This window comes from Acanthaster planci, linkage group LG10 (genome assembly GCF_054643075.1).
Source record: "Acanthaster planci isolate LZ-2023a linkage group LG10, COTS_SCS, whole genome shotgun sequence".
Taxonomy (NCBI): domain Eukaryota; kingdom Metazoa; phylum Echinodermata; class Asteroidea; order Valvatida; family Acanthasteridae; genus Acanthaster; species Acanthaster planci.
In genome coordinates, this window is record NC_141786.1 from 8,319,579 (window position 1) to 8,384,497 (window position 64,919).

Below are 64,919 nucleotides of genomic sequence, written 5' to 3' on the forward strand. Positions count from 1 at the left end.
AGCTTTCAGACAAAATGGAATTTTATAATATAAATCAGGCGAATTTTAGTGGCGGTCACCAGTCATTCTGAATCAGCCAGGCGTTATTTACGTTTGTGCTAAGCCGATAAAATACCTGAAGTTGTGAATGGGGAACTGCTTTACTCATCGAAACACAGATGTACAAGCAGACGCAGACAAATCAGCTAACTTATGAAATATCTCACCTGATGCTGTGACAGTGCCGTCCACTTTGATGCAACGGAGCACCCGCGTCTCGCTAACGTTTTCTGTTCGCTGACATTCAACAGGAGTTAGGCGGTCGGTGTTCGATCTGCAGTCAGGGTTGCTTTCTTTTTCTCGGGTGTAAAAATCCACACAGTCGTAACATTTCAAGGCAACGGCTGAAAAGGGAGCATTACTTTCTGACATCACTTATCCGCTGCAAGGGCGGATCCGGAATAAAATCTTTAAGGGGGGGGGCTTTGGGGAACGTTGGAAGATTTTTCACGTAACCTTCATAAAGGAAAAGAAATAATACAACCCAAAGAAACCCGCCTTTCTTTTGTCACCAAGTTTGAAAATGTCTCCGGTATTCGTTTTGTCATCACGCAAAAACAACATGAATATTCAGAGAGGCCTGACACCACTGTTGGGTGCAATTCATTTGCCGCTCCAAAGGCTTCTCAAAATCAGGCGCATACCTGAGTTATACGCAGCATTAAAAGAGAACAAGCAAAGTTTAATATATGGAGTCAGGTGGGAGCAGGGGTACTCTCCTCGCAAATTAAAAAATCGTCCTTCTTTAACCTCGTCTCTAAGAAAGTAGCCAGATGGTTGAGCCCGACCGTTGCAAGATTTTTGTTGGGGCAGTAAACCACCTCGTTCCTAAGACACACGGCGGCCCCAAACGATTACTGTTCGCTAATTTCGGTGTGCACAGTGGCAATCAAAAACAGACACACCGGTATCTTTTATGGGGTCACTGATCCAATTTGAAATCGAAATATACCTTACCCGACCACAACCAATACCACCTCCCCAATGTTGCGAGCGATTTGACCTTAACTTAATTTTCATTCTATAGCGCTGTTGAGAAATTCACATCATTATCAGAAAAGATGGATATAAGCGATAACATGCCCGTAAGGTTTGCTGTCCTAATGTCGCCTTTTTGCTTTGTCAGCTCGAGGAAAAAGCGTAACGCGACGTTTCATTCTCCGAGCAAAAAGGCGTTCTCAACAGTTCTACCTCGCAACCACCTCGCGCTTTGAGCTTGAATGAGCCTGCCACAGGTACATGCATTTATTTTTCAGACCTGAGGGAGTCATTTTGTGAATCTGATGCTTCTCCCCATACAAGCGAACCCCGCTATTCATGGCCTCAGTGCATGTTTTTGTTACTAGTATCCGCTCCGAGCTCCAAAAAAGAGGGCCTTTTAAATGAAATTGACTGTCCTTTGGTATGAACTCACCGCATAGGCGCGCAAGTTCATGCGCGTTTGACGCGGAGCACACCGAGTACGCACTGCGATGTGTATGGCTGAATTCGGACAGCTTGGTCTCATATATTGACGAACAGCTTGATTTGTTGTTTGCCTGCCCCGAATCACGAGGTATACACGTACGTTCACCCAGCACTGCTGGTGTATCAATTTAGTTAATACATGGGATTGTATGGAGCGGCGCGTGACAGGGGTAGCCATAATCCGATCCTATCTACTGCGACTACGGCTTCGCATTTTGATCTAAAGAGTCAGCGGTGAAAAGCCAGTGTTCGATACTTGTGCATGCCGTAATCTCACATGGAGACGCCGCACCGCGTGTCGCCAACATAGAGTACAGCATGAACTAATTTTGGATATTCTGCCCTGCCCGACGTGTACTTTATTTTAACACTGTATACTCAGTGTATGCCCCCAAAGACTTGTGAAAAAAAAACACAAGCGTACTCGGGTGGGACTGGAACCCACGACCTCCTGCTTAATGGTGCAGACGTCTTAACCACTCGACCACCGAGCTTGCCGGTGTCGGCTGGCTGGTTCGAATCAGCTGTAGTAGCGGGTACCGCGAACAACTCTTTCAAAGATGGATTTGTGCCAGGGAGAAATATTTTCAACATACTTAAGGGTTTTCCTGAAGATATACCCCACATAAATATACTTGCGATGGAAATTTGTAATGACGCACATGATAAAGCCAAAATGAATGAGCGAGAGAAAAAAAAATCGACACCATCAAACCCTAATAAATTCTACACTACACCATTTGAACGTCAACTGGATCTCGCTTTGGCAATGAATTGCTGTGACGGAATAAAATTTAGCAGATAGCGAGTTGGACAGATCTTACGGTCCGGTGTTCGATTCCCTTCGAAACCGCTTTTTCCAACCTTGTGTTTCTTCACTAAATATTTTTTTCAATTGAAGGAAAAGCGGTGCAGAGTGAGTCCAAGACCAAAGAACCTCTCAATGTATTAAAAGCACGACGATGAGTTGTACTTGGGTATTTGTACATGGGCACTCGATTGGAGCTAGGCGGGTGGTGGCATCACGCACAGAGTTCCTGGCTTATACAGCTCTCCCAAAAGCAAAAGATATTACTCAATCTAAAAAGCTCCCTCCCATTACGTTAGCCATAACTCAAGAAGGATAATGGATGCTTCGAAGAGAACCTCTAGGACAACCTGCGAGAGTACCGGTGCCCGTCGAATCATTGTGACGAAAATGATGTGTGCTTTTAATAACGTGGTCAGTTTTCTATCAGACTACTTTATGAAGAAAAAGGCGGTACCGGTATGCATTTTCGTTAGATATTGGCTTCATGAAATTCCTATACAAAACATGGATTTTTAAAAAATATCCACTTAACTCATTTCAATTACCACGCGAACCTGCCAAAGGCACGATTGTGCATTGGAATTATGGAATTTCCCCATCTTTAATGAACCTTATAGCATTATTTAGTTAATATGTCAATATTGTGAAATTATTACCTAATCTGGGGAAATGTCTTGATTATCCGCGACGTATAAACGCAGACGACTATAAGCGAAGACACTGCTATATGGCCAATGGCGAACGGCACAACGTTCGAGTTACTACGACGGCCTGGCAATAACACATTCTGTGGAATCCACGGGCTGATTTGTATCCGTTCCATAGCCCACTGTAGCTCAAAATGATCAAGGCGCTAACGATCAATCAAATAATGATGTCAATAAATATGTCCTCTTCTTAGACGTTCTAGTTATACTGTCCAAACACATGTTACTTGAACTCACCATGATCACAGCCCAGTGAAAGGATGGCGAGAAGCCAAATTGGTGAAAGTCCTGTAGCAAGAGAGAAAAAGGTTAAACCAATGAACCAGCTTAACAGGTAATTAAGAAAGACTAATATCATTCAAGAATAAAGAATTCGCAGTCACTGTTGTCATATTTTGGTTGTCCTTGGTTTGTTTTTAATTTTTCCATTAATTTTTATATCTGTTTTAGTGCAATAATAGGGACTCCATTGGAAATATTGCACAACTTTCATGGGCTATCCCTGGTATTACCTAATATTTGTGCCTATTGTGCAATTCTAGTTCATAGTATTTTTGTATTTTAATTTTTTTGTCATTGTATCTCTGCTATGGGGTAATACCAAATAAATCCAACCCCATCCAATCCAATCAATATCAGGGCATCGGACTAGCGGGATGTAAACGATAGATCACACAAAAATTCCAGAACAAGAAAATATGCAATACTGAACTCAAGGGCAGATACTTGGAGAGAGGAACAGGGGCATTGCCTCTCCTTAAAAACTAAGAGGGACTATTTTTTGCTTGATCACATATTGCCATCTCCCTGAAAATTATACGCGTGCTAAAACCTATTAATGTATCCTTTCCTCGACGAAAGGCCCCTTACACCGAAGCATGGCAATAAAAGTGTAGGGAGGTTCCATGTGATGAAATTGAGAATACAATTTTGTGATTTAGTATTTACCCATTTAAAGATTTTCAATATACATGTATTATACTTGCTTTGATTTTTTGTCGATTATCTCTGGTATAATAAACATGTATACATCGTGCTCAATTGTACAACTGCAGTGCCGTCTCTACTGGAGTTAACCAAAAAACTCACTTGAGGTGACACACAACAAACGATCTTCACTTATTTGAATTTTGTGCGTGTAGTTCGTGATGGTATGAAATTTTATATATGGCTGTCCAAAATTCCCGTAGTCAAAGCTCCCAACCCTGCTCACTGAGCTGAATTGTTTACCAGACATGTATTGTATTTGTTATATATATTTCTCCTAGGCAGCGTGGGCTGTACGGCAATGCCTGCCCAGTTTCCACAGTTTACTGTTTACAGTTTTGGTTGTATTTCGCATTGCTTTATTTCACCCCTTAATTGAATATTTGTAAATGTTTATTCAATTCCTTTTATCCGCTCGTGATTATAGAGTAGTTTGAAGGCAGATTGGAAAAGATGAAGAACTTTTAAAGGTGGTACTTGGAAGTTGATTTATGGAGTACTGCAGTGAATGGCTGTAGGATTTTGTGGCCCATGTATCGGTAGCAAACGTGGCGTGGCCGCGCGCAGTTTGACTGCACAGGCGAAGGAATAGTGAGAGATAAATTGTGTTTTACACTTGTCTTAAAGTTTTATTGGAAGTGAGGAACTATTCTACTGGAAGTGGATAACTGTTTAACGAGGGTTGTCAACTATTTTTGTTTCTGTTGAACAAGGATGTCTCTGTAGCAGTGTTGTATTCGAGTCCATTCACAAACTATTCAAATGAGCTGTGACAAAAGCATTCCTTTGTCATTGTCCACCGTGTTACTAAATTAGTATTGTAGTCGAGTACTTTTACCGAGTACCAAGTACTGCCGAGTACTTTGACTGCCGAGTACAAAAACAGGTCGAGTACTTTGCCAGCCGAGTACAAGTACTGGTTGCTACAACACTGTTACTAATGCCTAGCCTTGTGCAGAGACTTGCGACTGACTTGTGTTGGACTCGAATACAACACTGCGCTGCAGGTTAAGGAATGTAGGCTCTATTGTGCATTAAGGGACATTTGAATGTATATAATGAATGGTAGTGTGTAAAGGTTTTGGTCAGCCAGCGGCCAGGGCTGGCCTGGATAGGGCCGACTTGTGTTTGTTCCTCGATGCTCAATGTAGGCACTGAAGTCGCATTTTAGGTTTTAGTGGACCATGTTTAGTAAGTGTATCTTCCATTCTTCCCAATTTTCCACAAATTGTAAGTCTTTAATGCAATTAATTGTGAGTTAAAACTGAGTGCCTGCCCAATTTCCACAGGCAGGGTCTCTGACCCTGGCAGAAGCACTGTTTTGAAAGTGAAGGCTGTTAGTTCTTGGGAGTTCCACCAATCCCCTTGCTCTCCGACTCCGACCTTCGTGTCTCCCTCCAAGCGCCCTGGAGCGAAGTCTTCCCACCAGACAGCAACCCCACACCCGCTGGAAGACGGCCAACCCCTCCACAAAAGGTTAGATGAAAATAAATTTAGCCCCCCCCCACATGTTTGGTCCTCCCGATAATTGGTTCTGGGTCTACCGTTGACAAAATGTTTGAACCACGTAAACATCTCTTCAGGTGTGACTACAGAGATTCTTAACAGTAAATTTGATTGGAGAAACGAAGTTATTTTGGAATTAAAAGCACACAAGATATATCCATATAATTCCCTTGTGTGGTGAAAGCTGGCGCTATTTTCGATTTTAAGATTCTCCCAATTCCCCATTGTACTCTGTATGTTAGAATTTCAGCAATTAAAATTATTTGATCCATAAATGCCAAACAGCAAGAAATCGAAACAATAAGAGACATTGACAAGTCCCCCAACAAGATGACAAGAAAAATAAAAATCGACAGTCTGCTGTGCTCTTTTAAAGGATAGTGTTAGTTGAAGGACTGTTTGTTTCCAATTTCGACCGTGCGTTAATGACCTTGTGAAGGCATGAAAGAATGAAATATGGGTTTTACAGCGAAAACAAGCCGATGGTCCAAAATACTGTAAAACTGAGGCAGATAAAGGTATGCAATAAATACCGATAGTACGATGCAGGTTTACACTCGAACGTCATTTGTGCACTTTGATTCGGGAAACTCTTCTTGAACAGGATATGGGGGAAAGAACATGCAGAGAAAGTAAAACTAAGGGCTTCAGGCAGGATACACTTTCATATTCTTTTCTTGCACATTTCCTTCCTTTTTCTACCTTCAGGATAAAAATTGATTGGACAATGCCAGTGCCCAGTAAATGCACTGCCAAACATCTCCATAAGCAATAACAAAGGCAACGGCAGATCATAACTATGCAATCAAGCGACAACACCGCTGACAAATGTCATGACATGGATACAAATACAAAGAGCCATTTCTACAAGCGACAACGACGACCTTTACAAAAGGCACAGGTTCGCCTAGCAAGTTTGGTTCTCAACAAATTCTGCTGTAGCAACTTTTTGTTTGTGATGGTTCCACAAGGCTTTCGCTTCACTTGGTTGGTGTGTTTGGTTTCCAGACACGAATCTGAAACCTTCACGGCAACAGTGTAATGTACACCAAATCTGATATCCAAACATAGTCCTCCGAGCTTTTTCATTGTTGATTGCTCGTGTCATTTATATTGAAGTGTTTTTCTCTCATTTAAAATAGACGAGGTTTGGCTTTCGTTGTTGATACAATACTTTCATAAGTTAAAGCACGCGTAGTTTTAACTGCTCTTTACAGGTCTATGCTTCAGGAAGTAAAAGTATTAAGCTAAGTCAGAAAGACATCAGGGCAGTAGATGCTCAGCCTGTCTTAAAAAGTGTGTCAATCATTGAGCTTGGCTTTGGAATCTGAAAAAGACCCAAGCCAAAGTAGATGGTTATCATCAGCTTTCAAAGCCCAGCCGGTCTTTGGCCTAGCGGTTTATTCCCATTGACGAACACCTTTCGGTGAAATTCGGCAATATTTCCGAAATATTTGTACACGCAGTCTTTGTTGTGACGCCATTTTACGTGCCCGTGTTTCCTAACGATGTTCATGGGCTACTGCCCACCCGTTTTTGCCTCTACAAATCTCTACAATGAGATGATTTAAAAGACACAGGAACGGGACCATTGGCCAGACCAAAGCGGGCGCTGTTGCCATTGGTAATCTAGAGAGTCTTTCAGCAAGAAAGTTAAAAATTTTGTTAACACCTGAATCGTTCGACCGATGTTACATTAAACACCGCTTGTTAACAACTGCTCATGCTTAGGCAATAAGACTACATTTGTTACTTCTGAATATTTTATGTTACTTTTAAAAATCGTTTTGAATACAGTTGTTCTATTCCCATAAATTTCTTTAAATTTAACATCCACTTCGAGGACAATTTAACTTCACAGCAAAAAAAATGTGTCAGGCCGATGAACACTTCTCTAAATAGCTTTTGCTGTGAGATTGAAAGTGTTTAATGCTAAACATATCAACGTAGTCGAGAGTGTTCAGCTGTTGATGTTTAGGAACCACGTTAACAGAGTGAAAGCAAGATTTTGTTTAATTTCACACACCGTTTATGGAGTGTTTTTGAGTAACATGCATGTGCTTAGATACATTTCAAAACAGTGACCTCACCCGTAACTGTCGAATGCAGTGTAGCGTAGTTCTAGACTTGTATGTTGTAGTGTTGTGATTTTGTTGATTGCTGTTTATCAACCTTTAAAGACTGGCCGCGTGACGGGCCCTCGAGCAATAGGAATGGTTATTAAAAATCTTAGAATTTTGTGAATAGCCATTACAAAAGATGAGTTTAAACAGTACATGTTGCGCCGATTCGTGCATACTGGCACCTTCAAAATTTATGCATTTTGTGAAGCGAGGATTCCTGCGATTCTGTGAATTTTGACAGTTAATGTTCCCACACTCATCTCGATGATTCTCGATTCAAAAACTGTTCATATATACTCCCAAGAAACTTTGGCGTGATCTGGGCAATATCCCCGCCGCCAACATTCGCTCTCGGTATACTTCCAAACATGCTAAAGTGTAATGAAGGACTAAAAAAACTTGGTAATGATTTCGGACATAGTCTGGCGGATGCACGACTGCCGAACTGTGCACTGGGATCTGCCATAAATTTTGAACCATGTGGATCTCTGACAGTGCCCCTTTGTCGCCCTTGAGCACTTTCAAAAAATTAAGTATGAAAATTAGCACACATCATTTTAGAAGACGCACTATATCTTTCCAAATTCTTGTTCAAACCTGTCTACTGAGCAGTCCACACCGATGATGGGGGGGGGTTCAGTAGATTTAATGAAACAATTTAAAAAATATATTCGGCTTATGCAACATGTGCAACTTATAAGCTATCAAATTGTAGTGTAACATTTATTCGTATTTAATTATTTCGGGAAATTGTCTAAACCTGCCCAGTGGGATACAGGCATACATTTTTCAGGGCCAAACTTTGTTTTATTTACAATCACAATGTGGGCCTACACATTTTCGTAAATAATATACTAATCAATTTTCAACGGAAATGGGAAACTGTTCTTTTGTGTGCAACATTGTGCAGGGGGTCCGACTCCAAATAGGGGCTGGACACTCAGACTAACGTAGGCCTGGTGAAACGCTTACAGAATAATGTACGCTTTGTAGGCAGAAATAATATGCACTAGTTCTGAGCCCCTTGAATAGCCGGGGGCAACTTCAGCATGATTTCATTTTTTTTTATTAATATTTTGAAATCACAAAAGGAAGCTTACCCATGGCGCTGGAGGGATCCCTTTTGTAGAGCCCTTACGAAACTGGTCGGATGCAACCTCAGCGACGAACGAAAGTGAGTCTTCTTCTCACACCTATGGTCCTTATAAAAGGCCTGCACGCCGTAGATATTTAAAGGCCTTACGTCACTCTTCACCGGTTAACGAAGTTAACGAACTTTAATCTGTACATCTCTTTCAGTGGAAAAACCCACCAGCGTTACAGTTACATATACATGTAGGTCAAGAACAAAATACGTATTCATCTTGAAATGTGCTTTCTTGAATGCAAGAAGCTCATCATAAATTATATAATTTAAAATCACGTTTATAATAGGGGTGCCAGCGCAGGACATTCAAGGTGTTAGCACCCTGATCAGTATGCTTCCTTCACATGAACGAGGGTGGATCTTAAATGCTTTCGTGGGAAATAGTAAAAGATTCCTCATGTGAAATGCAATGGCCTGAGGGGCGAGACTACATTCAGGTTTTACACTTTTAGGGGGATTGAAAGCAAACGATATAGTCTCGCCAAAATCGCCCTTCTCTCGTTACACTTTAAACCACCCCCCAACAACACTGAACCCCGTTTCTCGCCCGGATTCGCCAATGCGCATGGAATTTATGACAAGGCTCCTCACTGACACCACATGATGCCTCGACCGCGTCAAAGTCCTCAGTGGTATGGTGCAGCATTCCTCCACATCGCATCTCCCTCAACGTCAAGGAGCTAGACCATTGGGGTAAGTTTCAAATTTAGGGGAACAAGGCTGCGTATTTCCTTGTATTTTTCCACAAGAATCTACCTTTATTTGAGTAAAGACCTTCTGAGTGCAAACAAACATATATATAGATCAACGTGGTCAGTAATAAGGTAGACGGAAAAGGAGGCCACGTAGAAGGAAGTGCGTCATATGCATAGTAAGCCAGGACACATAAAATACGTAGGCCCACTGTACACTTTTTAAACCTAATATATATATAACGCACGTCGTTCCTCCTTCCGTACTGGTAAGGTTGATACATTTGTGAATATTTGACCGTACGACAGAAAACGACTTTCTAAAAAAATTCTAAGCCCGTTATTCGTACTATCGATCCAAACGCAAAATTAATATAAATCTTTTGTTTTAAAAACGAAAAAGGCTTAGGATTGAGTACTGTTTTGGACGAAAAAGATGAATTTTCCTGGATATTTGAGGTGGATAGTTCACTTGGAGGAATACTTCACCCTGATCACAGACAGCTTTCGGTTTATGTCATGGGAGCATTTCAATTTTTTTCCTGCATTAATTGTTTGGGCTTTGTTTCATTTGGACTCCAAAGCAGGGAAGGTGGAAGTGGAAATCTGAGTCAATGGCTTCTACAAGTAAAGCTGTAAGCAAACGGAAACTTGGAGTCTGAGAGGCAGCCAAGCAATCTTTCATTCCAAAATCCGTCCCGGCATGGAGGCTGAAACATGGAATTCCAAGTACCTTGCTTGCAACACCACCTCCAGTTTTTAGTGTCGATGATGAAATCAATTTGTTAGCTGCGTCCAAGATGTGGCCAGCCAATTAAGACTTTGCAGGTGTGTGGAAGCTATCTGCAAGCTGGCATGTGAGATGGCATACAGCATGCTGGACTGAAGCACTGCTTCAGTCAGGCCAAACAGAATGTAGCGTACGACTGGTAGCCAGGTTTTGTGCGCTGCCACCCTGACCTGTCTCTGAGGAAGCCTTAGGGTCTATCCGCTGCACGAACGTCCATACTTAATCCTACAACTATCACAGATCATTTTTAGCAAGCCAAAAGAGCTGGGGTAGACTCCTGGACAGATTTAGTATGAAGTCTACCTCAGCGCAACTATACAACGTTGAAAAAACAAGTTCGAGTCTGGTTCACACTCTATCCAGCATTATTGCAACAAAAGGGGAAACACAGTGCAGGCACGAGCGAATGGAAAAAGAGGGGGAATTGTTGCTCTTCTGCCCCCAAGCGCAAGGCAGCATCCTTCCCTTTATCAAGCGCTCGAATTCAGGCCTAACTGCAAACGCACAATCAGGTGAGTGAAAGCCATTTGAGATGTGGTTCAGGAAGCTCCTTGTGCCATCTATTCCACCGACACGCCCAGTTCTTCTAATTCTTTATCTCAACACACACGTTTGCCCGTAAAAGCTCGAGTCATATGTACTGTCTACCACCTCATATAACGAAACATATCCAGCCACTCGACAGGTCAGTGTTCAAGTCATTGAAGTGTGCCTACAACCAAGATTGTGAGAAATTTATGCATGACCACCCAACTTGGATCATCACACGATATGATTTCACCTCTCTTCAAGTATGTCTACTATAAAGTCTTCACAACGGCAAACGTCACCAGTGAGTTCTGATCCACAAGGATTTATCCATTCGCCCCTGAGGCCATCACAGTCGAGCACTTGTCCTTCTAAGTAGTGCAGACAGAGTTGAAATATATGAAGCTAAGAAGCCTGTCCAGGTTGAGCCTGGTGTCACTTTGCCTGTGGTCTCCAATGTCGAAGCGGGAGGTTAATCAGCAGCCACCATCTTCAGATCAAAATGTCAGCTTCGTCGGACAAACCAGCAGAAACACCAAATGCTATACTGCATGTATGCAGGATGCAACAGACCTTCCAGGAGAGCCCACACTTGTAGGATCACAAACCAAGCCCATGGACTTAGAACCGAATCCTAATCTGTCATCTGCACTCCTTCCTCCAACTGCAACTCCAGCCAGAGATGATCTTAAGATGGTCTAAAGAAACCAGTCATCTCAAAGATCATAAGAGATCACAAACATATCTGCGGAGTGACAGCACCACGATGCTTGACTTCAGACGAGATATACTTTCAAGAAGTTGACGAACAACAGGAGAGAGAGGCAGCTGCAAAAGTGGAGCGGCACAAAAAGAGAAAACGGCGTGAAAAAGAGAATGATGAGAAAGAACAAGGACTGAAGGAAAAGAAACAGAAGAAAATTGAGGCACTGCAGAACAAGAAAGCAAAGTGTGACAAGCAAGTACTTGGATAAGGGCAAACCGTAGACAACACGTGATCGCAATAGCCCAGGTCGCTGTGGAGGGTTTATGGAAATGACGAGAGTGATAGTGAGATCGGTAGCTATGTACTAAATGCAGTGCTTGGTACATGAAACTTGCACCGGACCATTTGGTCGTGTTACTGAACTAAATGACTTTACATGCAAGGAATCCAAACTGCAGAATGCACTGAGGCCTATTTTGTCGATGTTTACATGTTCACAGAGGCATTAATTGAATAGTCTGGTTTCATTTTATCATTTTTGTCAGTGTCACACCATTACGCTGTCCCAGTTAATACATGCAATTCACATACGTAAATGAAACATATTTTGTTTTTTATTTAGATACATATAAACCATTGCTTGTTTTAAGTCTGTTTTGCTGGTTTTACATGTTTACGTTAGATTTAATTTGAATCTTTTGCCTGAATTATTATTCACACACAGACAGGCAATGACAGAGACAAGATGAGCCATCTTCCACACTGCAATTTAATAAAATAATTTTCAGACAGTTCTTGCCCGAGAAACAACCCGAAGACAAACCACAATGTCAGAACACACACAACCGAAACATCTCAACATGCGCACAGGAAAGTACAGTGGTTTCGTTTACAACTCCTTACTCGAATGGGCCCACGCAATAGACAATTGTCAGAGCACACACGATCGAAACATCTCACACGTGCACAGCAAACTACAAGTGGTTTCGTTTACAACTTCACTCGAATGGGCCAACGCAATGGACGCGTGGTTGTATGCGTGCAACATGGAGCAAACTTGGTCAGCAGGGCAACTGTAGTCAGTAACTACTGGAGGGTTTCAAACGCCGAGGGGCTTGTTTGTTCCACAGGGATCCAGATCTTGATCAGGGATCCCAGAGCTGGTTCACGCTGTCTATGCATAGGGCGGGCTCTGGTGTCAGTGAACCAGCGACAAATCACTGATCACGATCCAGATCTGCGTGAAACAATTGGCCCTTTATTTTCTTCAATGTGCAGCGGATTGGGGCGTTTTTGGTATCATTTTATTTTCACAAAAATAATCAGGGTTATGTATCATTTTACAATTCATTTTATGATGTCAAGCATCCCTAAAAAAACGGTCCCCAAAACCAAGCTTTTGGGTGAAGAAAAGAGTTTTTAATGAAAAAACTTTAGAACATGCCTGAAAGGCCAGAGAGGGTCAACACGGGTCAAATGTCGCGGATCACTTGTTTTGTAGCGTCTCTTCTATCGAGTTCATGAAATCAAGCGCTCCAAAAATAATCGCATGCCATCTGTTCTAAAATACCAATATTGTTCTGGTATAGTGGCATGATTGTGTACATGTACATGATTCAGAATAATATGTAGGCCTTATTTTGAGGTTTGGCAACTGTAAATGTAAGAAATAAATGACAATTATAACTAAGTGTGTCATGATGGCTTAAGTACACTGTACAATGTAGTATTGCATGCATCTTTTCCTACCTCCATGCATGCTTTCTACACGAACCAGAATTGTAAATGAGTGAAGATAGACTGTGTCGCGATCGTTTCAAAGAAAGTAAACCCGGAAGCAGACAATCTTAAAGTGTATAGCTTTTCAACTAATTGTGCAGCTTTAGGCCTGATAGTTTATGTACGAAATGCAGGATTGGTGGTTTGATAATTTCCTATTAACAAAGAAGCTTGGAGAGTGGTAGAATACAAATTGAAAATCCATGCCTGACATGCCTGTGGTGTTGGTGTAAAGGCTACATGTGCATGTATATTACCAAGCCAATCGTAGCGGCATGCATGATTCAATGCCAGCATTCTTCATCAGTATTGTAACAAGTTGGGTTACTTCAAGTTCCCCACTCTAGGTTTTGTGTCAAATTCCTTTTAGCCTTCACGTACTTACAAAGGTTGTTGTTGTTTTAGTTTTAATGGCGCCTTCAGCAACTCGGGCTATTTGCGCCAATAACTGTACGTTTATTCATACACTTCAGCATCACATAACGGAGTTAGGAAGAAGATCCAGTTTTAGACGCAGGAGGAAACCGAAGTGCCCGGAGAAAACTTGCGAGAGCAATTATGGACAAGAAACGTACAATGGCACCCCTGGAGAAAACACTGCAAAAAAGAATAAAACAGAAACACACCAGGAAAGTTGAACAGCCAATCGTTCCTTCTGTCGAGGAAATGTGTTCTGGTCACGATCTTAGTAGAAGTTTCGAAATAGGGTCATGCCCTGACACAACACGATGTCAAGATCAAGTCTTTACCTTGAAGAAAGGGGAAGACAGGAGCGATGATTAAAGAACGTTCAACGGAAGTTTATGCATTTACTTGTAGAGAAGAACTTGAATTTTCGGACACCTGGCAACATCAAGCGCTCCAAAGCAAGAGTCGGCAAGGAAGAAGTAGAGAACTATTCCAAGAATCTGCAGGATGTGCTGACCGTCATTGAGCCCAGTAATGTCTACAATTACGACGAGACAAACGTAACCGATGATCCTGGCGCAAAGAAAGATCTTGCATCTAGAGGGATGCCGCGGGTAGAGAGAGTACAAGCCTTAGAACACTCCAAGATGGCTAGCTTCATCATGGTTTGTGGGAACCACAGGAGAGCTTTTGCCCCATTATTTTGTGGTGTACAAGGTCAAGAACTGGTACGAGGGATGGACAGAGAATGCCCCCAGTGGTACCAATGAAAAAGTACATGTATGATGCGAGGAAGAACAGCTGGTCGACATAGACAAGTACATGGATACATTCCATCGGAGGGTTTTTTGGGAGGTTTTCTTACTCATGCCATTAGGTCACCGGGACAGAAGGTTCTGGTTGATCACAACTTGACGTCACATTTTTCTCCAGATGTTGTTGCAGTAGCTGTAGCTAATGATGTCTACTTCACCGCCTACCCCCGAATTCCAAGCACATGACCCAGCCTTAAAATGTGTATGCTGCCATCTTCCGACCCATAAAGATGATCTGGCGTGACATCCTAGACACTTGGAGAAGATCAACACGGCGTCAGGCTGCCGTTCCAAAAGAGCAGCTTCCCCTCCTGGTCGTCTCAACTTTGGAGGTGAATGCATCCAAATGTGTCCAAGAATTTGAAGTCGGCCTTCCGAGATGCAGGACTGAGCCCATTCAGTCTTGAGGAAATCCTGTAGAATCTTCCTGATGTCAGTGGAGATGTGGCTGATGCTGAGGAAATTGGAAGTGTGCTGGATGAGCCGTTAATTGAATTTCTAAAAGGATGCCCCAAAACAGAAGCGTGAAAAGAAGAAACTACTTGGTGCACGGCCCCATCGAGATTAGAGGACTGTCCGTCTGCTGATAAACAGAATTAAGATCCTAACCACCCAGGTCAAAGTTCAAGTGCTGGTACACGTACACCGTCCCATGATGACAACAATTGCGCAGTGTGTGAGGCCGACTACACAACGTATAGAGTACCCGTGCGGCTGCATTGTGCGAACAATACATTTCTGTACATACACTATAAAATGGCGCTTGAAGAAAGTAACAGATGAGAGCAGCTTGGGATTCATCTGGAGTGTCAGTATAAGGCAGTTCTATATACACAGTGCATACATGTATGTGTGGCATCAACCTTTGGATGAGTATCACAATGCTCTTTTATGGGAGAAGGAAATTGAAACTGTGTTTGAGAAAGAAATGTTACTCTACATGTATAAAATGGCCCAAAGTTACCCCATGTGTTTACTGTCACTTTTAATCTTCTTCTTGCAAGTATTGGCACATTTTGCAACGTTTCCTTCGGTTGTTGTGAGTATCCCTCTATCGTGTGAATTTCTTGAGCATGGATACAACAATAAAGTACAAAGAGGCGAAAGGCAACTCATTTTTCTTCAACAGTGGGTCACCCACTGTGAATGTCCCCCATTTTACAAGTTAGGGAAGTTTGGAATCTTTAGCGGAGCATCCAACGTTCTTTTCCTCACAAGGCTTGAACTGGCCCGCTTCTTTTCTGTACTGGCGCCTGCAGAAGTAAAAGGGGGAGAAAAAAAAGGGGAAAACCATCTAATGTTGGGCTGCTTCTGCTCAATTCTTACGTGTTCCAATGAGAGTTTCTCTATGGACCATCATCCGCAACCTGGCTAAATATGACCCAAATCAATCAGTAACTCTTGCACAAGCTGGATTTAGTCTTAAACATAGGTGGACAAGTGAATAAACCGAACCATCGCTTGGCGATTTGACAAACCCTACTGTTGCACGTGGTTGCACTTATAGGAGGGCTCTCATTTCAGTAACGGCTTCATACGTTGTACAAATAGTTGATTTTATGAAAGCCCAAAGTGCCATCAAGTACATATTTCCAAAAAGTCCTTTTTCAAGAGATATAATTTTCCGACTTTGCTTTTAAGAGACATATTTCTTCCAAAGTTCGTTTGCACAAGATATATAATCTCCAGTAATTTCTAATTAGATCAACATTGAGAAACAGTGTTTCTATTTTTGGAAACAAGTTGTTTTTTCTAGGTATGTTTTTCAAATTTGTCTCTCTGGGATACATTTTTTGGAGTTTGTTTTTATGTGTTACATTTTTGGACTTTTGTGTTTCTGAGATATAAAATCAAACAGGAAAATAAACATCTTTTGAAAAGTAACTTCGGAAATATCTTGCAAAATTGAACATGCAAAACGATTTGTTTCAAAAAGAGAAACAATGTATCGAAAAATAGATCTTAGAACGAACTGGAAAAAAATCTCCTACAAACAAATTTGAGAAAAAAAATCTCTCCTAAAAAGGAAGCTGCAAGAAATGTACTTCATAGAAGGGGAGTTTCGAAAAATACACTTCACATTTTGGAAATATATACTTGATGTGGCACCATAGGGCTTTCGTAGAATTTGGTACCAAAATAAAAGTGAAAGATGTGCGACACCGGATGCAGAATGTACAGTGTTAAGTGCCGTAATGAACACCACAGCCGCAAAAAACAAGCTGGAATGCAGTGGTTTGCCTGCCTGACTCAGCGTTAGTGAGAAGGACTCACGGCTGAGCGGATGAGAGGTTCCAAACTTGTTCTACAAGTTTTCTCTCTGCTTTCTTTTACAACCGGATCTTTTTTTGACAAATAAGGCATTTCAGTATCCAAACAGGTTAAACGACTATTTTATGAATGGAAAAATAAGTTTAGTTGAAGGCATGCCACCACCATTGGCGAAATGTTCTCATTTAAAGTGTCGAATATACATGTATTACATATACCGGGATAACACCACCATCCTTAAAGTGTGATTAGTTTTTATAGCTTAATACAGACGATTCACAATAGTGTGCCTCCATGAGTTTGCAATGGGTTGGCCAATCACAACGCACGAAACTTGTTGACTATTTCCAAAACACGTATTGGGCCGACAAATTTCGTGCGCTTTGATTGGTTAACGCGTTACAAACTCTTGGAAGCGCACTATTATGAAACACTCGTATTGATAAAAATTTGAGGGTAGTCAAGGCTGGTATGTGGGCATTCCCTGATCTGATATACACGTACATGTACCTTGTCGCTTTTCATCCCCAGTTACTATGTTTGTGTTAAATCTTTACAAAATGTGAAGAAAAAAATGAAATAGAAACAATAATGGTAATGACTGTCTAACCATAAACAAAGGAAACGAAAATCATCCAAAGAGCTGAACTGATAAGGGCCCCTGCTCTATTAAAGTAAAAATCTCAAATATCTTCAAAAGAGGGAAAAAATAGTATGACTTATGGCCCCCTGTGTGGTTACAAGCATAACGACTCAGTGCGAGGAATTCACAAAGGGGGGGGGGTCAGGATTGAGTCTGAAATTGACCACAGTGCTGTACCTTGATTGCCAGCGGCGCCCGGCATTCCAGACCCGGCCGAATGACGGCAGCCACGCCTCGTTGGTCGGTGAGGCGTGGTCAAAGTTGGCTCCAACCCGGCCCGGGTTCAGCTTGGACTTTCTTTCCCGCTCAACTGAAAACAATCGAAAAAATTCAAACTTTCTTTTTCCCACTAAAGTAGATTCACAAAACTATCTGGATATCTTTTAGACATTTCCAGAATGTACAATACTTATACAAGTATAATGAATAATAATAGGCTTTGTCTGAAATAATGTTCGTCTGGAAAACCTTTCCAAATTTAAACAGTCTTAAACATTGTTAATGCTTCCATCCTAGTTTCATGTTTTTTGAAGGCAAAGTCTCTGATCTTGGTTTCCAGTATCGTGTTGGATAAAGCCATTGTCCATTGTAGGATCCTGGACCACAAGAATACTATATTAATGCTTTTTCAACTGAGCTTTCTGGCATTAAAATGCCCTTGTCAAACATTCATTAGAAGCCACAAAACCCACAGGCAAACCGTGAAAAGGATTTTAGAACAGGCAGCCAGGAATCACATAGGAAGGAGACAACTTCTCATTACAAATCCTTAGTGGCATTATCGTAGTCAAGTCCATCACAAGCCCTTAGTTCGCAAATCGATTCGTGACTTTGCAGGTCAAGCAACAACAAAAATACTGCTCTGTCACAGCTCATTTGAGCAGCCTGTGACCTGGCTTACCACCGAATGATTTATAATGGACACGCAGGGAGCAAAGGCTTGTGACTGACTTGACTGCAATATCACCACATGTACATGTATGTAAATGTAAATGTAATTGCACTGTGAATTGTAAGCAGTGTGCAGTCTGTTGATATCAGATTTTTCATAACCAATATACACGTTTATCGATTAATGAATATAATTTTAAAATTAAGAATAATTGATAAATTGATTATGCCTATTATAATCCAGCAGAGGGCTAAAAATAGATGTTTAATTTAAAAGGGCCCAGAATAAATAACAGGCAGTTCAGTCACATGACCATTCCCGGTGGACGAAGAACATGGACACTGATTGGGACAGCCACGCTAAATATACAAAACAGTAACTCACATAAAAATCTCTACAAACTTGATTTCCAAAACGTGTATCTGTTAAGCACCAATCCCCTCTGAAAAATCAATGAAGTCAAAGACTCTGCTTATTTTCTTCAGCTATCTGAATCTGTTGTCTAGCACTTGGTCCATGTCTTGACTCAATAAGAAATACGTGTACATGGAGACGTGCCGATAATAGACATGGCCAAAGCTCTGGAAGCCTGTATCGGATATGACCTTACCGTACATGTATGTCACCTCAGCCTATAAAAGGAATCCCAGACCCATTTGAGAACCCTTGCCTGCCAAGGACCTATGCGTACAACATTAATAACAAACACTTGAAAAGCGCCATCTATCTAGTGGACCATTCCGCGGTATTATCATCATACTTGCACATCATCTGAACATTCCTGAAACCATCTCAGCTCCCTGGGGAGTATACTAGCCTGATGCCGCCATTTCTGCACATACGCCTAAACATTACTGTGTCTGCCCTCGCAGGTACCCATTTACTCCTGGGTGGAGAGAGGCAGCTTGGGGTCACCCCACAGCCTATCTCCAAGGACATGCCCACCTGTCTGGACTACCCATTTGCAAGTACTGTGAGGTCTCCGGCAGTGCTACCTAAACAGACGGGTATGACAAGGGCTTGTACATGCAACTGCTTGATCGGGGCCCAGAACTGCCCTACCCTGTCCAATGGATGGAGTGCCAACTGGGACACTACTGCTCAAAAGGCAATCAAAGACGACTTTCATAAAATTATTTAGCAGTCCCCCAGAATGATTAACTGAATACTGAGATTGATTGTATGTACGTGTAGTCACTACAATTCTCAAGTTTTATAAAAAACCAACAAGTTTTACTAAAAATGACTACAACCTAAAACAAGTTTTCCTTTGCCAATATCAGTTTCATCCCAAGCAGAATAGAGTTACCTTCAATGAATATGCATGGTGAGGCGGGCATTATGTTGATGGCGAATATGTGGTACCTGGGTACCAAATTCTTGTCAAGACTGATGCTGACAAAGTCAACACATAGCAGTTTTATACTGTTGCCGTTATGAGGTGTGAGCCATGAGGTGTGAGCCATGAGGTGTAAGCCATGATGTTTGATTTCATGTGAATGGTCAAGATCTGGTGTAGCCTTCATGTTGTCTTGTAAGCCAGAAACTTGAGGAAAGAACACAGTCTGGGGTTATCCACTCACCGTGTTTCCTGAATTCCAACTCAGACGGTCCCATCATCTTCTGGGCCTCCTCCTCAGCATCAACATTATCATCATCATCGTTGTCGCCCTGTAACCATGGCGGCTGTGCCCCTGTGTGAACGTTCCCTTTGACTTCACGATCCTAGTGTATTGGTAATCACAGAGATAATGTGCTCAATTAGTGGTGGCCTCTGTCAAAATGGTCAATGTTGTTACTGTTGCCAAATTGGACAGTGCAAAGCAAAAGGGAATGAGACAAAGTACATGTAGGTTCGAAGGGACACTGGTGCACTTGTACCCGTACATACAGTACTCAAGACATAGCGGGTAGCAGTGTTGAGGTCAAAACATGACAAGACAAAAGCCAAGTCGCAGCTAAAAGAAAGAACAGAGACAAAGGAATGCTCTAGTTCTAGTAAATCTGAACAGCTTGTGACTTGAATTTGGATTGGAGGTCTTGTGTTGGTCTTAAGTACAACATTGGCAGACCGGTGGCTGGCAAACTGTGGTATAAAGTCTAGCATGTGATTATGAGACTGCAGTGTACCCAATATGCCTGTCTTTTTAGAACGGTCCATACAATTGGTCTTATTCTTGAGTCAGACACTGAAAGCAAGGCGACCCACTATAAAGTTTTCAAAAGCTTCATATAATGATGTAATAAAAGCAAATTCTAGATCACCATCTTGCGCTCCAACAACCACGGATAAAAACCTCCTATCCACTTTTTCCATTTGAAAAAGGAAAAACAAAATTCAAGCGAGGCTATACAAGTAACTATAGCAAAATAGTCGGGCTCCTACCAATTCCATTTTTTAACTAATGAAGTTGATTCATTGAAAGCATGATCCAAGATGACTATCTTGAGCACAATGCCCACTCTTGCCATGCAGTCCAGGTGGGTGAACCTTTGTGTCCCAAAATTGTCTTAATTTTTTCAAATTTCAATCTGTACCTGTTCAGGGTATTTTTTGGGCCTCTCTCCTTTCATGCTAACACCATAAGCATATTTATAAAACTGGATGTCACTCCTGAAGAAACTATCATTTCAGTTATTTTTACTCCTAAAAAACAGTGTGGACACTCAATCTCATTTTGAACGTTTTCTTTCGCTATGTGATTAGTTGTTTCAGCGCATAACAGGATGGGGGGAATCCAGTTTTTTATCACTGGGTGGGGAATTTCCTGAGGGCAAGCCAGGTCTAGTGGTGAAATGAAAGAAGACATGAAGGTAAAAGGTGACCTTTTTCAAGCAAATCCGCAACTTTCATCCGATTTCCTCTTATTTCTCTTTACATTGTTTTTTCCAACTTTTTTTTAATGTTCTTCCATATTTTTTCAAGCGAGGGACAAGTGTTCCCTCTTGTCCTCCCCTCGCGACGCCCATGCAGGATGCTAAAGCAGTTATTATCGTTAAGTTTTGCAATGAACATACTTTGAGTTCGCTATTTTAACAGAACCCCCCTTGAAAACAAACAGGACGTCTCCCTGGAATAACATCGCAGCCGCAATGCCCTCATTTATGAGGATAAGTATGGAACATTTTAAAACTGTCAAAGATTGCACTTTCCAGTGGTTAATCAAAGCATGTTGAATAATTTCACACATTTAACACAAGTAAAAGTTACCAAGGATGTGTATACTTCATACAATTGGCAATCAAGCTATATTATAAGACATTACTGGAAAACTTGAAGGTCCATTCCCCCTCCAAAAATATGCATCATAACAAAATTAGAGAAAACTCAGGGTAGCTTCCCCGATGGTGCATTAGGATTAAACTTCTCATCTCGGGATGAAATCACTGAAAATGGAGCTGAAGAAGACAAAGATGGAGTTCTAATGTGGATCACGGCCCAGGCATAGAGTCAACAGCGCGTACCTTGACATGAACTGCAGTCAAACCCCCGGATGATATGACGCCAATGGTCCTGACTCTGCTCAGGACACCGGGCTTGTGAGGGGGCTTCCCAGCTGCCGGTGACTGGTTCACAGCCTGCTGGCACTGGCTGAAATTGTTACCAGCCGGATCTTGCTGGTTCAAGTAGAGCAATGCACCTTCCCCCTTTGTCTCACCTGCTGTGCTATTGGACCTAGAGAAAGAACAAAGGTACAACTAAACTTTGATCCACCAGTATTATAATCCTGCTTTCTTTCCTCTGCTTGCTGGGATCAACAGCACCCTCTTTGGCAACGAGAGCACGCATAGAACAAAACTGATATCCACGCAAACAAATCTACCTCAACTACTGGGTTGTAAGATCAAAACTTGTCATAATATTACCACTCCTTGAACAATACATTTGTACAGATTTTCGTCAATGAGGGGAGCGGTAGAGAGTGGCGCCCTCCACATATTCCTATGAAGAGATCAGGAACCAGTGCAGGGCATCACTTGTCTGTCCAGCTTCGACTGGCCAACGAGCTATCCAAAGTAATCCATAAAAATCGGGAGCGTGTTCAATAGCATGCCGGATATGGAAGTGAGATCCATACCCGTCTACATGTAACTTCACTGTTGAATGCTAGATATGCACGATGCAGATGACATATTTCTGAGGATGGATTTGGGCCGGGGAGATGTTAATTTTAGATTTTTGCCCTGCCTGGCGTGTATTATCACACTGAATACTCAGTGTTTGCCCCCGAAGGCTTGTGAAATAAGAACACAAACATACTCAGGTGGGACTCGAACAGATGAAATACCAAACACTCTTAATACAATACCTCGGAGGTGGTGTTCATGGCCACTTAAATACGGCCCCTTTTCCTCCATTTTTGGTGAAAGTTGCTACGTTTATGTTCTCCAGACGTTTGGTACGCTGTCGTTTAGTAATCAGTACCAAACTTTGATTAAACACCCCCCCCTGCGCAGACACTGTGGTAGTGAACACACCCCCTTGTCACAAACACTTACCAGTGTGAGCATCCGGGTACGTCTTGCGCAATCAACCGATTTCCAGCGCCGCTACCTGCCTCCGAAGTTCTTCTGATTCCGGAGGGGTTGGAAGGCATAACCTCGGAATCAAGTCCAGCATTCGGCTCAGGTTGCTGTGATAGAGCTGCAAGAATCTATGGTGCATTCAGGAAATACTGTCATCGGATAAACACAACGTTTTCTTGACTGGTGCAGAAATGAATTTGGTCCTGTGGTACTGCCTCTCCTTAACCTTAAGCTGCAACCTTACCAGAAAAAGCTTTAAAATTAGTCACTAGCACACCGTCGTGAATGAATCAACGCTTTTTCCAACACATCATTAATGAAAAACACAGGATCTGTCGACACTTATTGTGGAGTACTGGACTTCTATTACTGGACCTTATTTTTACAAATGTGTAACTGAAGCTTTACAAAAGATCACTGAAAAACTGCAAGGCAGTCATATTGCAAGAAAGTGTACAATTCTGTTCTCAGCTTTTCTGTTCCGCTCAGGGTTAAATGATGCTGCTTTTAAACACACCCTGGGAAAGTTTACACAGAAAACAGTTGACAGGTACAGGATGTGAACCCATGGTAACTTTGGATTACTGTACTTGAGCTCCACCAACTGAGCTAGCCAGCCCCATGGTGGTAGTAACATAGCGGTCTGCTGATCTGAATCATTCCATTATTGTAGCCAACCCATCAACGGTCTTTTCACAAGTCTGGTCACTAAACCCTAACTGCCCATAGCCCATCAAACTCCAACAGCAGGTTTCGCTAGGTTTCGGCTGGTTTGGTACCATACTGTAAGCACATGGTGTTGGACTATGCTAGATTTGGTACAGTAGGCCCAGGGTGATGGTGTTTAATTTTGGCTGAGCTGGTACTGTCAGGTTAGCATCTTGGTTACAACAGTGGGTGTTGGACTCTGCTGGGTGAACGGACACCGGTGGCTCCGGCTGGCTGGCCAGTAGAGCTCACTGGGTTAACACACAGTGAGCTCAACTGACCAGTGTTGGACTGTGTGTGTGTACATGTACTGTGTGTGCAGTGTACATGAATAGTTATATTGCACTGACTAGTAGTACTGGGTGTTTCAACTCGCCTGTGTGTGTTGCTGGTCAGCGTGGTCAAGGACACCATACAAATATTTTGCATACAAAGGTAAGACTGGTACATTTACTTAAAGGAGGGTATTGGAATTTTTATAGAATGTAAAAAATTCCACACAATTATTGGTATTGTACATAGATGCATAATGTGTTCTGCAAAGGTAAGTATCATATAACATCCATACCAAGGTAAGCATAATATGTATTTTTTTGTAATAAAAATACAAACATTTCCTATAAATATCAGTGCAACACAAGATTCACCCCAGTTTCATTTTGAGAAAAGCCACTCAACATGACTGCAAGGGAGGTGAACAATTTAGAGGAAAGTTTGAGAAGTGAAGATCAAGAAACTTTCATGGAGAATGTTATGGATACATGTACATCAAAGAAAAGGGTGCGTCTAGAGCAAGGCGAGAGATCTTCAAGGAATAAGGGAACAGGAGATAAGAAGAAAGGAAAAGGAGAGGCTCTAGAACAGTACAAGGATGCCAATGTTATGGCCAGGAGGAAGAAACAGGAGGATGAAGAGCTCAGAGCAGCCATCAGAGCTAGTTGCAAGGAGACAGGAATACACATGGGGAAAAGCTACAGAGCTGTGGTTGAGACATCTAAGAGTGAAGAAGAAGCATTTCTAGACCTTGCTGTTGCCGAGGCTAACAGAGGTGCACCAAAGTGTTTTGTAGAGAGCACTGAGAATGGGCATACCATAGCAGAGGAGAGTGATATGACCCCACCACCACCGAAGAGAGCCAAGACCAAAGCCAAGAAGATGGAGAGTGGGCCGTCCAGTGATCTGACTGACGAGGATGATGAGAGTGATACTGCTTCTGCACCACCTCCACAACCACCAAATAGAGCAAAGCAAGAAAGAAAGGAAGGAAGTCGGCCAAATACCATTCCGCTGGTTCTGACAATGACCCGGATCCACCGTCTGTCTTCCAGCCAGACTACCCTCCTGATGAGGATGGTTGGACCAGGTCCCTTGCCGATGTGCCAGTTCACAACTTCAAAGGGGAAAAGCCATCAGGGCCAACTTTCCGAAAAAATACACCAGAGGAGTACTTTTTGAAGTTTTTCCCTCTGTCACTCTTTCTCAACATCGTCAAGTGGACCCACCAAACACTGCTTGCCAACCATCTGAAGTGCACAACCCTTCAAGAAATCAAAGCTTGGTTTGGTATCCACACCGTGATGGGCCTTGTCAAGATCACCAATTACAAGAAATATTGGTCAACAGAGCCAGGCCTCATAAACAACCTAATCTCTGCTACCATGGCCCGCAACCGCTTTGACACACTTAATCACCACCTCACTTGTAACAACCCAGCCAAGCATCCCGACCTTATTCGTGACAAGGCAGCACTCTACCAGGCAAAGAGGAAAAGCCCACTCTACCCCCTCCAGCCCATCTGGGATAAGGTGCTGAAGAGATGCAGAAAGAAATATCATCCCTGGTGTGAACTGTCCATTGATGAAGCCATGATTAGGTATCGAGGCTTTAAAGCGAGCGTCCGCAAGTTCTTCATGCCGCTAAAACCGATACGAGTGGGCTTTAAGATTTATGCCATTGCAGAGGCAGCAACTGGAGTTTTTCTGAACTTCATGATACACCCCATTACAGATCAGCCAGCAAAGATGATAGATATTGTCATGGAAGTGGCTAAGCATCATTTGGGAGTGTATCACCACGTCTTTACAGACAGGTTATACACCTCTGTCTCCCTAGCCCGTCGCCTCCTTGCAAAGAAGACGTACATAACTGGCACCGTCAAATCCAATAGCAAAGGGCTACCTAAAGAATTCACAACCAAAGACACCAACCCACAGCAACTAAAGATCAAGCAGATGAAGAAGACCAAGAGAGAACCTTCTGTAGCCGACAGAATTGCCAGCTTACTGCAGTCATTTGGAAAGATACTAGGGTGACGATGTTGCTCTCTTCATCACACCAAGGGTGGAGAGACCCGACCACTGATTTCCTGAAGCGTAAGGTTGTGAGTGATAAGACAGGCAAGCGAAAGGTGAAAAGTGTGCCAGCGCCCCCTCAAGCAAGGGACTACACCAAGCACATGGGAGGATTATATATAACAGGTTTTGCCCTTACCCAACGTATATTAAATAAGCCCTGTATGCTCAGTGCTTGTCCGAGAGCTTGCGAAAAAAACCTCGCAAGCTTACTCAGGTGGGACTCGAACCCACGACCTCCTGCTTACTAGTGCACATGGGAGGAGTAGACAGAGGGGACCAACTCAGGGCCTACCATACCTGTGCCCGTAAGTCGCAGTTTTTGTGGCGTGGTATATTATTCTTTCTCATCGACATCGCCAGAGTGAATGGGTGGATCTGTTTCAAACACCACAACCCAACAGTTGATGACAAGAACATCAGCAGCAGTAGCAGCGAATGCGACCCAGAGGCGGGAGATCCGGGCAGCAAGGTGTCACACTCAGATTTTGTGTTGGCCATAGCCAAAGGCCTGATTGAAGGCTATGCAGGGGGCTCAGCATCTCGCCAAACTGCAGCACAACCGGTATCTCTCATCAACAGCGCTGGACACTACTCTGTGAAGATGCCAGAGAAGAATGCTCGATGATGTTGCTGGTGCAGACTGAACAAGAAAGTAACCAAGTCTGGACTACCAAAGACAACACGACGCGGCTGCCCAATCTGCGGCGTCAACTTATGCCCCGGGGAATGCTTTTTGAAGTTTTACGCAGCTGCAGCACAAGAAGAGGGAACAACATCAACCGAGTAGTACCTCAGAACAAGAGTCAAGAAAAACAACAACAAAAAGAAAACAGAAATGACCCTAAAAATAAAAACATAAAGATACAGATAATTAGGACACTGATAACAGTGTGCCTGCAGTTGTGGCACCAAGACTAAGTAAAGTCTCCTTGTAGTACCCTAGCAGTAACCCATCCACACCAAATCGATCAGAATTCAACAGTTTTGAGGGTGTTGAAGTTTGACAGGTTATATACTTTTTGAGTGCAGGGGCCTAGGATAAAGAGTACAGGCCATAATTAGCTCCAACACAGATATACAATTAACCAGGAATTGTGCCAGGGAGCGGCCGTGAGCTCACCCACGAATAAATGCCTGTGAACTCCCCCAAACTCTGATTTTCTATTGTAAGTACATTGGCTCATTTTGTTAGGTTTGGTACCATCCTTTTCTAATCACTAGACAATACATAGACCCATCTGTACCAAACAGGCCAAACTCCGACTGTTGGAGTTTGCCAGGTTTAGTACTATTTCTAGTGCAAGGGCCTAGGGAGTTAGGGCTAATCCATGACGACAAATGACAAGTCAAGCGTCTGTGATAGTTCAACTGTACAGTTTGTGAACCGAATCAAGGCTGAATAACTCTTGACTGCCTGTGATGGACGTACTTCGGGGCCTATGACTGCATTCAGATCATATTCCCAATGTCTGCATATCAGTGATTGAGGGTGCTCTCAAGAAGCTGAACTAGATCCAATCTTGAGGAATTCAGCAAGGCAACTGGCAACATTCCAAGTATACCTCACATGAATAAGCAGGCCAGTGCATGCTTTACACTGCTTGAATAAAATGCCCCGAATACATCAAAATAATGACGACTCAACTTTTCCCACACAAGATTCATGCACCTGTGTGAGGAAAGCATTTATCTTTGGTCTGCAGAAATTGAGACAGAGTGTTCTGATACGAGTTTGCTTATACACAATGAGAAACAAGGATTTTTAAGATCCACCCACAGGAAGATGCCCTTTCCAGCTGATGCCATCAGCTCAAGCCAAACCCTGCAAACGCATGGAAATCAGAAGGAACACAATTCTACAAATTAACCCTAACCCTCCTCAATCCTCCAAAATCCTTCGAGTGGTTTTGGAGGATTTGGAAGGATTGAGGTTGAATGGCAAAAGTGCATGGCTGATTGCGAAGGATGCCTTGCCTGAAGTTCCCAGGTTGGATCTTGTGTTGTTCCTGCTCAGTCATGCATAAACTCAGCACAATATTTCTTTTGAATCAACCGCACTGCTCAAGAATGCCATTCTCACTGTATCAACATAATGACAGGAATTGCCGGAGGATTTTGCAGGATTTTGGAGGATTGAGGGAAAATCTAATTTTTTCACCCCCCAAATTGGAGGATTCTGGAGGATTGAGGAGGGTCCCTAACAAAATGGACCTGGGGGTTAGGGTTAAAAATCAGTTTACATCATCTTTTCCTGCTTCGATTTCTGCAAGCCTTATGTTTCAAGTAAACTTTCATAGTGCATCCCAGTTCACATATTTTCAGTGGATACGAAGTTTGGTCCCGATGACGGTAACAGACCTCGGTGGTTTCAGTTGCAGTGGTCAGGCTGTCGTCAGACTGCAGCAGCAGCGAGCGGCTCCTTTCCAACCTGCGGATCTTGGCTGCACTCTGTCCAATCAGGTGAGAGAAAAAAAGAGAAATGTGACCGCAGTTATCTGCTGCTAGCATGGGTTCAATTCAAACTGACAGGTGCTAGGCCTGCAAGGATTACTCAATTACTCAATTAACCCTCCTTTGGCTTTACAGCACAAATGTGCACAAATGCCCACAGTCACTGGTGAGCATGTATTTTCTGTATGGAACTCAAACATGCACAGGTTCAGTGTGTACACAGTAGATTGCCAGCACAAAATGACCCAGGGTCTTTTGTGCAGTCCTCTTCACTGCGTTTGGTTTACTGCACAATTATGCACACAAAACAGTGAAGCACAGTTGTTGGGCAGCACAAAAGTGCAATCTGATATTCCTGCGAGGGACTGTTGGTGCAGTACACAACACAGCTGTGCTTCATTGAGGTATTCACCAAATGACCCAAAGAGTGACTTCAGCATAGGAGAGTTAATCAGTCCAAAGGGTCCTGAAGAATGTACAAAAAAATTTAATAGTGAAAAATTCTTTAACAAAACAAATCAAGCATTGCACTGGACAACGTAACAACACGACAGAACTAAAACCATTTTTGTTGACAAGTGTGAGTGGACGTTATCCATTATGCTGTAAAGACAGCTTAAACAACACTGTTCTTTTAGAACTGCTTGTTTCTCTTCTTTCATTGGCAAATATTTACAAACCCAAGCTCAGTGTCTGTTCAACAGTTTGGTAAGTAAAAACTTGAAGTTTAAAAGGGAAAAATTGGAACAGATGAGTGTGGTAACAGGGTCAATTCAAACACCCTCCTATATAAACCCAACTCAGATTGGTCTGAAAAATGTCTTCATTAATAACTTGACATACGTGTACCACATGAAAGAAAACAACATCTACATTGTTTGATTGTTTTGATATTGCCCCAGAATTTTGGGTGCAACGAGACTTGTTGGCACCCCAGAACTGCTTGTCTGTTTTAGCAGCATCTTTAAGGGTCTATAAATTCTATTCCAATAAAGATGCAAAGCTGGAAACTGGTGAGAAGGCCGCTACATGTACATGTACTACAATGACCTTTTAATTTAACCCGATGAACCCTAACCGGCCAAACTCCAATAAAACCCAGGGCCTGTTGGTATCCATTGAGACGAGTACTGCAATAGAACACTGGCTGTGTTTCATGTCGGATTAAGCATACCACAAACAAACATAGTTCAATTGTTAATGTGCACAGTTTGCTACATGGTGCTGGAATGGGCAAGGATGAGAAAGGTTCTCCTACTACTGGTAAACCATCCTAGAGCGTCCCATGGAGGGTTGTTACTGACAACTTAAGTCTTCAATTTTGTATCATTCAATTGAATTTTTACAGACTTGGGTCACATGGGAGGCATCCTGATTTTGTCCGATTTGGCACGGACTGGTATAGGCTGGGTTAGGGAAGAGTTCCATATATGTGGACGCCAGTATTTATTCCCTACAGTGACTTTAGCCATCAGAAAGCAAAATCATGTCCAGGAAAGTTCAACTTAGGAGGGAAAATACGAAGTCGTTTACTGAGAAAACACTTCCAGTTTTTCAGACCAGTCGAATAGGATTTGTGCACAGGGTGTCAAGTGCCATCCGCATGTGGTTATTCTTCCAACAATCAAGCAAACTCATTAACCGCACAGGTGTTTGGAAAGTTAGGGACAATTAAAGATCATTGTCTACCTGTGACAAGAGATGTTCTTCATTCTCCTCATACTTCCTCAAGGCTTCCTCTACGGCTTTCTTGTACCTATCCCGGGCATCGTTCGGGAAGACGAACTTGGTCTGAAGGTCCGTCTGGATGCGATTGATCCGCCAGAACCGGTCCAGCCTCTGAGCATGCTCGGCACTGTGGTCAAAAATTGCTAGAGTTCTTGAATAGTTCATTGCCAGCGCCTGACGTTGAACAGAGTGAACCGGTCTGCATCTTCTGGAACACCACACCAGTGCTCTACATGTGCAGGTACATAGAGTGCCAAAGTGAATACGTCACACGCACACTTATGTGTGTAAAAAGCATTAGCAAGAGTATCCGCGCTCGAACCAACACACGAGCATACTCCATTCGTTTGTGAGGCATCTACTGGTTCTGGTTCTCAATGATTAGATGCCACAACTCCAGTGGTACTGCACTCACACGCACATCCTTCAGTTTGACGCATGTGTGCATTCCGCAAATCACGACCCCCATTGGTCGAAGAGGCACGTAACGCGCACGTACCACCTGTCCACGAGCGTTGTGCCACCGCAGTAATAGCTTCTACTGGTGGAATTACTCTACACTACCTGAACTACAAAGACCTTGTTTGGTGGTTTAAGGGAAGCAAGTCAGAGGGACACCTGTGTACATGTACATGTATATGTGCCCTAGCATGCCTCGTCGTATCACGTTTGGAAAGTAAAAGCTTACATCAGCAAATACTGATCTCACTGTATTCATCATCATGAGATTTACTTGGGATGAAATTCAATTTTCCAGCTGGCCAGACAAGCAAAATTTCAAGTTTGGGGACAAGACAGAGATTTTTATGCAGTCTGGTGGCATGATTTGAATAGGAAAGTGTACATAATGGCGACTCGGTCCAGGATCTTTCTTATGAAATACATTAACTCATGCAATGTCCACAAAAAGTTTTCCAAGTTGTTTAAACTTTACCGAGATCGAATATTCTTTTTTTAACAGTTTTAATTGATGCTTGAACATGAATTCAATCCATAATGACCTCATGAGATGTTCAATGAAGCCAGCATGTCTGACAGTGACTTCCCCGTCAGTCACATGCTTGTCCACCTCACAGGCACACATGTAGCACCAGTACTTGGAGTCGGGCTGGAAGTGGCCGGTGAGGATGGGAGGCTCTTTCATGTCTTGTCTGGCTGATTTCACCTGAATGAGACACATACGAGTACATTAGGACAATATTTCCACTTGGTGTGAGTATTACACGAGTACACTCTTTCCCCAAATAAAAAGCAACATTTGTGACTATCAAAGGTATTTTGTCAGAATGACAAAATTCACACCTCAACTCAAGTACATGTACGTGGTGTTATCATTCAGTGTAAAAATAACACTAACAATTTGGAAAACGACCAGAAACTTTGGCATTGTGCTTGCAGTTCAAGAAGTTTCAAAACTGTCTATTTGGGACTAGTGTAGAATAACATTTCAGTGTAAGCCATTGAACTTGAAGTTTGGAAACAAATTTCACAAACCTGCTTGGTTACACTGTAAACAGATCTTATTTTGATTACATGTACATGTATGCTTTTAAAAAAATACTTGGTCCCATGGTCTAAAACCATTCATGAGCTGCATATATCTCACAGTTGGTCTCAAGGCAAAATTTGATTGAAACAGTGGAGTTTGCGTTACCAGATCAGTTAATGCAAAACATGTAGCATTAAGACCCCATGTTCATTGCAACTCAATTTCTTTAATTATGTTAATTTGAAATTATGATTAAAATTTTTCTAGCTCCTCTATTTAATTTCTAATTTCAAACTTTTTAAAATTTCGAATGAAGCCAGCAATTATTTCATTGCTTAAAGCACGAATAAGAACAAACACTTCATGAACATATCATTTTTAAGCTTTTCAGTCAAAATCCATACACCCATTTGTGTACATACAAAAACAAACAGACAAATGAGTTTGCTCTGCATTACACAAAATACATTCCAAAACATCTCAAAATATGCCTGCTTTAAATCAATATTTCTCTGCTTTGCAGAGTCTGATGGAAACAAAACTGTACATGTATGGTATAATAAAATGTTTCTTATAACACCGTCTCCAGGTATGTACATGTACAATGTACTTCAAACAAAGGAAAGAGTTCCATACATGGACGCTGCTTGACGCCTTGTGCACAAACCCTATGAAACTAATCTCAAAAAATTGAAATGTTTTTTGCTTGTAAGCATGTAAGCAAATAACTTTTTTTTTTCACTCCTAACTTGACTCCTAACGGTCGATTACTCTACATTGGCCATACATGCAAGCAACCCTAAAGCCACAGGTAAAAAAAAAAATAGATGTTGCAAGAGGTTTTCTGCAAGTTCCTTTACAGAACTTGGTCTCTTATTTATGACTCTTATTTATTTTCTGTGTTCATGAGTTTAATTTGAGTTTGTTTTGCTCGTACTTGAAGCGAGCATCTTTCAACAAATTTCCTGCCGCAGCACAAGGTTTTTCTCTCACTGGTCTGGATACCTCATGCATGCTTACCACGTGATACATTGTTGGCCAGTTTGCCATCGTGATTGCCTGAGTCACACTGTGTGAATTGCCCATAACTCTTGTGAATTGTCGCCTGTAAAATTTTTACATAGATTAAGACAGGTGTTCATCACCTTTTGAGATAATTTTGGAAGCTGCTGTCCCCGTTAATGCCATTCAATCAGGACAAAAAAATTGACCCAAAAAAATTTCCAACCTACCGACCCTATTTTTAAGAGGCATATAATTGGAAGCACAACTATTTTGGGGCCTAATAAAAGACTGCATGCATGCAGTAGGCCTAAATTACATAACCATAATAATCGTGGATTCCGAGAAATCTTGGGCAAGTGTTGATCTAATTTGGGCAAGCAAATTTATGGCATGGCCTGCCCGATCAGGCAAGCTAAAAAAAAAAAAATTGTCGCGGCCTGCAGCTAAGACTTCAGTTTCACTGGTTCCAGTCACAGCTTGAACAAGTGGTTTTCAACGCTGCTTCAAAATGGCTGGAACCAGCGAAACTGAAGTCTAACTCCCATGCCACTTCGCCCCTAACCACTTCACCCCATCTCCACTTCGCTCCATCCCCACTTCACCCCATTCCCACTTCGCTCCATCCCAACATCACCCCATCCCCACTTCGCCCCATCTCCACTTCACCCCATCCCCACTTCGCCCCATTCCCACTTCGCTCCATCCCCACTTCACCCCATCTCCACTTCGCCCCATTCCCACTTCGCTCCATTCCCACTTCGCTCCATCCCTACTTCGCTCCATCCCCACTTCGCTCCATCCCCACTTCGCTCCATTCCCACTTCGCTCCATCCCCACTTCGCTCCATCCCCACTTCGCTCCATCCCCACTTCACCCCATCTCCACTTCGCCCCATTCCCACTTCACCCCATCTCCACTTCGCCCCATTCCCACTTCGCTCCATCCCCACTTCGCTCCATCCCCACTTCGCTCCATTCCCACTTCACCCCATTCCCACTTCGCTCCATCCCCACTTCGCTCCATTCCCACTTCGCCCCATTCCCACTTCGCTCCATCCCCACTTCGCCCCATTTCCACTTCGCTCCATCCCTACTTCGCCCCATTCCCACTTCGCTCCATTCCCACTTCGCTCCATCCCCACTTCGCTCCATTCCCACTTCGCTCCATCCCCACTTCGCTCCATCCCCACTTCGCCCCATTCCCACTTCGCCCCATTCCCACTTCACCCCATTCCCACTTCGCCCCATTCCCACTTCACCCCATTCCCACTTCACCCCATCTCCACTTCGCCCCATCCCCACTTCGCCCCATCCCCACTTCGCCCCATCTCCACTTCGCCCCATCCCCACTTCGCCCCATCCCCACTTCGCCCCATTCCCACTTCGCCCCATCCCCACTTCGCCCCATTCCCACTTCACCCCATTCCCACTTCACCCCATTCCCACTTCGCCCCATTCCCACTTCCCCCCACTCCCACTCCACCCCATCTCCACTTCGCCCCATCCCCCCTTCGCCCCATCCCCACTTCGCCCCATCTCCACTTCGCCCCATCCCCACTTCGCCCCATCTCCACTTCGCCCCATTCCCACTTCGCCCCATTCCCACTTCGCCCCATCTCCACTTCGCTCCATCCCCACTTCGCCCCATTTCCATTTCACCCCATCTCCACTTCGCTCCATCCCCACTTCACCCCATCCCCACTTCGCTCCATTCCCACTTCGCTCCATTCCCACTTCGCTCCATTCCCACTTCGCCCCATTCCCACTTCGCCCCATCTCCACTTCGCTCCATCCCCACTTCGCCCCATTCCCACTTCGCCCCATTCCCACTTCGCTCCATTCCCACTTCGCTCCATTCCCACTTCGCCCTATCTCCACTTCGCCTCATCTCCACTTCGCTCCATCCCCACTTCGCCCCATTTCCATTTCACCCCACCTATTATCGATCACTCTGTTCTTTAGTAATGGAGGCATAACATGTAGATGCAACACATCCATGTTTGAGTACCCAAATACTGTTGGAGAATCCAACCTGCAAATGCCAAACAACGCTTCCAATATCCGACTGACCCAAATTTTTTTGCCGAGACCTCACATTTTTATTGGCAAGTTAGAAAAAAACAAATTTAATAAATATAAGAAAGACAAATGAATGAATCCTGTTGTCTCTTCTGTCTTCACAAACACCTCAGAACAGTTTCTCATTTCAACATTTGTGTTTAAATGTTTTCCCAGTTACATTTGCAACAATTGAAAATCAGCTTCTGTTAATTTCACTCATCGTGTTTCGCTGTCGCTGTGGTAAAAACATGTGCGCAAAGCACTGGTTCCCGCCACGCCACACCCATGCAAGAGAATGCATGATGGAGTGTGGCAACCAGTCTATTCATGCTGTGGCAACTGTACATGTGCGTTACTTCACGCATCGAAAAAAATTGATGTTGCAAGACTTCTTCAAGTTATTTCACAGAACTTAGTATCTCATCTACATGTATGTGTGTATTTTCTGTGTTCATGAGTTTAATTTTAGGTTGTTTTGCTTGTACTTGAAGCGAGCATGTTTCCACAAAATTTCCTGCCGCGGTGCGCCATGGTTTATCTGATTGCAGGGGCACAGCTGTCTGTATACATTGACAGTTACCAATACCAGAACGATGTGTACAGAAATTTGAAATAAACTTGAAGAGGATGAGAAATAAACCCAAAGCTAGTTCAACCGTACAATAATTCACCATGGACAATGCAGTTGACATAAATGCCGTATACGGCCTACATGTGCACGCGTACATTGTAATTCCATGTCGTTTGTGGAACTCTTCTCTCGGCGATTTTTTTGGAAAAGGCTCGAAACACACTCGAGCACGGACGGCGCGAAGTGGGGATGAAGCGAAGTAGAGATGGGGCGATGTGGAGATGGAGTTAGGGGCGAAGTGGTTAGGCAGGTAAGATGAGTCGTGGAAATGGGGCGAAATGACAGCATAATTTCATGGTTTATGCGGATAAACAAATAAACTGACTTGCAGGCCTAAGTAGTGTGACTGTTGGATTACCTTGGCCCCGAATTTCTCAAGAATTGTCTTCACTTTATCTCTGTGTCTTCTGGAAAACGCATGCCTCTTTCCTCTGTCATGGCTATGACGGCAAAGCTCGCAGTAGCTGAACTTCTGACAACCCTTCGACGGAGTAGCCATCTTGGTCCACTTGACGTTGAGGGCGCCTAATCTATTGGGTCGGTTTATTTACCGCCACAGACTCGTCTCCAGCAGTGGACTTCTTGCTGCAGATTTGACATTCAGATGTTCCTCAGTAATTGTCTTAAAATGATTTAATGTTTCAGAATCGGAAAGAAAACGTGGCTGGAGCTGCTGACCTCTTCAGGAATCAAGCCCGAAATCTCCCAAAGCCTGGAGGAGTGTGTGAAGACGAAGTGGTTGAAAAACATAGTCAGTTCGATGTATGCCGATGCCGTTTGCTGCGAAGATGAAGGGCAAATCTACTGAGACACACGATTCTGGGGGGCGGCATGACGCTATGAAGGGGGAGGTTAAATTCTGCAGCTTTTTACTCGCCTATAGAAGGATAGGAAATTATACATTCCCCCGAAATAGCTACCATTCTCTCAATTGTTAATAATGAAAGCCTTCAGTCAAGACCTGCCTGGACTCTGCTTACATTAAACACGACAAAAGGCCACCGCGACAGGCCGGGTCTTCTTTCATGTTACCAGACTGAGTGTCCAATAGAGAGCAACCAATGGATGTACCATATTAACGCAGAACTTAACTACAGCGGCGTTAATTTGTGCCGGAAATGGGGGGGGGGGTGACTTGCCCCGCCATGAAAATGTGAAAAGCGCGGGGGGGGGGTGAAACCATAGACTGTATAAAGAGAGCGATGTACATGATATTGATGTGAATCTGAAAATGTATTCAGAATGGCATATCTGTGGCTTTTAAAAATAACTGTCCCTTTTTGAGTGCTGTTGAATGCATATTAATCGTGGAAATCTGAAAAATTCTTCACAATTCGCTTTAATTTTCTGCTCACCACAAAAAAAATGTGGGGGATGAGTCAATAGCCACCACCACGTCAACAAGTATGGGGGATATATAACCCCATTCCCCGAGATTTACCCCAAGATTCTCTACCAACAGAGCGATTAAAGTAGTTGTGAACGTAAAAAATAAAACAAAACAAAAAACACAGCAACAGATTCATGAATAAACTGACAATCGATCCCTGTTACTCCTAGCTTTTGATGGGTCAGTAGTTTTTTAACTTTTAATCTTAGTTTTTGTGCATGAGTGTGTGTGTGTTTTGTTTGAATGTCTGGATTTTGTTTGCTTTGTTTCTGATCTATTTACAGTTTATTGTCAACACTTACGCCATTGGAGGATTTTTCTTCGAAGGACGTTTTTGCCGTTTGTTTTTTCTTCTGTGTGTATGTTATTCTGAACAATCAGAGTTAAGGAATTTGCCGTAATGCGATTGTCTGTCGGACACAAAACAGAAAAGATAAACAGTGCATAACTTGTTGAGTGAACTTATTGAATGATCATGCAAAATAGAATGGTAATTTTCGGACAGATCACACTCTCGAGATCTTTCCTTGGATTTTCAGAGGAACTAGATAGGACTACCCTTCCAGTTTTGTCTTTATTGTTCATTTCACGCGCCTTGCACCCAAGACCCTGGAACCCATCGTGACCTTTCATCCCAAAATCAACCAAACACACTCCTAGATCCTCTGTCACTTCGTGGTGCATAATATGGGCCCAAACAACAGCTACTGTTGTGCTATGAAAATGATCCCGCCTTCCCACGAGACTGGAAACTCGACACTTGCCGCAGAGCGCCAACCGGTGCATCTTTTATACCGGGTCAAGTGCGTTTATTTTGAAATCCAGTCGGCGAAGAAAAAGTTGGTCAACTGTGGCGAGGCGTTTACCCACGAAAGTGGAAGTGTTGATTCTGAAAGCGGGCTGGGTCCCTGGGCTCAAGGTTCTCGTGTCTATAAGGCACTTCAACACTACAAAAGGAGCAAGGGAAAAAAATAAAGACTTGTTTCCCCCTTTTAACAATATCGAAATATGATTCTTCGAGTGGTTAGGCTGAGTTCGGTTAAAATATCATAGTGTCGTAATACGGTGCTCAGCCGTTCCGAGTAAGTGGAATAAAAATAAGATATCACATCAGGAGGTGATACATTTGAAGAGTCGACACGACATCCGTGCAAAGAGGAGGAATTATGTGATATAAAAGGGGGAATTGTACTGATGGAAGGGAGTACCCAACATAGCCACTTTCGTGTAGTTGGACCATAGAAAAAGTTTAAAAGTTTTTGTTTTTGGCCCCGATTATCGTGTTGTTGAATAATTGAATAACATCCCCAAACCTCGCCTGTGCTTTGCTGGTAATCATTTCCAATTTCATTTGAACCCCTTCGCACATAGCTTTCCGCCAAGGCCATAATTTATGGATATTTAGCGGGCATAACAACTATAGACAGAGATGGAAACATGCTGAGCCACGAAGCGACTGAAACCGGTGGCAAAACCAGGGGGGGTGCACGGACCGGAATTTGCCCTCAAACTTCTTGATGATGTTCAAGCCCTCACCCCCCCCACACACACCCACACCGGGTTGCTGCGCCACAGAGGCTAGGACTAGGATGTCCGGTTATATTATATACCGGAGCTCGTAAGTTAAGATGTGCCGTATTGTATCCTTGTTTTTCAGAAAGAAGAAAAGAATGTTAAAAACTGCGGGGGGCACAAGCCCCCTAGTGCGCGCCACTGACTGGAGCGGAGACTACGAGTGTAAAGCGGACTCGCACACGGTGGTCTCCATCCCAGTCGCTGTCTGGCTATGCAGCTTCGCTAAGCTATCCTGTCTACATGGTAATGTCGGCAAATTAAGTCTTGGAGGCCTCATAGCGAAACGGTACTTCCCGCTGTGCTCCCTGTGGAAGCGATGGTAGGAATCATCCATCTAGCCACAACTTCATGGGGCAATGTCTGGGATCAAAATTCACTTTTTAAGAGATCAGAATGATACAAACCACAAGCTTGCCGAGCTTACTAGGCTGCCCTTGTGACCAACTTCAAGCTGAATATTGCGCGTGTGATCAATGTTTCTAATTTTGTTTTTCAGAATTTATAGCTGTGTGATGTCTCCCCTCCCCGCTCCCTCTCTATAAACTGTGAAAACATTGTTGATTTATGACTTCGCACTTGTGTTCCATTTGAGTCGTTTGGAGGATTACAAAATGACAAATATATGCAACATAGATTTATTTCCGGCTTCCGTAGGCTCAGCGGGGGAGTGTAGTCAATCTACCCCGGACATATGCAGCATTCGCCGAATATCCCGAGTCCGGTTGGATGTGTCTGAACAAATACGAGTAAATTTATGGGGCTCTGTATCTTGCACACGGATGTTGTAAAAAGATACTTCTACCGTAAATAATGACGGACAAAATACAGTTCTGGGACTGGAAAGCACCGAGCAAAATTCACTGTAAACAGATAAGGACACAGAGCGTATGTCGCCATGATTACATGTAGTTGTTGTTGGGATGGATTTCCTGGTCAGGCTACAGAACAATCTCGTGATAGTTCGACATCCACGTGCAGAAATAGTAAAGAATTCTTTAGCACAAGTGAAAGTTAAAGTAAAATATGGAGCGAGGGAAGCAAATTTTACCAAAATCGTTTTTTCTAAGAGCTTTTGTGCTGAGGCTTGGACTATACACAAAGACAGGGGAAAAAAAGACGTGGAGTGGCGTTTCGCGGAATTTCCTCCAAAATACGTCGTTCGCGGGCATATTTCGTAATTTCAACACAGCATTTATTGAATTCAGGATACAAGGCACTTGTGAACGACATTTTGAGCTGTCTTCGTCGGGTAAAAATGTAAGACAAAAGTGTTGAAAAAAATTCGCATAGTTTAAGGACATTTATACCCTGGACAATAGTCGCAATGTAATGCAGACGTCGTCCAACCTCGGCTATGTGAGCTATAAAACAAATTGTGCTAAAAAACTGCGATACCGTCGCGTTGGGGGGGGGGTACCATCCACCATGCATTCTCGGTCGACGACGTGCTTGGCGCATCAAACCTAATCTAGTCTGAAGCTACTAGTCAGTATTTCACCCTGCGTTCAGCGTAGTACGTGTGGTGTGGTGTATAGTAGCCTGAAGTACATAACAATTTAATTGGACGTGGTCGGAAAGGAGCCTTGTTAATTTCTTTTGACTTCATGCGTTCGGCCTCGGGGAGAAAGCAGTGACTTTTTTTTAATTTAGGGCAGTGGAAAATCCTTTTAAACTAGAAAATAATAGGTCTATTAATGTTGAAGGTTTTCCGAAAACGAAAGTGAAAAAAGTGCAGAAGCTGATTCAAAATTACGTTGAAATTTGTGCCCCTGCACATTTTCAACGGGCCGCCCACTGCTTTTTGCCTCCACATGCCATTTATACGCATGCGCACATAAATTAGAAATTGTTAGTCTAGTGGAAGGGTCTATGGACGCTACTAATGCCCGAGCCGCAGCGTTAAGCACATATCTATTCCTATTCATAAATACCATTTTTAAGTCATAGAGTCAAAAGAAGTCAATATATGATGGATTTTCAGGGATTTTTATACTAGAATTTTACTATTATTTTCCACAACACCACGTCCATTTTATGGTATATTCCGTTGTTTTCCAATAGAATCTCCTTACATGGACTTGGCGCGCGCGTGGCGAGCCGCGTGCACACAGACTCTTGACCAATCAGAATCGATTAAACTGTCTCGTTATCCAGATGCTAGCGTGTGATTTACTCAGCGAGCATAATCACTTCTCAGCGGGCATTATCAAATATTAATAATATTAAAAATGTCAAGTTGGAAGTTCTTGAATACGGAGACTGTCAGGGGTATTTGTGTATAAAGTTTAAGGCACTTGCACATTGGCCAGTTGCAAGAGGTATCCAACGCGTGCGTACCAACTGCTTGAGCTTGCGTTATCAATGGCCTGTTATTCTGGTTACGGAATTAGCACATCAAAAGAAATCACCGCATTAAATTTCTTGACGGTACTTGACGGTGGCTATAACTAATTTGTTAATGGATTCAAACAAACTGCATGGAATCAAACTTCTCAGGATGGGAGAACAACAGAAAAGTACATTTCTTCCACAATAATGACATTAATAATCACGAACAAAAGTTGGCTGCCTGACTCATGGCCGGTTGGTGACACAATTAAAATCGCTAGCAGCTTCAGTTTTAAGAACAAGGTAATTTTATCCAATGATTGAAACTTCACAGTCACTACTCGAGGTCACTCTGTCAAGCCGCCATTTAAAGATTTCAATTGGAATGGTTACCACTGCGATGCTGATGGACAATTGTGCCAAATTAAATTGATTTAATGACTTTTCAGCGAGGGTGCAATTTCCCACTAAATGAATTCTCCTCTCCGGCAGCTACAGGAGGTTGCCATTACGCAACAGAATAAAGAAAATTGACGATAATTCTGCTGTCACTGTGATGAGTACATTCTAGATTGTGAGAAGGATGACCCAGTCTGCGGGAAACTTTTTTGTATTTGAAACTTTGGCATAGTGAATGATTGTAACATACATGGGCCTCCTAGACGCGACAGCGCCAGAGACGACAGGGCAGCGCAGGTGGTCACGGGAAAGAGGGAGACAAGGACAGAAGAAATTGCGCGAAATGCAGAATAGAGAAAAGAGGAGACGGGCACATTCGGGGAAGCGACAAGACATGATGAGAGCGGGGGAGGCGCGGATAGATATACAAGGCAAGATATGGGACGGAGGGGTACCCCCCTTACCTGTTCAATCCCTATACACACTCTAGACTATTGTTACCTAACACACACCCCCCAGAAGTCTGTAAAGAATTCCTGAGATTCCGATCAAACAATGACCAACACAAAGGCGGGGGGGGGTTTCTCTCCGTCCCATATCTTGCTTCAAATGCAGATAGATGTGATGAGACAAAGGTGACATCGTTGCTTATTCATTTTCAATCCTCTAAGCTTGTTTGAGATAGACGTTGACTGCCGTTTACGAGAATTTCCCACGCCTGCAAGAGTTTAACTCTTACAGAACCGTTTGTAAAATCGGTGCCCTTTAAAAATAATCCTTTTTCCGATACCGTCAAAATGCGTGCCGAGCCTCCTGGAGTTTTTCCTGTCATTTCTTGCGATCTTTTTGGCACCAATTTTGTTAAAATTGGAAGAACAGTTCTTGAGAAGCGCTCATGTTTTTGCTGAAATGGGCCAGTCAAAAAATAGAAGTGTTCTCTTAAATTACGGGTTTTGCCGCCAACTGTAATTGAAATTAACATCTCCCTGGCGCAAGGTACATCTTGAGAACTTTTCTCCTTGACGGCCAAATCCACGTGGGTTGTCACGCGAGAGGTCATGAACTCCAAACGGCTATAACAAGAAAACCACGCGCCAGGTTGAATTGAAACTTTACAGATGGATGCATTAATAGTGGGTGTCCTTGCAGATGCACGTCAAAGTTCAAAAAGACCGAGCGGGGGACAACTGAGTCCTTCAAGGGCGACATCCGCCCTGTGACTGTCAGTCACAGCCCGTTCGGCGTGCCCTCGTTGAGTCAACAACGAGGGCATTCCGACACATGAAATGATGACAGCAAATACTCTTTTATATCCCAGTCAACCGTATTTATAATGTCTGTTTTTACTATTTTAAAGGGTAATTTCCATCATATTTGTTCTTAAAGCTAATGAGTATATCCATATTCATGAGTAAAACTGTGATGTCATCGCGCGGAGAAAAGCCTGCAATGTTGCTGTGTTATGCACACAATCGCCGGCATTTATTTTTGTGTGTGATTCATAGGAACAAGCAAGTAGCTCGTTTTCAGCGAGCAAATTCAGGGCTCACAATTTGAACAGAGAAACCTCAAGAAATTATCTCGACACGTTGTAAAGGCTTAAAGGAAAATAATGCACCTCACCAAAGCCAAAGGTTTGTATAGTTAATACCGCAAGATTTTCTTGGGGGGGCGGTTATATGCAAAGTGTACTGTGCATGGTTCATTTCTGACCTCGACATCTACCGTATGCTCTAGACCAGGCGGACGTCCACAATCACCTCATTTCATATCTGTGCCAAGTATTGATCCCAAAGAATCGGCGTCGCTTTTCTTAAAACCATTAACCTTTCACAAGAGAGCGCATCCCTGCAAGAGTATAGTACCAGTCCACGAAACCTTCACCGTTTCCTGAACGCTAAGCGCTACACCCGGATGATTGCTCGCCCTGCATGCATTTCTGGATGATGCACAGCCGGGTACGTGTACCGACTTGAGTTAGCCCATATACGCCCACGAGAGTTGCACTCCATGACCAGGGGCCGGAAAATTGGACGGGTATTCCTCTGAGCTTCAGAGGTCAGACTTGAAAATACTGTGCCGGTATTTATCCCCATGATGGAAAGGGTCCTTAGCGGGACTCCACTTATTTATCATCATATCAAATGTCAGCCCATTTCCCCCTAAACATACGGCTCCCTTGATCATTCTGTTTCAGTAAGCCTGTGGTGTTTTTTTTTTGTGACTTTAATTATGATTTCAAATGAGTGACTGTGACGAGGCTCTTGCATGAAATATTACAAGTATAGTTTGGAAAAGGCGAATATAAACGCATTGCACCGAAAGGGACTGGACTTGTGAACTTGTTTTCTGCGCACCTTTTTGCGTGGCAGTCGTTACCCTCGAGGGCAGATCGGATGAACTTTATCTACATGCGTTCAAACAAATTCTGTCCTTGAGGGTTTTAAGAATGTGACACATACTGTACGCTGAGAAATCGTGCCATCCCAGCGCCCTGTGGAGGCGGCGGGGATGGGCCAATTAGGGGTGTAGCCTACGCATGGGTGTTTGGAGAAGGGGCGGGGGTGCGCATGGAACATAAAAAAGAAAAGAAAAAACAAGAAAGGAAAGGAAAGGGCACTGGAAAGAGAAAGGTGGTGAATATTACAAATTTGCTTGAAATATCATAGGATTGGCTTCATTCCACCATTAATGGTTTGACAGCGGTGGTCCCCTCCCCAAACAAATCCTAGCGACGCCCCTTGATGTACTACTGTATTACATGTACGTAGGCGACTGTTCATATTTATGTATAGGGCCCTATTGTTCTAGAATCGCCTCATCAGGGGCGAAATATTTCTCTCGACATCACCCCCTAGCCTCATAAAGAATAACACTTCCTCATATTGTTCCACAACTTGCCTCTCGCATGCCACCAAGTTGTTCCAGCGCGGATAAACGTACGTCTGCCTTTGACATTACCGGCCCAAATTGATACAAACTAACACTGGATTTTGCCCTTTCGCTCAACTGTCGCCCTCTTCCTTACGCCACAGTGGCCTTATTTCATTAGCACCAATCTCTTCACCCATCTCTCTTTTTTTTATTATGAGGGTTGCCATTTGCTGTCCGCCTTGGGTACTTTAACCTAGGGCACGCGCCTGCATATCGGTGGCCGGGGGGCGCGTGCCGGTAGACCTTTCTGGGCAGCGAGTCGTGCCTTCAGGAAGTGCATGGCCAGGTTAAGTACCGTACGTGCTGCGATCGATATTGTGTCGTGCACAATTATTATTACCTTCACACACCATTATTTTTCCAATCGAACTAATCAGCATCGAACCAGACGACGGCGTCTATTGATAGAGAAGCGATCAGGAAAAGGCCACCGCTTGTGCCAACTCGGACGCAGCTACCAGTTGGAGTGTTTGAGACAATATGGAGACGTTATGGAATGGAAAGTATAGCCTATAGTTTGCTAGAGGTTCTCCAAGACTGCCAAAATCTCAACGGTGCACCATTTTTTGGTTAGATGACCGATTAGGGGTTTCACTGAGCTTGAACTGACGACTAAACCATTTGTATTTGTCTCATCAAGTCACAGAATCCTAAATTGAATAAAAATAACAGAATCTCAGTATAGCGTAGCCAATGGGGGGGGGCAGAGTAGCAATTAAAGGGCAACCAGCTTTGGAATATTTTCAGCAACATCTGAGCGCTGGGGAAGCAAATCGGGATAGTGTGTTAAAAATATATATCCCGGAATCGGCTACAGAGTACCGAATTGTGATTTCGTTTAGAACTAGTAAATACCGCACAAGCGAATGGAGTGCGTGCGCGTATTGGTCCACGCGCCGGTTCTCACGCTAATGCGTTTTATAGACACACTTGAGCGTGTGACGTACTCACATCGGCACTCTATAGGGTACCGAAGTTACTACGTCCTTACGTTTCAATTGTGATTGGCCCTAAATTGAACAATTCTTCACACATTACTCTTTGCACATAACTCACTTAAGTGAGGGACTATCCATTTAGTTATCGATAATACCTGTTGGTTATTGATTTTTTAGGCTGGTTACATATCATCGAATAGTGACTTCACTACTCTCGTCTGTTTATTTGTGTAATAAAAATCTCTGCTCACCCTTTTGGCAACATTATCTCGCGCGTGGCCATTGTTCTCCAGATTACAGGATGATGGCGAACTGACTTGCAGAATCCCTAACTGAATCAATATCCCGACCATAGTCCTCACTGCAGGGCCCATCATTTTTATCTAATAAACCGTGCAGGTGTGAAAGCACGGACTAACTCGCCCGAAGATCAGAACAATACCGCCGCGGTGACTGTTTCGGTGTAAGATCATGCGCACCTTCATTTTAACAATAAGGGTGAGCCTTTTTGTTTGTACTTTTTAGGATAGGCCTACTATGTTGCTTGTCTGTATGTTTCCTTTTTCTTGTTAAGTTACTTGTTTCGTGTAGGTTGTTGGTCTGTCGCATCTAATGTTTTCCCCAAAACGGTCACTCTTGGATAGTGGCGAGCCTTCTATATGCAGCCAAGAAGCGCACCTGCGTTCCCTAGGGCCGTGCCATCGCGGTAAAAGGAGAATTTGCCCAGGGGCTCTTATACCGCTCGCACATTACCTATCGGTACTATTCCCATGGGCAGCCAAAGTTTGCCGAACTATCGTACTTAGTTCAGATCGGATTTTACTACAAAATGTACATTGGCCCTCTAACTTTTAATCGGGGCGGTGTCTTCATTGAGTATTTATTATATAGTAGTGTTTATTTTGTGTTTATGCAATAATATGTTGCATGACATTTTCTATACCTTTTGCACTGACGGAAAGCCATATCTTTATTAGTCACTGGAAGGAAAAAAATAGGACTGTGGCGGAAAAAGAGAAGATTTTATGAGCCCCAAGTTGAATCAAGAGAGGGCGCAATAATCCTAGCAACGGAAGCTCCTTTCGGTGGGAACAGCACTTCTGTGGTTTTCAAATTGGCCATGAAAGGCACGTGTTGTAGTCGCTTCGCTACCAGCAAAATGAAAACAAATTGGTATTACAAGCTTCAGCTATATGGCACTAGTTTTCAACAACAGTTCGATAATATAGCGAAAGATCTTTTGGGATGCGTGTTCCTTGTCTGGTAAACGTCCCTTTCATCCTACTCCGCCTGTTGCAGCCTTTGTATTTAGCCCATGCAGGTTCAAACCCAACTTCAGCCAGATGTTCGTCATAATATGGAATATTGAATTGAATATTTAGTCCTTGAAGATGTCTACATAGCTTTAGCAGGTTTCAGAAAAATCGGATGATTCTGTTTTCTTAACAATTTGAAATTGAGTTTTGAGTATTGAAATATTTTATCTTGAAATTGCCTTTATAGACTGAATTACGTATCTCAATCCAACCTTTTTTTAAAGGATTACTATTACATACGTTATCATTTAACTAGCAAACTGGCCGAGGCTAGTGGCCTGCCAGCCTTACCCGTTTTTTCCAATCTTGGTTTGCTGTTGTGTAACTTCCTTATGTGATTAATTGCGAGTTTGCCCTGTAGACTTAGTGTGACTCTGTTTGTTTTCATGTTGCATTTATCGAATGTAACGTGTTGTTATCTCAATGTTACTTGTTTTTCTATGTCTAAGATTTCCACATAGCTAGTTTTTAGATAAATCGGATGATTCTGCTTTCATTTGTATTGTTCTTAGCAATTTCAAATTAAGGCTTAAGTTCTGAACAATTGTTTTTTGAAATGGTGCTTTTAGACTGTGTTATGTATCTCAATCCTACCTTCGGTTGCAAACAATAATAAATCCTCACCATTCTACTAGTCTTTATTCCTCTGGTTCTTCAAGGACTGAGCAGCGACCTCTCGCGGTATACATCTCAATGATCTCCCATTTCCTATGGCTCACCAACAGACACGTCTTCTTTCCTTACAAGAGGAAGATTCCGATTTAAGCAACTCTATGAGAACATACAGGAAAATCTGATGATACTGATTAATTAGGAATATTTTGGATATCCCACTGTCTTGGAAAAAAGGAAGTCGTGCCAGCAGATGTGCTTAGTGGGAGCAATCATCTGCGTGTGATCCATTTTCCGTAAACCCGTCAGGTAACAAACTTTAAAATGCCAAGGATTAACGGATTAACGCCTCAATCGCGCACCGACTGGGTAGTGGAAGGTTTGACAGCCCCATGCCCGACAGCAGTAGAATGACGTCATTGCTGAGCCAGTGGTCGTGGCTGCGCTGGCTGCATGACGTCACCGACTCGGAAAACGATGACGTCACCACGTGCCCCCCTGAAACTTGGGGAGCAATTGGGTTCGGCAAACTTACCGAAAGACGCGCGTTCGGGCGACTTGGACTTTCGGCGTCTAACGCGATCACATTCAGTCAGCCTTGTCAGATCTCAGCTTAACGCCTCCAGCTAGCACCGACCCCACGCACATTATTGGATTGGGTCGACTGATACGGAGTAGGGGCGGGCCCTGAGAAGATTTAAATGGAGGGGGCAGATACAACTGCGTCAAATTACGAGACTCCCAAAGCATGATATTCGCCAAGTGCGTTCAGGTAGGTCCCACTTTTTGCTTATGAAACCTAGAACGAGTATGAACGTTTTATGAAATGACTGCACTGCTTTGTGTTACTGTATTAATAATTTTTTATACCAAACTGAGATACAATCAAAGGACTTCCCACAATTACCATCAGAAGTTTATAGAAGATTTGTTTTAATACTGGACATTTAATGCAGTTTAGTCGACCCCGTTCAGTTGTGCAAAATCACGGCTGCTGTACTGCATACGCTGTCCCTATCACTTCCTACATTCACCCCCCCCAAAAAAAACAACACACACCAATATACCACTACCACTATGTCCAGTGGTGTAACTATGCAGGGGGCGGGGACGCAGGGGCACTGGAGGAAGCTTATTTGGTCGGGCGTAGCCAGCAATTAATCTAAACGATTTCAGTGTTAAAGATGCAAGTCTCGGGAGTGTTGGCTCATCACATTCTTGCACTGGCAGGAAGAGGTTCGGCCGTATCTCGAGCATCGAATATAAATCAGTATACTGCTCCTCCACATATTTTTTTACCTGGTCTTTCAGCTCTTCCTGTCCTTATAAGCAGATTTGTAATGACTAGAGTCATTGACTCGACATGAATCCGACTCACGTCACAGTTTTGGCGACTCGACTCGAGTCCTGACGGGTAAAAAGACTCAACTCGAGTCTCTCGTCAGGAGATGGCCGACTCGAGTGGAAGTTAATAATTGATAGATTCGAGACCCAAAATAAGGGCAAACGTCTTGGGAAAAAAGTTGCTAAGAGTTACAGTGCCGGTTTATAATCTTCGTGTCATGCGCTATTATCATCAAGAGTAAGTTGTGGCGTGAATACGTGTAGAAATCAGGAGGAAAATTTAAAAATGGCTAAAATGGCTCATTTTTATTTATCGCACTGTCTTCAAGTATCGGTGACTCGAATTGACTCGAACTATATACTTGACTCGACCCGACTATTTTGCCTAATGACTCGAATCGACTTCAGTCTCGGGACAATGACTCGAATCGACTCACAAAAACAATTAATTGGTTACCGGACGCGATCATCATGCGGTAGGCCCTACATGTAGCCGCCATGCACGCGTAAGTAATGACTACTACCGAGTTCCGCATAGCTACTCTAATAACCAATCAGCCTTCACCTTGTGAGGGCTTACCATCAGCTGCCTCAGGACGTTTCTTCCCGACCTTCAAATTTGAAAGGCGGAGCAAAACAAACCCTCAATCAGAGAAAACGAAACACAAACAACGTACCCTGTATGACAAAGCAATGAACATTTGTTCTCTTTCCTTGAAAGGAACGAACCCAACACTTGGACCCACGCGGACCAATTCGCCGCTTGTTTGGGGTCATAGTAAGCAAAGGCCACACCACAGAAAGCCTGTAATGTAAACCAAAAACTTTGCAGTTCTTTCGTCACTATTCTCACCGCTATCATTCGCCAAAGCTATGAAGTAAGGTTCGTAAACATCTCAGAGCACGGCTGTAGAAATGCCACTCACTTCAACTGTTTGCAAAAAGTGTTGAGTTGCGAAGATTGCTTTGACAAGATTAAAATAGCCATTACCAGGAACTTATCCAAATTTCAAGTTTTGCACATTTCCAGCAATGTGACAACTCATTTAACACGGCAGAGTCTGAGCAAACGCTTTGATTTAGGTCTTAGCCTAAGTAGAGCTAACGTACTTATTCGAGTCACATTTCAAGAACGTGCAAATTCGAGAATTCAAGCTGAATCTGTAGATTTGGCAGAAATTCTTTGTGAACTGACTCACGCTACCCCAAAGTTTGATAGCTCCGTTAACATTCCAAATCGGATATTAACAGACTTGGCATTAGAGCAAGCATGGTGCTCATTAAGGAAAGAAGCAAAACCCATCAATCAACACAAAACTGGAGTACCGAGCCACGGCGGCAAACAGACGAGTTCCACAGCCGGGATCACGGCGATTAACCACGAGGAACAGCACATCCGCTGCTAGAAAACCATTTGGCGAAACATCCCCGAACTCTTCAGGGACGATCGACATACAACCTCCCCCCCTCCCTGCAAGATGCCTTGAATGCGACATTGACCCGTAGAGAATAGACCTCCGCTAAAGTGTTCCGCAAGAATTCCACTTTCGTTATTGTTTATCAATCTTATGCTCTTGAGACTCGCACAGCTGGTCCGCGTCCTCCATCGCAGAGATGTGAGTCATTGTCAGCCACGAGTTGAAGGACATGCTTCCTTGAGGTAGAAAATTACATTCCATTGTTTTTCCACAGCTGCCAGTTCCTTTCTTGATTATTTGACTATTTGACTCCAAGAGCACACATATAATTCGTCATACATTATGAAGCGAGATATGAGACAGAGAGACCCCCCCACTTTGTGTTGGTCATTGTTCACTGGAATCTCGGGAATTCTTTTCAGACAGGGGGGGGGGTGTTAGGTAAGAATAGTCTACATTGTGTATAGGGATTTGACAATAAGGAAGGTTTCCGTCTCATTTCTTGATGGGTATACCTTCCTTGAACTGTCTTAATCGACAGTAGAAATGTACAGAAGCCCTGTTTTAATTTTTTTGGCAGCACTAGTAACATTGTAGGCCTATTACTCGAAGTCTTTAGAGAGCGTTTTCCCTATTGGTCAGTCTTTGAAGACGCTATTATTTCATATCAGCAGTACATCTGAATTGCTGTTGCCGTATCCGTTAATTGAAGTCCTCATGGTTGTAAGACCATGCGTATATATATTGCATAATACTTGTCAATGTACATAGTGAGACACGCTTTTCCCTTCTCCATTTTTTCCACAGCTACCTAGCTGGAAATGTAAAAGTATATATTAACGGCAACTAATTTTTCTGACGTCAAAGCATATCCGGCACAACACATTTGCTGACATTTAAAATCTGGGCCGGCCATTTAACTCATGGGGAACCCATTAGAAAGCTAATTGGTCTAAATTGCAAATGTCTATAAACATGTGCGTGGCAGTTATTAGAAGGCAGAGATGCAGTTACGCAGCGTTTGAAAAAAACAAATGTTTTGCCCCAGTCTTCTCTTGGAATGGAACAAAGAATTCAACGCTCGGCGAGCGAGGGTCGACCGTTGACCCTGTAGGATGAGGGGAATCACCCGCGGACTTTGGCGGTGATCAGTTGCGAGGCCCCCGGTTTCATGCAGGCTTGTAACGTGTCGCTTCGGCTTTAAGCCCACGCGCTGCATTAAAGGGGCACTGTCTCCGCTACTGCAGCCTACTTCATGCGGCGCCGCCAGCGAATGGAAAAGGGTACTAGGAATCATTTTGCAAGCGTCACGAGTGATTTGTTGCAGCTGTGACTCAAAGTGTCAATCAGTCCCGGAACAAACTGTAATAAGGGGTGACAAAGCCGACGGACTTTATTTCTGTGCATTTTGCAGATTAAGAGGGATTATTTTAGATAAAATGAGAGAACCACTTTTTAGAGCGTGCGCGTCAAAGTTAACCTCGCACAGAAGGGCCATTAAGGTTTAATGAAAGAATCCGCAAATGTGATTCTGGATCCGACCGTAATTATAAACTGGGAGAGTCCCATACAGAGTTTCATTATACTTGGATGTCGGCGTCGTATACGAACTATATTGAGTTGCGGTCCCCGTCAGACCTTGATGCAGCTGAGGTGGTTTATCTAGTAGGCCCTACACTGTATTATACATCCTTATCTGTGCCTTTAATTTAGCATGGTAATGGAGTGAAATGCTCAGTCATTTCGCACTGGGCTGGACAGCCACTGTGTAGACCTAACAAATGAAAAACGAAATGGTCATAAAACTTCAAACCTCTAGGCAATGAACTGAATGCAAATATTTTGTATGTTCCCTTGTCTTAACTGAACCAAAGCTTACTCCGCTGAGACAAAACCCTGCATCGTCAGCAAAAGTGAGCTAAAAGCCGTGCAAGCCCCTTTAAAGTTCCCACCACTCCACAAACCTGGCAAGTTTGGCTTGCACTTCCCCGGTCAACGTGTCTCGTTCATAAATCGTTTACCTGAAGTGCACTCACTCGAGTGCCAACCCCCACACACACGATGCCGCAGCGATGCGGATCACGGTTAAAAGGTGGCCTCCTCCTCTTCCGCAGTCGGGTCACGTGACTGCGACATTAATCACCGAGGGAGGAGGAACCGGTGACGTCACCAGTGACCAGTGACAGATATAAAAACATGACGCTGTCCGCAAACAAAACCATTTTTCGGCTCAAGTTTCCAACTTCGAAAGCGTCCGAGATACCACCCGAGTAAATGGACGGCTGCCACGCGCGGTTGAATGCAGGGTAATCGACAACAGCTCCTCATCCATAGAACGCGCACTTGGAGATCCCTTGTTTAGATATCCACCAAGATACATCAATATATCTAAAAGGAAGCACGGAGCAGACATCAACACTTTTCCTGTTAATACGAAGCCGTCATACTCAGCGAAGCACGGCACGACATTCCCACACGACAGACGCGCGAACTTTCGTGCTTAGAATACAGATCAGACAGTACTTTGTTTTGAACTTGCAAAGCCCGCGAATTGTTTGGTTCGAAGTCACACGACTCCTTTATCACACAAAGCAATGGATATGAAACCACAGAACGTGGTAGCGGTAATATGCATCGCAGTTAGTCTAGCGGCAGTCGTGCAGGCCAGCCGATACGGCAGCTTCGGAGAAGAAACAGTGAGTATTCCGTCTGTATTAATATCGTCTTTTGTTTGAATCATTCATAAATTACACCTTGATACTTTTATCACAGGGAGATACATGTAGGCCCATAATTCATTTCAGGGGTGTACATTAGAAGACTCAACGACAACGGATAGTGTTGTGTACCCGTTTTTTTGGTCAAAGGGTGTGCTTATCGAAGCTGATAATAATAAAAACTCGGTTGTCCTATATGCAAGTAGGAAACATAAGCCCTGATAAGGACATGTAAGAAAGACGCAACACCTGCCATTCAGGCCCAGAAAAATTGACGGCTTTGCTAATCATGTGTAATTTTTCTATTAAAATTGAATATACAAATAACTAAAGAGTAATTTGCGGTTCCGTCAGCTCTGTGCCGTCGAGTTCCCGTTGAAGGGTTCTGTAATCGAAACTCGGTGAAGCTGACTGGCTTCGCTTGTCAGCCTGAGAAGTCCGGGTATTTAGTCCGGCTAGCGAGCGACCGGGTGCAAAACGAATCTTATCCGGAAAGCACTTAGTTGTTCACCCAGAAGTACGGTAAGTACTGTATTTGGGTGTTGCTGGATATATCGATACAGATATTTGAGGCAGTTCTATTACCAAATAAAGCTTAAATGTAATCCTACGCTAAAATTCATTTAATGAAGGCGGAAAAAGTAATCCTATGGAATTTCACGTTGCTACAAGAAATCTCAGGCAAAAAGTGCAGTACTTCTCAATTACCTTGTATCTGTTTTCCAGCTGTCATATCAACTTGAAGCACGCACGATTTCCCCTAATAGGTACATCAGCTACTTGAGAAAACCGTAACACCAGATAGGGTCATGTTGAAGTAGGCCTATACGCTTGACCGACGGATAGGGCTCAGGTAACTCTTCAAACCTCCCGATGTATGAACTGATCTGGTGACCAGAATTAGAAGCCATAACCGTGGTGGTACTACGCTTGCGCATATGTATAGTACGCGCGCGTTAGATACCTCCTTGACAAATAGGATGCGTTCGAGCGAGCTACTCGTGTTACTCGTGTTAACACGAGTACTCTCCCGAAACGGCAGGAGTACGCCCTGCAGATCAGCGAGATTGCACTCCCCGTAATGCAGGAGTCTACTCCTGACCCAGGAGTAATGCGCGCGCATTCTCTATCGCGTTAACAGGAGTAACCGCGCGATCGCATCCATAGAATGGTGTAACCATTGATCTCCATTACAGTTTATATCGCGACGATTGTTTTGCATTGCGTTTAAACTTCCGTTTGCAGCCTGCTCTTATAAAAGATGCCTTATGTCCTTGAATATACTGTTGACTTACTGACTTGGTTAACAAACAGAGAGCCTACTCAAAGACATTTCCCATCGACCTGTGCGTAGATCAAGTGATCATCAACTGCAAGCTATTAATAAAAAAACGAGTCTACGTCAAAACACATGGAGTAAGGTGCGCTAAATAAGCAAAATTGGGTGGGGGAGCGCAAGCTGAAGGCGAAATGATCATAATTGTTACAGGGCACACGATACCCAATCAATAATTATGGAAGCGGTGTGCACAGTTACCAAAACTGCTTTTGGACCTTTGGCATTATAACGTCCTTTCGTCCAGAGTGGGTGTAATTGGACTGATGCTCTGCCCGATTTGATCCGGAAAGGTCACACATCGGATGTTGTCGCCCAGCAAATTGGTCTGACTCCGAAAACCGTAAAAAAAAAAGAAGAAAAAAAAAACAAAAACACACACACACACACACAAAACGCCAAAACACGAAGTCGAGCGAGGGATATGTTCTTGGCGCTGACTGCATGAGCCTGGGAAAGAAATGGGCGGGTCTCAATCGCTTAACTTGTATCGCCGACGCAACCGAATTGCCCAGAAATTAAATGTATTTTATACGTGGAAGCACTGAAGTGCTGCCTGCTGGCGATAGTTTACTGGAGACTAGTTTTCATGCCTCGTGAAGCTTCCCCCGTAGGCCTACAAATGTCGGAATTCAGTTCCCTTAGGGAAAAACCCTTCAGAGCCACGATTATAACCTTTATTCAAGTCGGGTGGAAAAGTATCACTGCTTACTTCGAGTGATTAAATGCTGTCCCTCGAGTTGCCTCAACAAACTGCTGGAAACAAGACTAAAGATCACCAACGGCACCGTTTCGATTGATCCTGACGCTAGACTTCTTCGACAAAATTACATTTGTGTGAAACTCACCCATCCATTAAATAAAGTAAACCGCAGGGATTTACAAATCTGTGGCTGTACGGTAAATTTATTTTGTTTGTTATAAATAGCTGCAATTAGTGAAATCGGCCAGAAAGAAAAGGGAATCCGTGGGTTCTCGTGTACATGTCACGCGCAAACAGACGTAGGGAACCAGGCTATTATTCAAACGATTTGTATCCCACGGGACTCAGAGAAATTACGCTATACATGCTGAAACAATTAGCCTATCTCAGTGCCGTACTAATTGCGAGGGCGCGGCGAAGGGTCAACCTCAACACATCCGCTGTTGTGACACACTTCCGCATTTCCCCGCAGTCACGTCAGGAAGAGATTTCAACGTTGACAGAAAATCTCATGATTGCTCCTGCGATCTCCCGTCTATTTTCCTGGAAGCCAGATCGCTGTTTTACGCAGACACAATATCGCTTACCGGTTATCGATGACAGTTTTGTTTCTAGTTGAGCAATACCGTGACGAGCGGGCCGTTCAAAACATGGATAAAATTGGACACCGTGGGCGCTCTTCTGTAAACCAAAGCGCAGCTTGTCTCTGGTGTTACTACAACAGTCTTTTCCTCTTAAGTTTTTGCCAGGAATAACTGTGCTGTTGTTTCAGACCAAACCTGTGACCGTACACTGTTTTATTTTGATCCGTTTCATATTTCTTGAATGACGGTGATCGCATGACACATCAGAGTTGTGCGCGGAGATGAGCTCTCTGAGTGCCCTTTCCAAATCCAATGCAATACAAGGAGGTCATTGATTGACCAAACTGCAGGTGCGAGGCAGGTGCCTATAACTGCTGAAATGTCTGTTTGTATTTGACATTAAATGCACCATCTTGCGACGATGAACCCTAAATGTTTTGCATTTAATAAGACGGACTTTTTTTATTTCGGTGTTGCAATGTGCTGGAAATTCAAATAAACGGCGGTGGTGTCACCACGCACGCGTGCGTTCTTAATTTTAAGGAGGGTGCATTTTGGAAATCAAATGCACTATGCGTATTAGTAACACAGTATGATGCAGAACAATGGTTGAAAAAGCATGATCAATATCGCGCGCAGATGACTTACACGCCAGCATGGTGCCACCACGGAATTGGCTCGTACTTCAGGTCGCCAAATTAGCATAAAGAAAAAGAAAAGATTTTCTGGCGGTGTAATGAACCACTTCTTCAGCTAATGTAGTTGCCATATTTTGACGAAGACGTCTCTTACACATGCAATAATGTGAACCTGAGAGTGAAGCCCGGAGGAAATGATTGGAAAATGGACACACGTTTTATTATGGTTCCTATAAATCAGTCTTCCAACGCATAAAGTTAGTAAGTGGCAATTGGGCTGAAGAGTTAAATTTCAATTTCCTAGTAGAATGGTGGAGTCCTCCCCAGTGCAGTTGGGTTGATAAATCAATGTCAAATGACATTCACTTAAATGGCTTTGAAACAGTTTTGTAATGAAAACTGGTGGACACTTTGTTTCCGTCTGGTCGTAGAATAACACAGCATGCATCAGCCGCCAATGGGATTCACATTCACCAACTTTAGTTCAAATGCATTTCGGTTTACATGAATACCATTTACTGCTGCAATTCAATACAGTTTCAATGAAGTTTTTTTGTTATCCCTGCTAAACATATAAACAGAATATCTCTTGGCCTCCCTGACCTCATGATATGATTGTATGTACAGAAAACTGGCAGATAATATAAATGTAACATCGAACGTCTTACAAGGAGCACACCATTTTGTCTAGAATTGAATGAGGTTGGATACTTGCTAGCCATTTCGTGTTCGAGAGGTTTACCCTATAGGCTCCGAGCTTGACCAAGTGAGGGCGCGATTTTCCTAGCGACGGAGGCTTTTTTGGTAGGAACCTCATTTCGCTGGTTCACCAACGGCTGTGAAATGCACATGTTGCGTGCGCGTCTCTACCAACGAAACGAAAACTCCCCACCAGCATGGCATTTTTCAACCAATGAGGAGATGCTTCTGCTCAAGGTGGATTACAGTATGTGGTGGCCACTGAACGGACCGAAACTGTTGCAGACAATAAAAAAGGTTTCTTTGTAATGCTGATAACCCTGTCGAGATTTATTCAAACACTGCATGGTGTTGCTCCAGGTAATGCTTTTCTGCTTAGAGGCAGACAACGCTTATACTCTGTCCTCTGAATCTGACTGCTCTCGGCAGCACCTTTCAAACCAGCACATCTAGTTGCCGACAGCTATACACAAACAAACGTACCACAATAAAAAGAGCTTTCTTGAGTTAGTACTGTTGTAACTCAATTACCAACGATTTCTGGTTTTCAGCGCACCTGCGACAAGTTTAGTATTTCGATCTAATGGACTAAACTCAGGATGGTACTTTGCATGTGATAACCAAAGGCCTTGCAACTCCCAGGTTAACACGAGTTCCTTTTTTTGGTCAGAAATCTGTTATTGAGATTTAAGACTTTCACAGTACTTTGAGTGGGAAGATACACGTAGAAGGAAACGAGTAAGCTGTGCTATCCTGAGAATGTCCTGGCATCCATCACATGTCGCACAGCAAGCCTTCAGCCCTGGAGGTCTAGCATTGAGCGACGCTCAGTCGTTTGTCAAAATCATTATCTCACCCAAATGAACCTGGATTGATCGAAGTCATCACTTTGGACAAAACAGGCACTTTGGACAAAACAGACACTTCCTGATTTCGCTATCCCAAGCATTGAACAATTCAGCTTCATCCTGCCTGTGCGAGGACCTCCTCTTTCTGTTCCACCTTTCGCGATGAAGAAGAACTGTTGAGTTGTTTGTACCTTCTAGTCTGCGTCAAGACCATATTGAGATGAGTCAATTTTGTTTGACAGATAGGTTTATAGATCTGCCGCAGAGTGGAATTAGTTACACTGATACTATGTGAACCCCGGGCAGGTTGTTTATATACATCACTGTGATAACAAAATATGACACTGACGATAATGCTGACGGACGACGGTGCTGTGACGACCTGCAGTTGTGATATAACCGGCGAGGTATAAACGACAATGGCAATCACGTAGGGACCGGGATGACAACGTAGACGATAGCAGCAGTGACATTAAAGGTCAGGGGGATCTAAACGACAGTGTCAACATGGACACCGAGCACGTTTCGACTACGATGACACCTAATGGCGTCAGCGAAGACGAAGCGAAGAATTTTGCCCGCACAAAGAAAAAAAGGAAGATCCATTCATGGGAATTTTTCATATAAACAAAGGCTACAAACATCGTGCTCTGCTTTTTCAGGCTATGCAGGTTACCAATAAGGGATAAGAGAGGATATTAAGTGTTCTTGTGCCCAACCTATTAATTAAAGCGACTACCGATTTTCCTCAGGAAAACATCACGTGTCAAGTTTGGGGAAGCAAATTCTCTGGCTGGCAGTGCGAGATCTCCAGCGCTACATATCAACAACTTGATGAAAAATTGGATTACCTAACCACCGGTAGCTTTTACTGATGCGCGCAATACATAGCCTGGCCACCATTCTCGTAGGCAGTCCAAACATGGTATGCGAAGTGGTTTCCAGATTCTCAATCAAGGCTAGCTGTGGGGGATATGACTCGGGTCCAGGCAAAAGGTGCCCGCAACGAGAAACACGCAAACCGTGCCGAAACTTATATGTTGCAAAATACCCGCAGTGTTTCCACCAAATTTAGACCTTAATCAGTTTAGCCGTAGCGTGCTGAAATCTGTGTTTATCCGGACAATGTCTGCCTCATCAATATCTGTTCAATTACGGCCCTCTTGTATCCGGAGGCAGAGTCGGATGACAACGTGGTAAATATTTTGAAGGTCTGGGTAGCAGTGACGTCACACGGTGCTGACATACCCCTGCGGTTCCCTGCCGACAGCACCTTTTAGTAAATTAACCTTACGAATGCTAGCTAACGACCGATTCCAACATACCTGGAAAAAAGTCAACAGTGTTCGACAGTTAACTGGAAAAGTACCATTTCACTGACGTATATGGCATTTTTGCTTAATGAAACGAAACTTTATTACCAGTGGGTTTTTGTATGTTTGTCTGGTTTGTTGTTGTTAGAAACAAAAATACCCTCGCCAGAAGGGTCACTTTGAAAAGATCTTTTACACAACAGCACTTACGAAAGACTGTGTACATGCAAACGTTAATCTAATTTGGTTGTCTTGACTCAATCAGTCAGCCTTTAATTGTACATGATTTTGTGTGGGAATGCCGTCGTTGATTTCTTTTTCTCTTTTTTTGGGTGGTTGCTGCGTTGTTGAAATCAAGATAATATTTGAACGTTTTTCGAACGGCGATAGTTAAAGTGGAGATTTTTTTTCCAGAGATTAGTTTGGAGAAACTTCTGACATCTTCAGGTTTGTGACCAAGAGACGCTGAGATATCAAGGCGGAGTGGTGAAACTCCCAAGCTGATGCCACACTCGGTTTGGCTGGTGGGATTGCACGTTTTCCCCTCGCTTCTTTTTTTTCTCCTCCAGCTAAGATTTCACACTGTGCGCTCAGGATTAAGCAGCGCAGAGACCCTGTCCAAATGCTATGAATCTAAAGTGGCATTCGATGACTGAGGTGCTGCCAGTCACGAGCAAACGGTACTCCATTCCCGGTATACTCATCAGGCCCCTAGAAGGAAAAAAATCCGTTTCTGGGGCAGGTGGGTTTAACTTACTGTGCAGGTAGCATGCTGTGCGAACTTGTTTGCAATATCTTTCCTGTCCGTTAATCAGGTTTCACAAGGATATAACTTTGGGGATTCTATAAAAATTCTTAGATTTTTGAAGAAAATGTGTACCATATTTCTCAACGTATGCTGAGCTTGTTTTTGGAAGTTTCTTAGCGGGTAATATTTTTCATTACAACAATTGTGCCCGGAAGCAGGTACGTAACGTTTGAGAAACATAGTAGACTGTGTAAAATACGTGTTTATATAGCAGAATAATTTTGCCAGTCAGTGTGAATAACTCAGGCGTAGTATCTCATGAATTATCAAAATTTCTCTGCTTCCCAATAAAAAATAGAATACAAACGACAGTTTAATGTTGGTGTGTTTATTGCGCAATGAAAGTGGTACAAAGATCATAATTTATTTGGTAGTCTTAAAAACGTGTAAAAGTGCAACTCGGATACGTTAACAATCGCTTTCTCCGGTTTTACCAAAACACACAAAAAATCAGGAGTAAATCATCTTCAGAAATTGATGAAGGGTATTTCTGCCCGTAAATAAGGAACTTTTTGGAACCAGTCAAGTGCGACACTGTAACAGCTTTCGCCTGATGGAAGGCGCCGTCTCACTCGATTTCCACACGGTGAGAAAAAAAGTCGTGTCGTGGTGCCCATCCTCATCAGATGGCTTCGCGCCTCACTTCGTCAGTCACGATGTAAATTCGGAGACTGCACACGACACAGATCGTTGACTCCGAACGAGGACCGACTTGCATATGATTAAGTTCACTGGTATGTGAGAAAAAGGTGTGTCGTGAGCAGAAACAAGATTTCTTGCAAAGCACACGTTCTCCCCTCCATCCACTTACTTTTGCAAATACCTTTCCCTCAATGTCACACAGTCATATTCTCTAAGCATTTCCACGCGTCTTAGCATTCTCTGATGACTTTCGCGGGACCGGTGGTTCAGTTTGCGCACGTACGTTTCATGGGCCGAGCAAAAGACAGACAGTGACAAATGTCCCAATCTGTAAGAGACACCGCCAAGGGTATTGCGCAGGGAGATCCGTAATTCACATTGTCAGGTTTCCCTCTTGAAAAAATTCTCCATACCACCGATATAACATTTATCTTTCCTGGCTCATATACATAATATTTCTAACTGAGGCAAGAAAATCCTATGCATTTAAGACTTCAAGTGTCTCAATTCCAGTTATTCGAGTAGTAATTTTGCAGTGAATGATAATTTTGAAATTTTAGTGACTTATTTCAGTGAATAGTGCAATGTTCTTTGAATACATAATAGTAAGCATGTTCACGATTTTTTTTTCTTGAGCGAATTTGGGGATCACAATTAGAACGGACCCACCCTTTCACAAACAATGTATCCATGAAATTAAATCATGGAGCCCTCATTGGTCAGCAAAACATAGAAACTTTTAAACCAAAAAGAAGAGGAGAGTGTTGCACAAAATGTTTCCAAGGAAATTCACTTGGTGGTCTTTTTACATTCAATTTGAAAAACCCTCTCACAGTTTCTTTAGTTTTTTTTTACTTTCTAATGATTTGTTTGTGATTTTAGCATTGTCAACAATTGCATGATCCAAGCTGGGTGTGCCACACCGTTCAGCTAAGTTTATCATATACTTCATATGATAAGTACTGCATTTTTCTAAGGAGAAATAAATATTAATCGTAAACAGCTCAAAGACAGACGTACTACATGTTGTTATGTTACTTTCTATTTCAACAGTGTCAGCCCAATGAATTCTGCCTCGGCCGTCGCTACAGAAACAGAGTCCAGACTTGCGCATGCCCAGACGAAGTCCACGAAATCGACGGCCTTTTAGTATCCATTCCCACGCATTGCCAGTACGACTACCGTAAACGTCACTTCCTGTGCAGGCCAAAGGTCAATTACGAAGGTACTGACGAGCATGGTCGGTAGGAATCATGTATGTCCTATTCACATCTCATTTAACAATGCATGTTCATTGTTGTTTTTGTCCTTTATGTGAATGTCGGTTTCATCTTTGACTTTATTGATATGAAGGGCCAATTTTGTTCTGCAACTCAGTATGGCGCATGCTTATGTTTCTGGGACGAGGGAATGCTTTCTTGCAATGAAAAAGCATTAAGTGAACTTATTTCAAAACAAGGCACCTCGTTACACATGCATTTGATCTAGATTGCCGTAAACCCAAAAGACCAACCCCACCAGCCATGAAACCGAGCAATGTCAACATGCACATTTGTGGATGTGGGTACGTAGGACAGTCACAGTGCGAAAGACAAACTGTATAGTGTTACAACAGCAGTACATGACAGATAAATATGCCATCATTGATCAATATTAAAGGGTATATACTTTTTTGTTTTCTTAGACTCACGTTTTTGCGTCTTTATACTCGTCTTCAATTAGTCAAATTTTGTGAAACCCTTTCGTGAAACACCTTTTTAAAATTAAACTTTAAAACATGTTCAAGCTTTTCTGGACAAGTGAGGGCGCTGTTGTTTTAATGTAAATCATGGGCGACACTGTTCAGTTTACATGTTATCATGTTCAAATTTTGAACGCCTGAAAAAAACGTTTGAGATAAGATTGCTTCCTGGCTCCCTGCCGTGTGCTTACATAACAATAAATTGCCAAATAGTTATATTTACTACATCAGAAGACCAAAAATTCCAGAATGTTTTTGTGCAACATTGAGGTTCTAAAACTTGGATGAAACCACAGTTTCGCTTATGAATATGCAAAACGGCGTTGTCATAAAAACCAAAAAGGCTCTAAATACAAATAAACATAGCAAAAGGAAAATTGAAAACAAGGTTAGTTGCAACAAAAAGGTCCAACTTCAAGGGTTGCAATAAAATTATTATATTACATAGTCCCTTTAACTGATAATGCCCCCTAAAGAAATCAACTGAAAACTGATAAGAGAAATGAGTGTATTATTTGAAGTGGCGTGACCACAGATGAGCATTTGGAATCAGACGAAGTAACATTAAACACCTGTGGGTAAAATTCTCACTACTGCGCTTGAAATGTACATGTACACATAGCGCACGCTGCACTGCGTGGGAGTATCTTGCCCGGTGAGACGACACGGGTCAGCCCCGAGCCGTTCGATTATCTCCGACGTCATAGTCGGAACTCACACGGGTCAACCACCAGAGACATTGCTCACGGAGCGGAGTCAGTGATGGTGGAATGACGTCGCACGCATGTGACGTCGTTCCACCATCAATGACTCCACAATGCAGCCAACAGCTGAGAAAGGTCCGCCATTTTGCATGGGCGACCACAACTTCTGCAAGAGGTTCGACCTTGGTAGTCGACAGCTTTTGCTTCATGATACACTTTAGCTGCATTGGTGTCAAAGAGTGAAGCTATTTTAAAATAGGGAGGTTTTTTTAGTGATCCAATAACTGTCTGAGATTTTTAAACACTCTTTGAACTGTTCAGTTGTTTTGGCACCGATGGCAAGACATAATTTGAACCCACAACTGAGCAAAATCTGCACCACTGCGTTCCCCCGAATGTCGGCCTTTAATAGTTTGTATATGCGATGCAAGGGGAGGGGGTATTAGCCCGCGTTTAGTGGCTTTACCCATCATTACTTGCCCAAGTCAATCGGCAAACTACTCGAACGCTCCCAGTAGGGCACAGTGATTATGACGCCACTGAAATTCCGTCTACATTTTGGCACCATTCGTCGTAAGCCTGAAATGCGGTCGCGGAAAACTTGCTGAAAACAAGGCTATGTCAGAATGAACTGACCACGTCTGGGAGTGGCACTCTCGTCTATGGGACTTTGATAGAGCTACTCATTTAGGTTGCTTCCATAGACGAGTAGGCCAGTTCTAGCCCCAGTTGTAACTTCGGGCACATCAAGAGAGCTGTGGCACATCATATTATGTAACTCATCGACGAGACTTAGTTCAAATCCCACAATACCAACACATAGTTAAAAATGGTGAAAACAGTCAAAATTATTTGATTCCACAGTATTTAATTGGAAGCTATGATAAACAACCCAATCAGTTTGTTAGCACAAGAAATATGAAAACTCTTATATCGTACTTAATTATTTTGGCCTGATTCAAACATTGAACTTTATTTTATCCCTCCTTTTAGAAGCAAAGGCATTTCAGATTTCTCTTGGACTTAATGCCTAAGCCAACATTAAAAATATGAGAATATGTAAAAATAAAAGAATGTGTATAGACATTGGCGTTGAGATAGCAGTCATGGATATTTCGTGAGATAGCAGTGGTTTATGTCGTGAGACAGCAGTGGTGGATATGTCGTGAGATAGCAGTGGTGGATATGTCGTGAGATAGCAGTGGTGGATATGTCTTGAGATAGCAGTGGTGGATATGTCGTGAGATAGCAGTGGTGGATATGTCTTGAGATAGCAGTGGTGGTAACTTGTGAGATAGCAGTGGTGGATATGTCTTGAGATAGCAGTGGTGGATATGTCTTGAGATAGCAGTGGTGGATATGTCGTGAGATAGCAGTGGTGGATATGTCTTGAGATAGCAGTGGTGGATATGTCGTGAGATAGCAGTGGTGGATATATCGTGGGCTGAGTGAATGGTCTGCGTATGGTGGATCATAACGACTTCTCGTGGTCTGTTCTAGGATTTCACAAGCCCGGTATCCGTGACTAAATCCAACCGCTGTTGTTGGCTTGTGACATGCTGTAGCAAAGGCATTGTGTGACTAATCCAGGTACGATTCTATTTTCAGATGGACGCCCTGGAAGCTTCATCTCCAGACTTTTCAACGAATTCACCAACAAGAGGCGATAATGTCAAAGAGTTCTCCATACCTACGGGGTATCCTTATGGACTTGATCGATTTTTTTTAATGGACTGTATAGTTAATCATCGTCAACACACAACGTAATTGAGCCGCTCGGCTATTTGTACATGGACCACACTTAAAGACTGAACGAGCCTATCCAAAGTGGCCTCTAAATAGCAACAGCCGTGAGACTGCGGTTACTGGATATGAATGGACCGTCAACTTTGAGCCAGCCGACCACCAGCTTGAGTGCTGCAGAGGAAGTAGTTACTTTATTTACCCATAATGCCCAAACTCAGACTTTCTTTGAAAACCCACTAAGGATTTGCAGACGAGCGTAAAATTAATTGGATTTTGAAATAAATTTCATTCTTTATAACTCGTCAATTACGGCAATATCTACTGACAGCAATCGCAAGTACAGTGTAATAGGGAGAAATGTGTTCGTATGAGTTGAATTGTTATACATGTATTAGCAACTTATAAAACAATCTCATCCGTTGCCCTTTGCAGTAAGAGCACGAGCAAACTACGGCCGGTAATGGACACATCATGTTTCGCACACGCGTGCTGAGCCTTGTGCGCGAAATCTATTTCAACAACCTGAACGTGCGTAACCCTCTGAGCTGTCCAGCAACAGCCGAGCGCATCCAAGCAAGGAAACGCAGCATTAATGACAACACCCTTCGGTGTCAAGTAAGAGAGTTTGACAAACATGAACATGTTTGATTCAAGTACATTCACAAACCCTTTAACTGGCCTGTTGGCTCCGGGATTTAAAAAAAAATTCAACATCGTATCACACTCTTGCGCAAGCAGTAAGCGCACACAAAACATTTTTTGGTAGGACCATGTCTGAATTACTTGGCTGCGGCTTAAAGATCACGCACGAAAATGTTGCAGGTAAAGCCACTTCGATTAGAGTTTTGCACAGTTTCACGCGGCCGAGTAATTCGGACACGGCTTCAGCTTGTGACTCGCCGAAATGCACGCATTCATCGAG

At 43.1% G+C, this 64,919-nt stretch overlaps 3 protein-coding genes across 5 annotated transcripts in view; 1 reads left to right on the plus strand and 2 right to left on the minus strand.

Moving 5' to 3' along the window:
* LOC147797731 (uncharacterized) overlaps positions 1-8,879 on the minus strand; it is a 13,780-nt gene extending 4,901 nt beyond the window's left edge. The window contains exons 1-3 of the mRNA XM_087142226.1: positions 8,741-8,879; positions 3,262-3,312; positions 207-383 (exon numbers count right to left, since the gene is read on the minus strand). Of these exons, the coding sequence (XP_086998352.1) occupies positions 207-383; positions 3,262-3,312; positions 8,741-8,744 (232 nt within the window). The 5' untranslated portion in view covers positions 8,745-8,879. The remainder of the gene's footprint in view (positions 1-206; positions 384-3,261; positions 3,313-8,740) is intronic.
* A 3,379-nt stretch (positions 8,880-12,258) lies between these two features.
* On the minus strand, positions 12,259-35,797 carry LOC110984952 (centrosomal AT-AC splicing factor-like). Of its 3 annotated transcripts, XR_015426699.1 has the most exons (10): positions 35,623-35,797; positions 31,081-31,244; positions 30,041-30,308; positions 28,259-28,348; positions 22,812-22,966; positions 21,777-21,987; positions 19,895-20,036; positions 17,597-17,729; positions 14,032-15,758; positions 12,259-13,879 (listed from the first exon to the last, which is right to left on the minus strand). XR_015426699.1 is itself a non-coding variant. In XM_087142225.1 (9 exons), the coding sequence occupies exons 1-9, from the start codon at positions 35,761-35,763 to the stop codon at positions 15,671-15,673; spliced, it is 1,392 nt and encodes a 463-aa protein (XP_086998351.1). In that variant the 5' UTR covers positions 35,764-35,797; the 3' UTR covers positions 12,259-15,670. The 3 variants fall into 3 exon arrangements, 2 of the variants coding, with proteins under 2 accessions (XP_086998351.1, XP_022101306.2); XM_087142225.1 differs by having other exon boundaries at positions 12,259-15,758; XM_022245614.2 differs by having other exon boundaries at positions 12,259-15,758; positions 30,041-30,206; positions 35,623-35,796.
* Positions 35,798-51,610: 15,813 nt separating this feature from the next.
* Positions 51,611-64,919, plus strand: part of LOC110985019 (uncharacterized) — a 14,655-nt gene continuing 1,346 nt past the window's right edge. The window contains exons 1-3 of the mRNA XM_087142585.1: positions 51,611-52,214; positions 60,860-61,031; positions 63,860-64,919. The exon at positions 63,860-64,919 is cut by the window's right edge and continues 1,346 nt beyond it. Coding sequence (XP_086998711.1) covers positions 52,113-52,214; positions 60,860-61,031; positions 63,860-63,921 — 336 coding nt within the window. The 5' untranslated portion in view covers positions 51,611-52,112 and the 3' untranslated portion in view covers positions 63,922-64,919. The remainder of the gene's footprint in view (positions 52,215-60,859; positions 61,032-63,859) is intronic.

Bases quoted from the DNA above. Each gene is read 5' to 3' on its own strand.
- LOC110984952 (XM_087142225.1), bottom strand. From the start codon at position 35,763: ATGGCTACTCCGTCGAAGGGTTGTCAGAAGTTCAGCTACTGCGAGCTT. The intron at 28,349-30,040 runs GTAGACAATGAT...CTGATTGGACAG, and splicing joins AAGAACATCTCTTGTCACAG to AGTGCAGCCAAGATCCGCAG. The intron at 20,037-21,776 runs GTACGCGCTGTT...CCAATACACTAG, and splicing joins TGACTGCAGTTCATGTCAAG to GATCGTGAAGTCAAAGGGAA.